At 38.0% G+C, this 72,089-nt stretch overlaps 4 protein-coding genes and 4 pseudogenes across 4 annotated transcripts; 4 read left to right on the forward strand and 4 right to left on the reverse strand.

The window, feature by feature from the left end:
• Nucleotides 1–169: 169 nt before the first annotated feature.
• On the forward strand, nt 170–4,401 carry LOC149405401 (cation/H(+) antiporter 18-like). Its single transcript, XM_089607142.1, has 5 exons — nt 170–313; nt 801–1,019; nt 1,195–2,208; nt 2,276–2,580; nt 3,396–4,401. The coding sequence occupies exons 2-5, from the start codon at nt 813–815 to the stop codon at nt 4,177–4,179; spliced, it is 2,310 nt and encodes a 769-aa protein (XP_089463268.1). The 5' UTR covers nt 170–313; nt 801–812; the 3' UTR covers nt 4,180–4,401.
• Nucleotides 4,402–11,699: 7,298 nt separating this feature from the next.
• Nucleotides 11,700–12,320, forward strand: LOC149405402 (dirigent protein 5 pseudogene; annotated as a pseudogene).
• Nucleotides 12,321–20,668: 8,348 nt separating this feature from the next.
• Nucleotides 20,669–21,746, reverse strand: LOC149405403 (uncharacterized). The gene is made up of 2 exons (XM_089606926.1): nt 21,054–21,746; nt 20,669–20,946 (listed from the first exon to the last, which is right to left on the reverse strand). Exons 1-2 carry the CDS (start codon nt 21,577–21,579, stop codon nt 20,918–20,920), a joined length of 555 nt encoding a protein of 184 aa, XP_089463052.1. The 5' UTR covers nt 21,580–21,746; the 3' UTR covers nt 20,669–20,917.
• Nucleotides 21,747–26,390: 4,644 nt separating this feature from the next.
• LOC149405404 (dirigent protein 5 pseudogene) lies at nt 26,391–27,227 on the forward strand (annotated as a pseudogene).
• Nucleotides 27,228–32,865: 5,638 nt separating this feature from the next.
• On the reverse strand, nt 32,866–32,976 carry LOC149405405 (small nucleolar RNA R71; annotated as a pseudogene).
• A 10,564-nt stretch (nt 32,977–43,540) lies between these two features.
• Nucleotides 43,541–43,651, reverse strand: LOC149405406 (small nucleolar RNA R71; annotated as a pseudogene).
• Nucleotides 43,652–45,619: 1,968 nt separating this feature from the next.
• LOC149405407 (aldehyde oxidase GLOX1-like) lies at nt 45,620–48,771 on the forward strand. Its single transcript, XM_089607148.1, has 3 exons — nt 45,620–46,426; nt 47,029–47,432; nt 47,821–48,771. Exons 1-3 carry the CDS (start codon nt 45,673–45,675, stop codon nt 48,346–48,348), a joined length of 1,686 nt encoding a protein of 561 aa, XP_089463274.1. The 5' UTR covers nt 45,620–45,672; the 3' UTR covers nt 48,349–48,771.
• A 2,657-nt stretch (nt 48,772–51,428) lies between these two features.
• On the reverse strand, nt 51,429–54,210 carry LOC149405408 (transcription factor MYC2-like). Its single transcript, XM_089630524.1, has 2 exons — nt 53,408–54,210; nt 51,429–52,188 (listed from the first exon to the last, which is right to left on the reverse strand). The coding sequence occupies exons 1-2, from the start codon at nt 54,135–54,137 to the stop codon at nt 51,554–51,556; spliced, it is 1,365 nt and encodes a 454-aa protein (XP_089486650.1). The 5' UTR covers nt 54,138–54,210; the 3' UTR covers nt 51,429–51,553.
• Nucleotides 54,211–72,089: the final 17,879 nt, after the last annotated feature.

The raw sequence follows: 72,089 nt of genomic DNA on the forward strand, positions 1-72,089 counted from the left end.
TTATCGTCGCAAAATTCTCAAATGGGTTTTAAAAAAATCCAAATGAGTGAGAGAGAGAGAGAGAGAGAGAGAGAGGTTACTAGGTAGGTGGTGTGGTTTGACTTTAACTTATTTAATGGGACCTACATTGTCGTTTAATATGGCTACATTTACATCGTCTAGGAAAGTCAACACAAACCTTGCGTCGGTGAAAAATGGCTGCCGACTGAAGTGAAAGCCAAACAGCTTTCTTTACCCACACTTCTGTAGAGACACATTCTTGAATTTACCTCCCTCCTTTTCGTCACCGCAGGTCTCAGACCGACCACAACAGGTTTCGATTTTTTCTTTCTTGAATTTTTCATTTCTTTGATTCTCATATGATCTTGTACGTGCTAGAAGTAATTCGTTCTCGAAACCGTTGCGATTTCAACACTCTATGTGAAATGAATGAATGGATTAGGTATTGATTTGGAAAAAGGTTAAGCCATTGATTCAGTTTGTTGCAAATATTTTGGGTATGTATCTTTTTTTTCTTCTTCTTGTAAGTAATCCCTGAACTGACCTTTTTTTTCCCTCTCTCTGGGTAGAAGAAGTTTTACTGTGGAATTCATTTATACTGTGTATTGGACTGGAAAGTATTTGGGAATTGAGACTTTAAAGACAACCTTTATATCAAATTGTTTAAATCATTTGGTAAAAAATCTTGGCTGTCTAGTACTGGATAGGATTAGGAATTGAGAAAAATTGAGTGTTTAACAATCCTCAAGACAAAAAAACCCTTATGCTTCGTCAATTGATAAACATTGTTGCTAAAATAGGGTGAGTAAGGAATGGCCTCAAACACCACCGCCGGAGCAGCGATGGTTTGTCCTCATCCGATGAAAGCAACATCAAACGGGGCATTTCAGGGCGACAATCCTCTCGATTTCGCTCTCCCTCTCGCCATTTTGCAGATATGTCTGGTTCTCGTGGTGACTCGAGTCCTTGCCTTCCTCATGAGGCCGCTTAGGCAGCCCCGAGTCATCGCCGAGATCATTGTGAGTCTTCATTTTTTTTGTACTACAAGCTTTTATCACCTTATAGTCGTCGAGTCTCGTAACGACCCGAGGACTGACAAGGTCCTAAGAATCGCCCTTAGACTCACGTTAAACATGATATCAGAGCAATTTAAAAAAGAAAATGTTTTCTTTTGTTTTTCTTTCTTTCTTTCAGGGAGGAATAATCCTCGGGCCGTCGGTTCTGGGGCGGAACCGGAGCTATCTCGAAGCGGTGTTTCCGGCGAGGAGTCTGACGGTGCTCGAGACGCTGGCGAACCTCGGCCTCCTGTTCTTCCTCTTCCTCACGGGGCTCGAGCTGGACCCGAAATCGATCCGGCGGACCGGGAAACAAGCCCTGGGGATAGCCATCGCCGGGATAAGCCTCCCGTTCGCCCTCGGGATCGGCTCGTCTCTCGTCCTCAGACAGACGATCTCGAAGAACGTGGACGGCCCGGCATTCTTGGTCTTCATGGGCGTTGCGCTCTCGATCACGGCCTTTCCCGTCCTCGCCCGAATCCTGGCCGAGCTCAAGCTCTTGACGACTGAGCTCGGTCGGATCGCGATGTCGGCCGCGGCGGTCAACGACGTGGCCGCCTGGGTCCTCCTCGCTCTCGCCGTAGCCATGTCCGGGACCGGAGGAAGAGAAGACCGGTCAACGCTAGTCCCGTTGTGGGTCTTCCTCTCCGGCGCAACTTTCGTTGCGATTCTCGCTCTATTGGCACCGCCGGCGCTCGGATTCGTGGCCCGGCGGTGCCGCGAGGGCGAGCCCGTGGACGAGGTCTACGTCTGCGCGGTTCTCGCCGCGGTTCTCGCGGCCGCTTTCGCGACCGATGCCATTGGAATCCACGCGATGTTCGGGGCTTTCGTTGTGGGAGTCCTCGTCCCGAAAGAAGGCCCGCTCGCGGGGGCGCTCGTCGAGAAGCTCGAAGATCTCGTCTCGGGGCTCTTTTTGCCGCTCTACTTCGTGTCGAGCGGGCTCAAGACCAACGTGGCCACGATCTCGGGGATCCAGTCTTGGGGCCTCTTGGGACTCGTCATCTTCACGGCTTGCCTCGGGAAGATCCTCGGGACGTTCTTGGTGTCGGTTTTCTGCAGAGTGCCGGTTCGTGAGGCCTTGGCTCTCGGGTTCCTCATGAATACCAAAGGACTTGTCGAGCTCATTGTCCTCAACATCGGCAAAGACAGAAAGGTAATTGGTGTTATTTAACTCAAATACGAAAGGTATTAGTGTTATTTAACTCGGCCAATATACGCAGGTGTTGAACGACCAGACGTTTGCGATAATGGTCCTGATGGCGATCTTCACGACGTTCATCACGACCCCGCTGGTGGTGGCGGTGTACAAGCCGGCGAGGAAGGGAATGAGCGAGGACTACAAGAACCGAAAAATCGAGCGGAACAAGTCGCAGCTGAGGATACTGGCGTGCTTCAACAGCGCGGGAAACATTCCGTCGCTGCTGAACCTGCTCGAGTGCTCTCGCGGCGCCGACGAGCTCTGTGTCTACGCTCTCCACCTCAAGGAGTTCTCCGAGCGCTCCTCCTCCATCCTCATGGTTCACAGGTATCAAAATCATCATTTAAACTACAGATGGTCATGGAGTTATGTCATATCAAATTACTTTGCATACAAACTTTCCAAACTTACTACTGGTTTTATAAGGCTTGTTTTCTTTGATGTTTATATTTTGATGTTTTTTTTTACTGTTTAGACTTGACGTCCGTGCATTGCATCTACTATGGCCATTTCGTATGATTTTGCTTACTGTATAAATATTATTGTTACTCTTGCTTCCATCAGGATATATCCAGAGCCGGCTCAACAATTTAAGGCCTAGGGCAAAAATTCATTTAAGGGCTCTCAATTTTTTTTAAATAGCTTTATTAATTATCATATAAATTATTAAAAAAATACAAAATGTTTAATTTATTTAATTGTACTTGTAATTATAACTGTAAATTAATACTACAGATTATAACAATTTAATAATATTGTAACTACAAATTAACTATGAGTGAAGTTATATAATAATTTTATATGTATAAATATATTTATTAAAAAAAATGGGCCTTCTTGGGGGAGGGGCATTAGGCAATATCTGACCCCTACCCCTCTTTCTACCTACGTATATGGGATATTTTTAAGGATCCATAACGAAAGTAAAGTTAAATGTTTGACATTGCTAAATAGTTAACGTTTGGTAAATCTTAGATAAATAGTCACTTCCATATATTTACAAACCTAAATCTTAGGTAAATAGTCACGTCATCTATTATGGTTATATACCTAAGATTTATTAAGCGTTGGCTATTTAGCAATGTCAAACGTTTAAGTTGGTTATTTTTCATAATTTTATATATTTGTAATTGTATCCGCAGGGCCCGGCGAAACGGCCTCCCGTTCTGGAACCGCACGGATAACAATGTGGTGGTGGCGTTCGAGGCGTACAGGCAACTGGGCCGCGTCCAAGTCCGGCCAATGACGGCCATCTCGTCGTTCGCGAGGATGCACGAAGACATCTGCGCCACCGCCGAGGCCAAGCGCGCCGCTCTCGTCATCCTCCCTTCCGGCGGGCCCGAGTTCCGCGGAGTCAACCGGCGGGTGCTCGACCACGCCCCTTGCTCCGTCGCCGTGCTCGTGGACCGCGGCCTCGGCGGGCCCGCCCACGTGGCGGCCCGCCACGTCTCGTCCCGCGTGGCGGCGCTCTTCTTCGGCGGGCCCGACGACCGCGAGGCGCTCGCGTGCGGGGCCCGCATGGCCGAGCACCCCGGGGTCCGCCTCGCCGTCCTCCGCTTCTCGTCGCTGTCTTCGCCGGAGGAGGACGAGGAGTTCGTGGCGGAGTTCAGGCGGAGGACCGGCGGGGACAAGTCCGTGAGCTACGTCGAGAGCGGGGCCCGCGGGCCCGAGGAGGTTGCGGCGGCTCTCCGTGAGGTTGCATTGGAGTGTAATTTGTTTTTGGTGGGTCGGACGCCACGTGGCGACGCGGGATTGGGGTCGGGGAGGAGCGATTGCTCGTCGGAGCTGGGGCCCGTGGGGACGATGTTGACGTCGACGGAGTTTCCGACGAGAGCTTCCGTTCTGGTGGTGCAACAGTACAGTGGTGGTGGAGGCCGAGTTCCGGCGAGCTTGGACTCCGAAATCACCGGAGGAGAGTCTGCGTAGCAAGATTGAAAGCCAATACATTTATTTTATTTTATTTTTTATTTTTTTTATAATAATAATACGCTTGGGGAATAATCACTTGGCCATATACTTACTTCTAAAGAGCAGACTAATCACTTGTGGCCATTCGCACTCGAGAAAAACGACAATGTCGATTCAAATGACGTGTCGCTCACCTTGGCAACAATTTTTATAGTAAAAATGTTATTACTTTGATGATAATAATAGCTTTCTATATTCTTTTTTTAGAATGTCCATGTTTACATAAAATTTCATACTAAAAAAGAGATCGATTTTTAAATAAATTTGAAATAGGGTATAAATACCTAACGCTAGAAAAAAAAAGAAAAAAAGAAAAAGGACAACATCATATGTTTCTCAACATTAAATAAATTGCAAATCTTTGAGAATTGACAAAACTCTCATGCGGTCTTTATTTAACCCTATGGATGATTTTGTTTTTGGCTCATCGCAACTTATTCAATATAACTTTTGCCCATGCAATTTTTTAATTTGAAAGTGGACAGTTGTGGCGTGTCCAAGTTTCATCAATATTTTAGACAAAATCTCAAGTGTGCGACTCACATAACTTTAATTTTTAGGTGAAATCACGTAACTCCCATGGCGTCATAACGTTCTTGCTTCTATGAAAGGCTTCAAACTGCAATTTTTTCTCTATGATTTTAGGTTTCATAATATCTCATGAATACCTTGGATCCAAAATAAATGAGCAAATAAAGAACATTTTACTTTAGATATAGAAAGTTGAGAAATCACAAATTGAAGTTCTTCATGTACTCGATTGTTAGATTTTTCGAAGTTTTCGATCCCGCTCAGTGTCGTTTTCCGGTCTTAATTTTATTATGTTCTAATCATGGTTTGAAATTCCGGGGAAACCGGACGGAAACCAGTCCGAAAACTGTTTTGTTCAAAGTCCCGGTACCGGTGTGTACAAAACCGTTCACTTTCCGTTTTTTTTCTTGGATTCCGAGGAAACCGTTCCGGTTCCGGGGAAACTGTTCACTTTTCGGTTGTTTTTAGACAATTTTTACGCATTCCAACTGAAACTTACCGGTAAGTGGTCAAATACCGACAATTCTTAAAATCTGATGATATTTAGTATTCTTCACGAAATTTATCGTTAGTTTTTGATGATTTAGTTCAAATTTTTAATTTCTAACTTCATTATTGTGTTTAATTGGAGTTTTTATCCAAAAAATTTTTTTCAATTTTTTTGTTACATTAGAAAATATGATTTAGATTTGAATGTGTCTTCCGGTTACAATCAGGACTACTATCTATCAACAACTGTAGCTCCCGACACGGTGCGACCATTTTCAGGTTATCCCCTCCACTCCATGTCTGTTGCTGCAACTCAATATGAGTACGACTATCACTTGGACAAGTACTTTCGTGCACATTCTCATTACATGAGTTGGTATGATTACTGTATGACCGCTGCATATGGTCGCTATCCAGAGTAGTCTTTTTTTGTGTTTAATTTGAATTATGGTATTTGATGGATTGTGTTGAACTTTATCATTTTGGTTTGTACTATTGAACTTAGTTTTTGTTGTGTTTGTAATTTGGTAATGTATTGAAACATTGTACACTATTTTTAATTTTATAAATTTTATCATGCGTACTTTGTATGTTTTTTTGTATATTTCTTTTCTGGATTTCTCTCGGTAAATACGGTATTTGACAGTATTTCTCAACGGTAACGGTAAGTTCAACGGTACCGATTTCTTTTTTTTTCCTACTTTCTCCGGTATTTTTTTACGATAGCAGCGATGTAAATTATGAACTTCGGAACGGTAACGGTATTAAATCCTTGGTTCTAATCGTTTCTCAAATCATTTGGCTCGGACATTTATTTTGAGAAATTTCATTTTGTAGACTCAAAAGTTATGAAAATATCTCAATTAGACTGACTAGTTCAGAAATATCTAAAATTAGACTTTTGTACCAATTTCGGACAAAAATACTCTTTCAAGGTATTTTTCACCATTTTTCAAATTCACTTCATTCCCTACTTCTTTTCATCTCTCATTCTCTCTCATTTCCTCTCATTTTCGAGTATCCAATTCGTTCAATGATATCGAAATGGGTTAATATGCTCATTCATTCATCTTTTATAGTTATGTTGATATAGTTTGTGTAGAAAAAAAAAGTTGGTAGATTTAGGTCAAAGAACCCGGAATTTAACGTTATTTTCGATGAAATCCGATACTTTAGGATGAAATTTAAGTACTATTTCCGATGAAATTCAAGCTGAAATTCCGACAGGATCCGACCGGATCTGGCAAGATCAAGAATCCGACCAGATCTGGCGGGATCTAGCAGGATACGACCGGATGCCAGAAATCCGACCAGATCTGGCGGGATCCGACAGACTGCCAGAAAAATGAAAAAAATCCGATATTTTTTTATTTAATGTATTTATGTGATATTTCTTGCAGTTTTATTGATGGTTAACGGCACATGGGAGAGAAATGGACACTTATACGTGTTCAAAAATACAAGAACATTTCCGCTTGAAGTTTTGAAAGAGACGACGTACACGGGGTTAGTCGACAAAGTGTACAATAGAGTCGATATAGACAGATCAAAGTATGACTTAAAGTTAGAAGTTCCATATGAAGCGGGTAATATGCCGACTTTGTTGAAGGACGATATTGATGTTAAGTATTATACGAAGTGCAAAAGTCGTAGAAAATATGCACTTTGTGTAACTTTGATATCGAAAGAAATCATAGCGTTAAGTGCAAACAAAGTAGATAAAGAAAAAAATGTTATCAATGAAGAGTTGCCTCGTGTTGAACTCAACAAGAGACGAAAGAATTTGATAATCACCGATCGAGATGATGAAGTATACGTGCATGACAGAGATGATTATCACAACAACGAGGAAGATAATGAAGAACAAAATAACAAAGTTGACGAAGATAAAAGTGACGGGGGAGAAGATGGACATAACGGTGACAAAGAAACAGAATTCGAAGAGTTTGCGAATCATGAAGTATTGGCTCCTTCAACGGTTTGAACGGCAACACCCTAAACAGGAGCGTGTTATCTGATATATCGTCCCGTCGGGGACGTTTTGTCCTAGGTGAAGCCGGCTTCCTCATCGCACACGAGGGCTACGAAGACGACGGCTGCGACGCCGCATGTGAAGGAGGAGGGGCGGGAGGACTAGGAGGAGACGGGGATCGTCGTGGACTAGGATGAGGCGGGGATCGACGTGGACGAGGTTTACCAGCTTGTGTAGTTGGTAACGGCCCGGGACATAAACCCGTCACGTCCGAGAACATCATATTTATCTTCGCGAACATGTCAAGCTGTAAGTTGATGACACAAAATATTGAATAAGAAACTACATTTTTTTTTATAGAAATGACTACTTTATATCTTTATTTATTAAAACTAACCTGATCTCGCCTCATTCTCTCTAGCCTCCGACCGTTTGTACTTAGAGCTCTCAAGACGGTCGCCTGAGATTGTACCAACTGACTCTGAGATTGTCGAAGTTCATTATGAGATTTTTGAAGTTGATTCTGAGTCTCGATCATATTATTCCACATTTCCTCCGTCAAAGACCACATAGGGAGATGATCGGGACGAGCAGGATGATCGGTACGAGCGAGAGGTGCGCGAAGTGCGGGCTGAAATGATTGAAACTAATAATTACTTCACATAAAACTAGTAACTAAAACTCATATTTTTAATTAATAAATAAAATTTAGAATAAATTTCATTTTTTCCCCCTGAACTATGACCTCGGTAACAATTTGCCCCTGCTATTCTGATTTGTTTCAACTGTTTACCTTGAACTTATGTTTTGTACCAGAAATAATCCTTCCGTTAATTTTTGCACTGGCCTGTTAGTTTTTTTGATGACGTGGATAGTATATTGGCAATGTATTTCAATTGTTTGGTTTGGTATTTTAAATAAATAAAACGTGGAAAAAAATCAAAGTGGATTTGTCGAAAAGACCCTTGTTATGTTTTCAAATTTTCAAAATATTGCCACTCTCTTCTTCTTCGTTTATAACAGACCAAAACACCTTTGAATAAAAAAACACAGACCAATACACCTCCACCATATCAGGAAAAAAAAAAAAAAAAAAAAAACACTTCCAACATGGGCCCTCTCTGCCGGTGCGCCCGATCATTCCTCACTGCCGCCGAGGCGACGGAGAGTTCTGTTTGACATCGCGACGGAGGGTTATTTTTGAATTTTGATTGTTCCAGAGTTTAGTTTGAGTAAATAATTTTTTATTTTATTTTATTAATATAATTCTTAAGGATAAACTTGGAAAAATGGATGATTATTTTATGGAATGGTCATTGTATCCATAGTGTGGTGGAATGAAATTGAAGTAATGAGCATTCTCTAGAATGCACGTAGAATGAGCATTCTTTACAGCCTGCTCAGTTTGCAAAAAAAAAAAAAAAAAACCCATCATTACATGCGCAGATCAAACACGACGCTGTGATAATGCACTTACATCGCCGACAGTAGCTCCTTTGGCGTTGTTGAGGAAGGACACACACGAGATTATCGGCGGGATGAGAGACAGTGGCACACAACACGCCCGCAATGACGTGGACAGTAATCCTTTCAGTTGTTTTTATTTATTAATTTTTTATAATGGAAGTATACTGTCCACGTCATAAAAAAACTAACAGACCAGTGCAAAAATTAACGGAAGGATTACTTCTGATAAAAAAAACATAAGTTCAAGGTAAACAGTTGACACAAATCAGAATAGCAGGGGCAAATTGTTACCGAGGTCATAGTTCAGGGGGAAAAAGTGAAATTTATTCTAAAATTTACCTGACGAGGTTCTCGCGGTGTATCTGAAACATGATCATCATCATCGTCTTCATCACTACACAAGTTCTCGTCTTCGTCCTTTTCGGCTTGTTTGAGTACGTCGGCTTCTTTCGTGATTGACTGAGTTGCGTTTCTAGTTACTCGAAGAACTCGCGCTCTCCGGTCCTTGGTCTCAACATCTGAAGAACACCGAGCTATAAGAGAAAAAAATTATAAATATTTAAAATTTAGATAAGTGTATAAATTATTTATAAAACATATAAATTATAAATTACCGTTTTTTTAAGAAAAACCTTCTCGACGTCCTTGCGTGTCACCACTCGAACGCTTGACCACGAAAGCATCCTCGGTACTCGGATACCAACATTATTCCCGAACTGCTGACCAATCTCCGGAATAGCCTCGAACGCCCAATATTGCACGGCGTGCAAATTCCCCGGTAAAGAATGCTTCGCCTCCTTTTGAAGAACGTTCTCGTTGGCGGATTTGTCCTTTTGTTTTACACAGTAGCGGTTCATGTCCACAGAGAGGGCGGAGAAAGTCTCTGCCCACGTGATGTTCCCCCATGGCAGAGAATAGAAGAACGGCAAGTCCTCAACCATGTAGAGATACTTGTCGTTGATGACTCTGTTGTGTTCTACTCCGAGGAGATACCCAATGACAAACACACACAATCCGAGCTTGTACGCGTCCTCCGGATCTTGACATGTCTTGAACGCGTTCGTCAAGACTTCGAACTTGGCGTTTCGCACGCCGTTCAAGTGATCGGTCACGAGCCTATCACTCATTCGCTCGTTCTGCTCCTCCGCCGTTGGACCGTCTTCCATACTAAATCCGGTGATCAACGCGGATTCGATTCTTCTGAATCTCACGCGTTTATTTCCGATTGCGAAGTGAATCTCACCCCTTTTCGTTGACTCCATCTTTCGAAGAAGAAGAGAGTGTAAGAGTACTGAAAAGAAATTTAGCGTCGTCTCCTCGAAGAATTGAGCGAACGAAGTCTCTGCAATCCTTTGACGTAGATCAAGATCGGTGAATTTTTCTTTCACAATCTTCAAGATTCTCGAACCACTATATGTGATTCGACCCGGAAAATTACTCCCATATAGCAACTTCAATTTGTCCTAAAACACAAATTATAACAACATTAATCACGTAATATATAACAAATAATTTAAAAAAATCTAGTAATAAATTATAAAAAAAAAATATCATTCATTCATTCTTTATAACGTAATTCGACCCGAAAAATTACTCTCACATAAAAACGTCAATCTGTCCTAAAACACGAATTATAACAACATTAATCACGTAATATATAACAAATAATTTAAAAAAAAATCAACTAATAAATCAAAAAAAATATCAACTAATTTTAAGTAATTAATTTTCTTTACTTAAAAACACAACTAAAATCTGAAAAAAAAAATTAAAAAACAGCTTCGGGAGGTCGGATCTCGTCGGAGACGGTCGGATCGTCGGATCTCGTCGGATCCCGTCCTTTGAAGACCGTCGGATTCGGTCGGATCTCGTCGGATTCCATCGGATTCGGTCGGATCTCGTCGGATTCCATCGGATTCGGTCGGATCCCGACCGAATCCGATGGGATCCGTCCTAAATTCCCAGATTTTTTTTAAAAAAAAATCACTTACAAATCTCATTCAAACCAATCTTAAATAACTAATAACCACTCAAATCTTCTATCCTATCAATCCTACACTAATCAAACCATGAAAAAACCATTATAAAACTAACATTTTTTTGTCATTTTGAGGTATGGAAGGCTATGGAAGTTTGAGAGCTTGATGGAGGTCGGATTTATGGTGGTGGGCGTCGGATTTTGTGTGGTGGGCGTCGGAACTCGTCGGATTTGGTGTGGTTGGGCGTCGGAATGGGCTCACGTCGGATTTGTTGTGGTTGGGTGTGGAGAGCAAATGATAGAAAGTGAGAGCGTGAGGATGAAAGAGATGGAAAGAGATGGAGATGGGACTTATTTTGAATTGAGGGTATTTTCGTCCAAAATTGATACAAAAGTTTAATTTTGGATATTTTTTAAGTAACGGGTCTAATTGAGATATTTTCATAACTTTTAGGTCTAGAAAATGAAATTTCTCCGTTGCAGTTCAGTACCGATTAGATCATGTCAGGTCTTATTCGGTTTTGAATTTGCTTTTATATATAAATATAAAAAATAACATGATATCTGTTATTTTTGTTATGTGTGTTTTGTTTTTTTACCACTCCTGCTACTAACCATCATAAAGAGTTTTAAAAAAAGAGGTACTTTATTTTAAATTATTAAGTTGGATAATATAATAAAACTAAATGTTCGGTAAGCTTTGTAATTGCATAAGTAACTATGGAATAATATTACTTCAACCGATAAAGCTTTTATCAAGTCCATGCTGCACCCGATTATGGGCTTACATAACTCGCCTTCTGAACATTTTGGAATTTTACCCTCTCTCTCTCTCTCTCTCTCTCTCTCTCTCTCTCTCTCTCTCTCTCTCACACACACACACACACACACACACAAACACACACACAAGGCTTACCGACTTTACTCTCTCTCTCTCTCTCACACACACACACACAAACACACACACAAGGCTTACCAACTTTAGGCCTATAAATTTTGGAGAAAAAAAAGGAATTGTACGTCAAAACTAAAACGCAACAATCAAACCCAAAAAAAAAAAAAAAATGTTCAACATGAGGGCATCAAAACCCACGTCAAACAAAACTTCCCACCATTTCCTCATTTTCCTTGCGATCATCCTAGCGACAATTACATCTCAATCTTGCTCCGCAAGAAACAAACCCTACCTCAAACCGTGCAAGCGATTCGCCCTCCACTTCCACAACATCCTCTACGACGGCGCCAACTCAGCGAACGCGACCGCGGCCACGGTGGCAAACAAGACCGGCCTCGGTCCCTACAACTTTGGTATGCTCGTCGTTTTCGACGACAAGACCACGCGCGACCCTAGAATCCGGTCCCCAGAGCTCGCCAGAGCTCAGGGCTTTTACTTCTACGACATGAAGACCGACTACAACGCGTGGTTTGCGTACACCTTGATCTTCAATTCGAGCGATTACAAGGGGACTTTGAACATCATGGGCGCCGATATGATGATGGACGAGACCAGGGATCTTTCGGTGGTCGGAGGCACGGGAGATTTCTTCATGGCTCGAGGTATCGCCACGTTTCGTACTGAAACCTACGGAGGCGATTATTTTAGGCTCAATATGGATATCAAGCTATATGATTGCAACTTTAGTTTTTAATCTAGTATTATTTTTTTTTTTTGGGGTCTAAATATGTGTAATTTCCTTTGTGTTTGCAAACGGCTACTACTACTACTAGCCTTATAGTGCTGTGATTGTTTGTTTCAAATAAGGATCGATGTTTTCGTTTCATTCTGTATGGTGACTTTTAAACATCAATAACGAACTTCTTGGAGTGATTTTAACTATTTTGTATGACATATATATAATATATTCATGAAGTAATGATCCAATTTTTTTTCATTTTTGGCCAAGGACCCTGGTAATCTCTTAATGCGTCGTTACCGATGGTGTCAACCGCGAGGTATTTTATAAACAAATAAATTTTAACAAAGAAAATTAGACGTTTCACACATATAATATAGTTATTGAAATCACCGCCGACAGATCAATCCTCCAAAATAAACCATATATCAACAAAATACTCAATAAAAATTAATAAATCAACTAAATATAAACCACAATCAACTCAAAATTAACCAAATCAACCAAAATAAATCGAATCAACAAAATAATCAAGAATTTGATTGAATTCAAAATCAACTCAAAACGAACCAAAATCAATTAAATCAACTTACGAATCAAACATAATAAAGTTTTTGCGAACACAGATAATTGCAAAATCGTGGACGAAAAACTCTTGATGGTGAGTAAAAGTTTGCAGTTATAACCTGGGATAAGTCGCATCAGATCACGTTTTTTTGTGAAACCTTACCTGACACGTGCGCTTTGCATAGAATTCTCCAGGATCTATGTGGTGAGGGGAATTCTAAATATCGATTAGGAGACGAGAATGAGAAATTGTGTAATTAACTCAAAATGGACACATAATTCCCTAAATATCTCAGGCTAGAAATTATTTCTAGAATTCTAAAATGCGCTTGATATTATACGTAGTACCTAATATCTAAACATAAACATTCCTTTGTTTTTGCGATTATTAGCTTTCGTCTATCGTCGCCGAAGATTATTTGGAAAAGAAATTGATGTGTAGACGAAGACCAGGGTTAATAAGAAATGCACACGTAGAATAAAATATTCGTAGAAAGCATGAAAAATGAGGTATAATAGGAAAACGCTTTGTAAATAAGGTATCCCAGGTAATATGTACAACGAGGAGTGACTTAACCCTACTTTGGATAAGGGCTCAAGAGGTGGTTCATGGCAATGGGCTTAAGGAAGTGAGTGCAGAAAAGAAGTGGAAATTGCCTCTAGTAGTGCTTTTTCTTTTTAGCCAATCGCACGCTGAATAAAAATTCTATTGTGAAAATACGTTTTCGAGTTATAAACAATCATTTTTATTTTTATTTTATTTTTTTTATTTTTTATGTTTACATATATTTAAAAAGCAAATTACTTACCGACTTGGGTTTCATTTAACTTTATAAACTATTTACGGCTTCATTTATAAGAAAAATATATGTTTACAATTTGAAAAAGCACTATTTTTAAAAGAATTTTAAAAGAGACTATTTTATGAATATTGTACTTTTAAAATACTATATTCTTGTTCATTATGCAAAAAAAGAAAGATGGAAGGCAATCAATGGAATGAGAGAGGTGTCAATATTGTTGACTAAGGGGAAGGGATATATCCCTCCGTTTTTGGAATTAATTTTTAAAAATGCCGATGCATTTTTTGAGGCCTAAACGATAGAATTTGGTTAAAATCATTGTTAGTTTTGGATCAGATTACAATTCCTCGTGCGAGCCTGATGCAGGATTTAAAACGCAAGGCAAAAGCCACTCATGTCAATAATGTAAAAAAAAAAAAAAAAATTAAAAAAACGGTGGAAATTTCTAAAAGGGAAGGAAAATGTAGCTAGATGAGTGGTAAAGAAGCGTCTGAATTCAAACATGCTAGTAAAATTCTCAAGATTACACAATGGTTACTTAAGTGTTGTAAAAACTTTCTAGAACACTAAAGTACACAACGATACAGAAGTATTGTAGAATCATTTTACAACAGTTTTTAAGTGTCGTAAAATTCACAATTTGTAGTAGTGTTGCTTTCTTTTATCCTTCAATGTTTGTTTCAATGCCCATTATTTTGATTTTCTTGATTTTAGTTGGATTAAGACGAACACTAATCGAACATCCCACGAGATTTGTCAGGGATGCCTCAGACCTTCCAAGTTGTTTAGGTAAATTTAGCTCCTTATTTTTTTTTTTTTTTTTTTTTTTTTTTTATAATAATCCCACGACTATATACATAGGTTCTTTAACATGTTTCTTGTTTCGTTGTGCGGCAATTTTTCTGCTTGCGGACAATAAATATTTTGTCGTGCAAAGTTTAAATTGTTGCAGTCTCTAGTCATGAAAATATTCCCAACGTAGTATTCAAAACAATTTTTAATCTAGTCATTTTTTTTTGTCTAAATATGTGTAATTTCCTTTGTGTTTGCAAACTACTACTACTACTACTAGCTTATAGTGATGTGCTTGTTTGTTTCAAATAAGGATGTTTAGTGTGTTACCATATAACTAGTTTAGTTTAATCTTATGGTGACTTTTAAAAATCAATAACGAACTTCTTGGAGTGATTTTAACTATTTTGTATGACATATATAATATATTCATCATGAAGTAATGATCCAAACTTTTTCATTTTTGGCCAAGGACCTGGGTATCTCTGAACGCGTCGTTACCGATGGTGTAAACCGCGAGCTATTTTATAAACAAATAGAATTTAAGAAAGAAAATTAGACGTTTCACACATATAGTCACTGAAATCACCGCTGGCAGATCAATCCACCAAAATCAACCATATCAACAAAATAATCAATAAAAATTAAATTGAAAATCAACTAAATATAAACCACAATCAACTCAAAATTAACCAAATCAACCAAAATATATCGAATCAACAAAATAATCAATAATTTGATTGAATTCAAAATCAACTCAAAACAAACCAAAATCAACATAAATCAACCAAATCAACTTACGAATCAAACATAATAAAGTTTTTGCGAACACATGGAAAATTGCAAAATCGTGGACGAAAAACTCTCGACGGTGAGTAAAAGTTTGCATTTATAACCTGGGATAAGCCACGTCAAACGCAAAAGATCACGGTTTTCTGCGAAATCTTACCAGACTCGTGGGCTTTGCATAGAATTAGCTCAAAATGGACACATAATACCCTAAATACCTCAGGCTATAAATTATTCTAGAATTCTAAAATGCGCTTGATATTATACTTAGTACCTAACATATAAACATAAGCATTGATTCGTTTTCGCGATTATTAGCTTCGTCTATCGTCGCCGAAGATTATGGAAAAGAGCTCGGTTGGTTTAGACGAAGACCAGGGCTAATAAGAAATGCACACGTAGAATAAAATATTCTTAGAAAGCATGAGAAGTGAGGTATTATTATATAAAAAAAAAGTTTTGTAAATAAGTATCACATCGGATAAGCGCTCAAGAAGTGGTTCATGGCAATGGGCTTAAGGAAGTGAGTGCGGAAAAGAAATGGAAATTTCCTCTAGTAGTGCTTTTTTTTTTTTTTTTTTCTAAAAACCAATCGCTAGGATACGGTAAATAAAAATTCTATCATGAAAATAGTGTTTTCAAGTTATAAACAATTTTTTTGATGTTTACATATATTAAAAAAAAGGGTTATTAAGTTATATAGCCACACGGTTATAGTGAATTGAGATATAACCCACATTTCGTTAATTTCTTGTAAATAACCAAATTAACTTATTAACAGATTAATAAAATACTTATTTAATCCAGCCAAACATGTAAAAAATGTAGTTAATAGGCTGCCACGTATGCAAGTTGGCTATTTACAAATTATTTACCAAATGTTGGTTAATTTACAATTCTTATAGTTTAGGTGGCTTACGTAGCCAATTTTTTGTAAAAAAAATTACTTACGTTATTGAGTTTCATTTAACTTTGTTAACTATTTACGGCTTCATTTATAAGAAAAAAGATATATGTTTACAATTTAACAAAAAAATACTATTCTTAAAAGGATTTTAAAGGACACACTGCTTACTTTGTGAATATTATACTTTTAAAATACTATTCTTGTACATTTTTTGAAAAAAGAAAGATGGAAGGCAATCAATGGAATGAGAATGTATCCTTCCGTTTTTCGAATTATTTTTTAAAATGTCGATGCATTTTTTGAGGCCTAAACGATAGAATTTGGCTAAAATCGTTGTTAGTTTTGGATCAGATTACAATTCCTCGTGCGAGCCTGATGCAGGATTTCAAACGCAAGGCAAAAGCCACTCATGTCGATAATGTAAAAAAAAAAATTAAAAAAACGGTAAATGTCTAAAAAAGATGGAAAATGTAGCGAGATGAGTGGTAAAGAAGCGTCTGAATTCAACTTGTTAGTAAAATTTTCAAGATTACACAACGGTTACTTAAGTATTGTAAAAACTTTCTATAACACTGAATTACACAACGATACAAAATGTTGTAAAATCATTTCACAACAGTTTTTAAATGTCGTAAAATTCACAATTTGTAGTATTGCTGATTCTTTTATCCTTCCATGTTTGTTTCAATGCCCATTATTTTGATTTTGTTAATTTTAGTTGGATTAGTACGAAATCTAATTGAACATCCCACGAGATTTGTCAGGGATGCCTCAGGCCTTCGAGCTGTTTAGGTAAATTTTGTTAGGGTTTTAAATCCCTAAAAATTAATCCTAATTCAATTCAAGAGAAACCAAACCATAGATCTTAATAGCGGAAGCGTACCTGAATCCATGGATTGCAAACACCAAAAGTTGGATGGTCTTCTGATTGCAGTTTGCCTGAGTCTGGAGAATTCTTGTTGATGGGGATACAAGAAAATAATCGTACGTTCTGCAATCAGGGACCTACCCTGTTATTAATAACTGCCAGGCAGTTACTAATAACTATTTCTTATTTCTAATTTGGCCCCTCATCAAATTAGATTAGCACTTATGGTAGCCACATAATAACTTCATGACAAATATGTCCTTAAGTCACAAACTTTATTCTAAATTAGACCACATCAATTTTGACTTAATTAATAATGACCCAACACATTTATTTAATGACATTAGCAGTCCCAAAATTATTCTAACAATCTCCCACTGGACTACGCATGTATAAAATAAATGTGTCAACCTTAGCGCGCATAAAATTGTCATTATTATGATGTGACATATTACAATCTCGTCCATCAATTACATCAATATAGGATCAAAGTTGTTTTCGTTGTATCATCACAACTAAACACGTCAATGGTCACATACATCAATATAATCAAATGACATAGATCAATCATGAATATGTGGTAGATAAAATTATATGCAAGGTGATCTATTCATATCAATTTTATCCGATCCTACTTTAAAGAGATCAAACTTTATCCTGAATATGCAAAATGTAATAAACTAATACCATAAATCTGATCAGAAACAATAAATATGTGTGTTTACAAACAACACAAGCAAACATAAAGCACACAACATAAATAAAACAAATAAACAAACTCCCACCGAATCTAGATATCCTGAAGCTCTACAACACCCATATGAGAAGTGTGTTCGTGAAAGACCTTCGGTGGTAGACCCTTTGTAAGAGGGTCCGCTATCATGGAGTTTGTTCCTAAATGCTCTATGTAAATCTGTCCACTTTGCACTCTTTCCTTAACAACTAAGAACTTGATGTCGATATGTTTCGACTTCGTCGAGCTCCTGTTGTTGTTGGAATACATTACGGCTTATTTATTGTCACAATATAACTTAAGCGGCCTTTCAATTCCTTCCACAATACGCAGCCCCGTGACAAAATTCCTCAGCCATATACCATGGTTGGATGCCTCATAACATGCTACGAATTCTGCTGCCATGGTGGATGAAGTTATAAGAGTCTGCTTTGCACTCTTCCATGATATAGCTCCACCACCCAACAAATAGACATAGCCTGATGTGGATCTCCTACTATCTTGGCATCCCGCAAAATCGGAGTCAGAATAACCAATGATCTCCAAATGGTCTGACCTCCTATATGTGAGCATGTGATCTTTTGTTCTTTTCAAGTACCTCATGACTCGTTTGGCTGCTTTCCAATGATCCATACCTGGATTGCTTAAGTATCTGCCTAAAACTCCAACAATATACGCAATATCAGGACGCGTACAAACCTGAGCATACATAAGACTTCCAATTGCCGAAGCATAGGGAACCTTATCCATTTCTTGAATCTCAAGATTTCCTTTTGGGCATTGATCGAGACTGAATTTGTCTCCTTTAGCGACAGGGGTGTCTCCTGGTTTACAATCATACATGCCAAATCTTTTGAGCACTTTATCGATGTAGCTCTTTTGTGATAATCCAAGTAAACCTCGAGAACGGTCTCGGTAAATCTGGATTCCTAATACAAAAGAGGCATCACCAAGATCTTTCATCTCAAAATGGGTCGATAGAAATTTCTTGGTTTCATGCAACATGCATTTATCGTTAGTGGCAAGTAGTATGTCATCAACATATAAAACCAGGAACATATGTTTAGTTCCATTGAACTTGTGATACACACAATCATCAACAACATTGCTCTCAAAACCATACGAGAGAATCACTTGATGAAATTTGTGGTACCATTGACGGGAAGCTTGCTTTAGTCCATAAATGGATTTTGTCAATTTGCAAACCATCTTCTTTGGGTCTCCCAACACAAAGTTTTCAGGTTGCACCATATAGATTGTTTCTTCAATGTCTCCATTGAGAAACGCCGTCTTGACATCCATTTGATGGAGTTCCATATTAAAATGTGCAACAAGTGCCATGATTGTCCGAAAAGAGTCCTTTGATGAAACCGGAGAAAAGGTCTCTTTAAAGTCAATCCCTTCCTTTTGAGTATAACCTTTTGCTACAAGACGAGCCTTATACCTCTCCACATTACCCATCGAATCCCTTTTGGTTTTAAAAATCCATTTGCAACCAATAGGTTTCTTTCCTTCAGGCAATGGGACAAGTTCCCAAACTTTATTGTCTTGCATAGACTTATACTCTTCATTCATCGCTTCAATCCACTTTACAGAGTTTGTATCATTCATGGCATTTTGGAAGTTGACAGGGTCATCTTCCATCACACCACAACCATCCTCATTTTCGAGAAGAAAAACTATGTAATCATCTGGTATAGCATTTCTCCTTTCTCTAGTGGATCGCCGCAAAGGCACTTGATCTTGAGGTTGTTGAGTTTGAACCTCAGGTGGTTGAATGACAATGTCTTGTTGCTCTTGATTGATGACAGGAACATAATCCTGAACATTATCAAAAGTAACTGGAATAGGAATCAAACTTTCCTCAATATGAATTGTTGAGTCCGAATCCTCCTGAAAGACAAAGTCTTTTTCTTTATTTCTCCCACCAAACTCAATATCCTCAAAGAACGTTGCAGTTCCCGTCTCAAAGATTGTCTTAACTTTAGGATCATAAAACTTATACCCCCTTGATCGCTCAGGGTACCCAATAAAGTAGCTGCTTACTGTTTTGGTATCCAATTTCTTTTCACTCGGCCTATAAGGCCTTGCTTCAGCAGGACAACCCCAAATATGAAAATGCTTTAAACTAGGCTTTCGCCCGGTCCAAAGCTCATAAGGTGTTTTGACAGCGGCTTTAGTTGGTACCCTATTTAAAATGTAGGCTGCGGTCTTGAGTGCCTCTCCCCAGAGTGATTCTGGTAAGATTGAATGACTAATCATACTCCTTACCATATCCATAAGAGTCCGGTTTCGTCTTTCAGCAACACCATTCATTCTGGGCGACCCAGGCATAGTGTACTGTGGGACGATACCACACTCATCTAGGTATCTGGCAAAGGGTCCCGGACGTTGTTCACCTGAGCCGTCATATCTACCATAGTACTCACCACCACGGTCAGATTTGACTTTCTTTATCCTTTTGTTGAGTTGGTTTTCAACTTCGGCTTTAAATGATTTGAACACGTCCAATACTTGGGACTTTTCATGAATAAGAAAAATGTATGCATATCTTGAATAGTCGTCTATGAATGATACAAAATATTGTTGACCATTCCAAGAAGGAGTAGGAAACGGTCCACAAATGTCTGTATGTATCAACTCTAAGACGTCTGTTTCCCTTAATGCACCTATTTTCTTCTTTATAGTCTGTTTTCCTTTGATACATGCAACACATACATCAAAGTCCGAAAAATCAATTTGATCCAAAATTCCTTCGGAAACAAGCCTTTCAATTCTATTTCTAGAAATGTGACCTAATCGCTTGTGCCATAAAGAACTTGAATTCTCATTGCTTAATTTGCGCTTAGTACCACGTGATTCCACATTCAAGGTTTCATTATAAGAAGCAACAGTTTCAAGCATATAAAGATTGTCATAAATAAGAAGTGAACCGGTCCCAACAACTTTAGAATTAATAGATAAACTGAACACACTGTCTTGAAATGAACAACAATATCCTAATTTGTCCAAATAAGAAACAGAAACCAAATTCCGTCTAAACGACGGTACAACAAAAGTATCTATTAAATCCAAATAATAACCAGTACTTAATAACAATCTAAAATGCCCAATTGCTTCCACATCTACCGACTTGCCATCACCAACATAGATGCGTCTTTCGGCATCACTTGGCCTTCGGTAGCTCAGGCAACCCTGCATCGAAACACTTATGTTAGAAGTAGCACCAGAATCTAACCACCAAGTGTTTCTAGGTACTGAAGCCAAATTAACCTCAGAACAGACTAAAGCAAGGAATGTACCTTTCTTCTTACGCCATATGCGATACTTAGGACATTCCTTCTTCTCGTGTCCATGCTTCTTGCAAAAGAAACAACCCTCTGGAAGCTCCTGTTGGGCTTGTTTCTTTAGTGCCGGACCTTTATCTTTAGCAGCCTCATTTTTCCTCTTGAGATTCTGACTTTTAGAGGTACTTGCGAAATGAGCACTTTCAGTCTTATCTTGCTTCAATCTTTCCTCCTCTTGAACACAAAATGAAATGAGCTCGTTAAGAGACCATTTCTCTTTCTGGCAGTTATAACTGACCTGAAATTGACTGAATTTAGGAGGGAGAGATATGAGGACCAAATGGACAAGCAAGTCATCTGATAACTCAAGTTTGAGTCCTTTCAACTTTGAAGCAATATGAGACATTTCCATAATGTACTCCCTTATGTTTTCATTGCCCTTGAACTTCATTGAAATAAGCTTCTTTAAAAGAGTGCTCGTTTTCAGCCTTATCGCTCTTTTCAAAGCGCTTTTCGATTTCGGCAAGAAAATCTTTGGCATTGGTGATCTGTTCAGACACCGCACCCCTAAAAGCTTCAGGTATGCCGCGCTTGATGATCATAAGACTCATTCGGTTAGAACGGTCCCACTTCTCATAGATCCGCCTATCATCGGCGGAACTAGCATCCGTAAGAGAAGCCGGCTTATCCATTCTAAGCGATAAGTCAAGATCCATGCAGCCAAGAACAATCATCATGTTCTCCTTCCAATCCTTAAAGTTGTTACCATTAAGGACCGGAACCGAATTGAGATTAGCAGATACAGTAGCAACAGCTGAAATAGAACAATACAATCACATAAACATATATACACAAAAATTTAACCTTAATAAGCAATAAAATTCAAATAATGGTAAATCCCATCTCAAGATACCTAAATGCAACATCAATACCAAGTCTTTGGACAATAATATTAACTGCTAATGGTAATCTTGTTGTAATGATCAAACATTAACAATAAGGCTTGTCAAATAATGAATCTATCTTTGGATCGATCAATTATTCACAAGTAAAACTTTACAATTGTTACATGTTTATCATCACAAATATGTATATGTAATTTGGCCAGTCACTAATCTTCATTTGGGCCGACTAGTATCCGCATAAATTAACATACACATAACATCCAAAATTCTTCATAAATAATCTACACAAGAGAGGTCACTTTGACGACATTTTGTTTTAATTATTTATTAAGAATAATGGACAAATATTTATATATAATATACCATTAATTTGAATAACTTAAGGTTAATATGCTTAATGTCATATATGCATTAATATATATAAAAAAAAAGGGTAATTAAGCTAAGTAGCCTCCTGAAAAAAGCCAATTTATTTTTAGCCAACGTTCTGTAAATAAGTGGTAAATAGCCCGGACGATTTATTAACAGCCAAAATTTGACTAGACTACCCTTTTTCATTTTCCCGCCCAGTTTCATTTTTAATCAGCACAAAAATTTCGTAATTAATGCTGGCGAAAATCTAGGAAAGTAATTAAAACCGTGTATATGCGTTCACACACAACCGCCCACATTAATTTCCATAAAAAAAGAAGAAGAACCGCTGCAACGATAATATCCTCTCCAAATCTGTTGCAGCGATTTCTGCAGGCTGGTGCTCGAGCCGTGCCTGAGAAGGAGATCCTCAACCGGGTCAAGCTGCAGTGGCTGGCGACGCACGCGAGGGAAGCCGCGAGCGACGATGGCGGAGATCGAGTCGCGTCGGACCGTCGGAGAGCGCGCGCGAAGAAGATCCAACCGGCGATGGCTGGGAAAAGCGCGCGCGAAGAAGATCCAACCGGCGATGGCTGGGAAAAGCGACCACGAGCCGATCCAAGAACCAAGCCGCGAACGAGTCACCATCGCCGGTCCATTTTGATGGTGGTCACGTCACCATCGCCGCCGGTGACCTCCGAGGTCCGCGTAGGAAGAGACAGACATGATTAAATAAGAACAGTTTTTTTTTTTTTTTTTTTTGTTGCTGTTCATAGAAAACATATTTACAGCTGCCTCGTGTAAATAAGAATCATATTTACAGTATATTCAGTGTAAATAAGAAGCTTATTTACAGTATATTTACAGTATATTTGAACTGAAATAAAAATTCTGGAAATATTTTGAGCACGAAAATTCTGGAAAATATGAATATTGAACTGCATCCACTTCTTCAATAATTTCGCCATTTTTGAATATTGAATAATTAAAACTTGCTGTAATTTTTTTCAAAATTCAAACAAAAAAACTTCCTAAAAACTTGACGAAATTTTGAATAATTAAATCTTGCTGAAATTAAAACTTGCCATTTTGAATAACTGCTTCCACGTTTTAAGTAACTGCATCCAAATCATAATAACTGCAGCCACGTTTTCCATAAATTCGGGATTTTGATTATTGAATAATTAAAAGTTGCCGAATTTTTTTTCAAAATTCAAACTAAAAAACTGCCTAAAAAAGAATTACATATTCGGTCAATCAAGGGCAAATGAGTAAAAAAATCTTCTTAAATGAGCTGCCACGTAATCATCTAGGCTATTTACGGATTATTAACAAAACGTTGGCTAATTTTAAATTGGCCGAGTTTCAGTGGCTTATACAGCCAATTTTTTGAAAAAAAAATGCACTGACAACTAAAACCCCAAAACCATGCAGACTTAATCCAAAACTCTTGACTTATATGTATTTTATGCACTGGTTTTAGGCTGAACAAAAGCCATAGGCTGACATGCGTATTTGTCAGTCAATAAAGCAAAAGTAGGCTGAATCCTAATTACGCAAAAGCAGGGTCAAAGGAAAACCAAAGTTAAGCACAATATTCCATAAATATGCTATATATATATATATATATATATATATATATATATATATCAATTGCTACGTATGACCACATATGCCAAGAGTTTTCCATATTAAACCGCAATTCAGATGCGACTAACAACAACAGAAGAAATAACACAAACCAAAACAACAGAATCGCATAACAACAGAATCGCATAACCGACATTGATTAACAAAATAAAAAAAAAAAAAAAAATCTAGCCGATAACCAGAGGAGATTAAAACGAACGATAATCTATATGGTGCAAGTAATCAAAATCTGGACTAAAGACCATAATCAATATCGGCAATATCTCATGAATTAAATTAAGGAATGCTCTGATACCAATTGTTAGGGTTTTAAATCCCTAAAAATTAATCCTAATTCAATTCAAGAGAAACCAAACCATAGATCTTAATAGCGGAAGCGTACCTGAATCTATGGATTGCAAACACCAAAAATTGGATGGTCTTCTGATTGCAGTTTGCCTGAGTCTGGAGAATTCTTGTTGATGGGGATACAAGAAAATAATCGTACGTTCTGCAATCAGGGACCTACCCTGTTATTAATAACTGCCAGGCAGTTACTAATAACTATTTCTTATTTCTAATTTGGCCCCTCATCAAATTAGATTAGCACTTATGGTAGCCACATAATAACTTCATGACAAATATGTCCTTAAGTCACAAACTTTATTCTAAATTAGACCACATCAATTTTGATTTAATTAATAATGACCCAACACATTTATTTAATGACATTAGCAGTCCCAAAATTATTCTAACAAATTTAGCTCTTTTTTTATAATCCCACGAATATAAATATAGGTTATTTAACATGCTTCTTGTTTCGTTGTACATGTGCGGCAATTTTTCTGTTTGCGGACAATAAATATTCTGTCGTGCAAAGTTTAAATTGCTGCAGTCTCTAGTCATGAAAATATTCCCAACGTAGTATTCAAAACAATGTGTCCGATAGATCACCTTCAGTTATAATTCGAGAACACTATTTGATTCCAAATCAATAAGAACAACATGGAAATATATAAAGTAATAACTATAAATAATTGTCACATACAATTTCTTTATAGTATTTAATTCGTACACTTTAAGGTATTGAAATTCAAGTTGAAATATACAAATGACAACCTCGGCAACTTGAACATATATACTTTGACTAATTATATTGACCAAAAGAAAAATCATGTGCAAGTCAATAGCTCTAGCTTTATACATGTTGCAAGCCTGCATGTATAGAGATGTGTGTCAGGAAAACAAAACAACTAACAGAAATAAACTCCAAATAACATGGTTTTGCTATGAATAGTCAGAGAAAAAAAATATACAAATTAACCTTAGCTAATTGATCAGTAAAATAGAGAAATTACATTTTAATATTTTAGAAAATAGTCAAAATTATATTATTCAAATGTTATAACATTATCAATAAAAAAAATGAATCATTATATATACTACTTTAAAAAATTTATAAGTTATTAACACTTAGTATATTTTTTTTGTAGGAATAAGAGGTATCGAGACATCTTAATATCATTGAATGATATCTAGGATTTGTGGGAAAACAAAACCTATTGCATGGAAAGTTTGATTCCAAGTTAATAATAACAAACAAGGAAATATAATATTAACGATGAATAATTGTCACATACGATGTATAATATTTAATTCATACGCTTAAAGGTATTGAAAGTCAAGTTGAAATATACAAATGACAACCTCGGCAACTTGGACGAATACTTGACTATTTATCTTGACAAAAAAAAAACAAATCATGTGCAAGTCACGGCTCTTTCATTTAACAATAGCTCTAGCTACATATCGTCAGAAAAAAAAAATATTAAAAAATAACCAAACAGGGTTTTACTATTACTATGAATATTTAGAGAAAAATTATACAAATTAGCAATTCAAAATTAACTTAGTAGCAAATTATCGAAGATTTTAACTTTTAACCAAACATTTAAATTTACATTATTCAAATTTTTTTACTATGTCAATAAAAATATTGACCATCATATATAAACAATTTGCTATTGTAAAAAAAAAGATGTATATATATATATATATATATATATATATATATATATATATATATATATATATATAGACACTTGGTATTAACATTTTTTTTGTAAATTTTATATATTATATTAATTTTAGAGAAAATGTTACTATTTTACAAATATATTAGTTTTAATTGGATATTACCCATAATTATAACTTTCTTACCAATAATAAAGGTTTTGTCAAATTATAGATTTATTATTTTTTACACTGCCCGAGTCACGAGGAAACTTTGACTATATTACTAATAAATAAGTTTCAAATTGTTATTTTGTACCCATTTTCCATATATATTTGGAATTATCTCATCAACTCTTAACGCAAGTATAGATTCCCTATTTCTCTTTACGTACCCAACTTGTGACTTTTTTTCCTATATATATTTTGTGTGGCAAAACAACACAACATCACAGCCTAAACATGAGAACATCAAAACCCTCATCAAGTTTTTTCTTTCCCATCGTTCTAATCTTCGTGATCCTCCTAATAACATCCGAATCTTGTTTCGCAAAAGAGAAACCCTACATCAAAGAGAGCTCTCCGTGCAAGCGATTCGTGCTCTATTACCACGACATCCACTTCAACGGCACTAACGCGGCCAACGCAACCTCAGTCACGGCGTCGAAAGACAACCCTTTCGGCGGGCCCTACTTTTTTGGGAGACTTGTCGTTTTCGATGACAAGATGACGCGTGACAACAAGCCCGATTCTCCGAGCGTGGCTAGGGCTCAGGGATTTTACTTCTACGACATGAAGACCAAGTACAACGCGTGGTTCGCGTACACTCTCGTCTTCAATTCGAGCGAGCACAAGGGCTCTTTGAACATCATGGGCGCTAATACGATTTCGGAGAAGACTAGGGATCTTTCGGTGGTCGGAGGCACGGGAGATTTCTTCATGGCTCGAGGGATTGCCACGCTTCAGACCGATGATTACGGAGACTTTGTTTATTTCAGGCTCAAGATGGATATCAAGCTCTATGAGTGCTACTAGTTAATTTGCTAGCTAGGTCAGCGTAATTTAGTACTTATGTTTTGGTCTTCTACTTTTATGTTTTGTTTCTCCATATATTTAGTTGTTGTGTTTCATGTTTGCTTTGTTTATTCGTGATATTTATTGTTATTTGTCTTACCGTGTTATTATCTTGTACGCAGAGACATATCAAGCTATTATAGGACCTTAGGTGGATTTCTATCGTATAAATATTATTAAAAAAAAAATTATAATGACTCATGTGACACTCGTGTAATTTTTGAAAAATTATACGGTGCTGCTTAGTAAGTAAGAACGCTTCAGTCTTTGGTACTAAAATATCATTATTTCAAATTATTGCAGAAGTAAGAGAAATTTAATAATATATTTTTTTTGACACCCACATGTACATACATATATATATATACATACATATATATATATATATATATATATATATATATATATATATATATTAGGGGATTTTTTTTTTTGAAGGGGCATATATATATTAGGGGATACTGATATTATTGGAGTACCAATAGTTCGATATTCTTGCGAGAAAGAACATCGGATTTCTCACGTGACAACTGACAAAGGTGCCCGATCAAAAAATAGATAAAAAGTTAATCTAAATTTCTTAAAAAATGACAAAAAAAACTAAGAAAGATCGCATATCGGTGACCTATCAAGGCATTGAAGCACTAAATTATTAAGTTTCCCATATTTTCTTACAAATGCTAATTAAAATAATAATGATAACTAATAAATAGGTGATGTAGCTAAATAGTCAATTTAAAGTTATGAATTTGTAAAATAGTTAAAGTTTATCTTAATATAGTGAAATAGCCAAAATGTACAGTTGGTTTCAAAAACAATTTTGAACCAAAGACTAATTTTTTTTAAAGTGATAAATTATTTATAGTAATCGTCAAAAAAAATTTGAAAATGTAAATTTAACTATTTTGCTGAAAAGTTGAAACTTTGACTATTTTGTTAATCAAGAAGTTTCAAATAGCTATTTTGTACAATTTTTCCTTAATAAATTGAGTAATATTCAACGCAACATACCTCTCGCAAAAATGTCCGTGGAAAAAGCTCGAGAACTAACGGAAAAAGAAACGCTCTAATTCCATGAGGTAAGGACCGAGAACCAGCGATCAACATTATGAAGAATGAAATTGACTGTAAGACTAGTCAAATGATGAATATATTCAAACGGTCTTAAGAAACAACTGTCTCGACCATGACGCTTGAGCACAGAAGATGTAAGTGTTGGTTAATTATCAGCATATAATCGTAAAGATTGTGGACAATCTGCCATGAAGTGTTTTTCTCAAGACAATCAGTTTTAACCAAGATAATAATTATAACGAATTTTGTTATCAATGGATTTTAAACATTTTGCAATTAGTGCATATGACTTAACCCTAATGCTAATAATGTTAACAATATGTAACTTCTTCATGTAAAGATCAGCGTATGAGTGTATGACTATAACTCTGCTGGTAAATAAACCACGTGAAAAGCTCTCTCTCTCTCTTTCTCTCTCTCTCTCTCAACAATGTTCTCCACCGACACATTTTGCAATGGGAAGACAAAATGCCACTACTGCAGTAAATATATGTCACACACAGGATGGAGAATTTTAATTCATAATTCAGCATATCGATGAACACCAAGAAGGACAACACAACAATGTGATAGGAAACGCATATCAGTGTATAGTTTGTGGGGGCTTTGTCCATTACACCAGCTTTCTTTCAAGACCATTTAGTGCACATATCTACTTATAATTGCCAACGCATTTACAGCTATTAATTAATATTATTCAGCATGAGAAAAATAATTCAGGTTATTTAGTATATATATATATATATATATATTAAGCTACATAGAGAAATTAAACTTTGCTGAAATAAAATTGAAAATTTACAAACAATAAATTAAGAATATGAAATAAAATATATTTCCAGAAACTAATAATATGGAAATTACTTTTCTATTACAAAATTTGTGTTTTTTTTTACTATTTTTAAGCACCATTTTTTTCCATCTTATTTTCTATTTTGACGAATTAACCTCTTTATAACTCTCACAAAACAAGGGTTAAGAATCTGGTTCAACCCGTCACTTTTGGCGTTGGGTCACACTCAAACTATTTCAACATCATAAACTATCGAATTGGTGATAAAATTGTGAAACCCCGGAATTTTTTTAAATATTGTTGAAATCTTCTTTTTAGTATTTTAGTATATTTAATATATATGTCTTTTATTTATATATATAAGGATAGTGTGCTTGTGATAACTATATATACATATATATATATATAGTATGTGTTTGTGATATATATATATATATATATATATATATGATATATTGTGTAATCATATGTATATATAATTCTTACATAGTTACATATGAATATATAATTAGTGAAGAGTTGGTATATTGAGAATATGTATATAATATAGGTTATTTATGTATAAATTATATAAAGAGATTTGTAACTAACTATGCCACTTTAAACATGTGATTTTGGATTTAGCTTATGTTTGACAATTTTTAGAAATATAGCCAAATGGTTTAGGTGACAATAATTAAGGTCTGATTTGCCCTTATTTATTAACAAATTCGTCACTTTATCTCTCTTATTTTTTTTTAATAATTTTTTTTTTTGCATCAAAACTTCACAAATTCGTATCTTTCTCATACGAACTCGAAATTGAGTGATTTCAGATCCTACAAATTTGTGGCGTCGAGATCTTCAAAAATAGACCCATTGTGTTTGATGAAAAATAGACCCATTGTGTTTGATGAAAAATTTGTGGCTATTTCACTAAAAGTTGTGAAACATAGGTTAAAAACAAATTTTATAGTTTCATTTGCCCTTCTAATATATATATAGAAAAAATTATCATTTCAAAGTTTAATAATACAAAATTTAAGAAACATGTAACAAATTCTTTGGACAAAATAGCTCAAACTTTTTTTGCCAACTTTAAATATTTTTACATTTTTTTTTTGTTTATATGTGAACGGTACTAAGAAAAATTTATTAATAGCCCTCATTCATTTATGACGGTGGAAAAAATATTTGTCATTCACTTGCCCCTTTTATTAATACAGTTGTATGCTTATAATATTCGCATATCATTTTACTTCATGTTCCAAAGTAATGAAAGAATTAGATATAATTGTGACTCAATTTTAAATAAACTACCAAATGTGGCGTAACCTCAACCCACAATATCAAGCCTTTTAACAAGACTAGTTTAAAAAACGTGCTACGCGCGAGTCAGCAATATTTTTTTTTAAAAAAAGTGAAAAAGAAAAATAAGTACAATAAAGTAAGTTTAGACTTTTAATTGTATTAAATATAATATACATTAAAAAACTATACAAAATATATTGATGAGAGAGAGGGGAAAAAATTAATATACATAAAAAAATTATACAAAATATATTTATGAAAGAAGGAAAAAAAAATCAAAATCGGAAGTAAAAAAAAAAATCAAAACTGGAAGGGAAAAAAAATGGCTCCACGTGTCGCTGCCTGGCGGCACCAGAATTCAAGTTGAAATAAAAATATATACAAAATATATTGATGAGAGAGGGGAAAAAAAATTAAAGGTCGGAAAAAAAATTAATGATAATATATGTTATTGATATAGTATATATAATATAGTATTAGTAATTATGATTATAATATACATAAAAAAAAAATATACAAAATATATTGATGTTTGGAAGGGAAAAAAAATCAAAATTGGAAAGAAAAAAAAATCAAAATCGGAAGTAAAAAAAAAAATCAAAATCGGAAGGAAAAAAAATGGCTTCCACGTGTCACTGCCTGGCGGCACTGATAGGTGCGTTAATCACGCGTAAACTCCTATCTCCCGAGCTTAAATCCAACGAGTTCTCAAGGATTTTGATTATCTCTAGAGTGTTTTTGATGGATTTTCAGGTCTATATGGGTTTTACTAGTGTTTGGGGTCTCAACATGGAAAAATATGCTAATCGGAGTCAAAACGGAGCAAAAACGAAGAAAAGAAGCGTCAAAAACATTTTTGACAACTCCGCGCGCCGCGAGGTCCATTTCGCGCGCCGCGCGGAGTGGGAATTTTGCAGCAGAAAGCCACAGAGTCCTACGCGCGAACCGCGCGGAAACAAAATGAGGGACCGCGCGGCGCGCAGGAACAGGCGCGCGGCGCGCGGTCATTCTGGCAGGCTTCGTTTGCTTCGATTTTTGTAGCGAATCTCAGCCATTGGATGAGATTGGAAGGCTTAGATTGCTCCGAAAACAAGACCACTAAACCCTAAAAAAGACCAATACTTTAAGAAGGGAGAGGGCAAGGGTTTTAGGGGGTGCTATCAAGAACAACTTTTCATTTTCTCTTAGTTTTTCATTAGTTTTTCCAAAATTTCCAGACTTGTTCATATTTTTGTGGCTCCAATTTGAAGAGAAGGAGAGAGCTGCAGAATTCTACCATTGCTACATTCCTACTCAAAGTGTTCTATTCTCTAAACTCTTATATTTCTAATTCAAGTTCTACATATGCTTATGATGTTTCATGGTGTGTTGTTCTTGTGTTCATATTTAAGCATTTTCATTGTTATGGTTATTAATATGAACTAGTCTCATGTAGGGCTATGGTGTAGCGGGTTCATTACGATGTAGGATTCAAGATATTAGATTTGTTAGGTTGTTGTTTTTCTCATCACTTTTTACTTAATCCACAACTATGCTTAATGCTTGTATGAACTCATGCTTATTTTATATTCAACTCTAATGCTTGAGAAAGATTTGGTTGTTGTGTTTTTGTGTGGGTTACTAGAATTCATTCCTAGGCTAGATATAGCTAGGTTGTTCTAGACTCGTGATAATACTCTTGTTCTTTAATGCTAGCCGTGCTTGTTAGGAGTTGAGATCGAGAGATGATATTCCGGTATCGGTTTAGGTTGTTAGATGCTTGAGAGAGATCTATCAATTCGATTAAAGTGAGTATGAGTAGTGAAAAGTGTGAATTCCAATAGCTTATTTCTTTTCTTAGTTCAGCGAATCCAAGTTATTTTATGAACCCGTGAACCATAGCCCTTCCCTTTGTCCAATAGAAATTTTGTGCATCGAGTTATTTAATTTTGTGACGTGTTAGTTAAATTTTGTGACAACAATCTTATCAAATATATTTAGTTCTATATTAGCTTGTGAATCTTGAATCTTCAATTTAGCTAGTCCCCGTGGGATCGACTCGTTCTTACGATTTATTACTATTGCGACCACGTGCACTTGCGTGTGCGAGAAAATTCGCAACAAGTTTTTGGCGCCGTTGCCGGGGAACTAGTTCTAAATTGCAATTCAACTCATAAGCTTTTATTTGAACTTTCTTTTATTTTTGTTTTCTCATCTATTTTCGTATTTCCTTGTGAAGGTGTATGCGAAAAGACGGTGAATCCAGCCTCCTACCGATCGATCCCGAAATCGAAAAGACGTGCAAACGAAACCGGAAGGCAAAACAACAAAGGATCGAGGGAGCCACAATGGCCGAGGAGCGACCTCTTCTCGACTACGTCCTACCTACCACAAATGGGTATCGTCCGGCCATTGTTAGTCCAGCCATAGAGAACCGGGGCTTCGAAATCAAAACCGGGATGATCAACATGATTCAACAAAACCAATTCGCTGGAGGCCCTACCGAAGACCCGAACGAGCATCTCGCCAACTTCAACGAGCTATGCGGCACATTCCACATCCAGAACATAAGCGTTGATGCAATCCGACTCCGCTTGTTCTCATTCTCCCTTCGCGACCGAGCGAAGATTTGGCTGCAATCCTTGCCCGCCGGCTCCATCACCACTTGGGAAGAACTTTGTGCCAAATTCCTTGCAAAGTTCTTCCCGTTCGAGAAGACAGCCCGGTTGAAGAATGCGATCCATAGTTTCGGGCAATGGGATGGGGAGTCTTTGCATGAGGCATGGGCGCGCTTTAAAGAAATGTTGAGGAAATGCCCTCACCATGGGATAGCCTTGCCGGACCTACTACAAACATTCTACTATGGTCTCCTCACCTCGACAAAGACCTTAGTTAACACCGCCGCGGGAGGCACGGTGCTAACTAAGACGCCTTCAGAATTCCATGACTTGCTTGAAGAATTGGCTCGTTCCAACGAGCAATGCCCGGTAGAAAGAAGACTCATGAAGCCCGGTCCCGCGACCGCACACGCCACCACATCCGGAGACAAATCGGAAGAGTTGAAAGAAGTGCTAGCACAAATGGCGGAGCTTAACAAACAGCTCAAAGAGATGAAAGTGGCAGCCAAGGTCACACAAGCCGCACCGGAGCCATGTTTTTGGTGTAATGGGGCTCATTTCACCGACGATTGCCCTCAAGCCAATGACGTACATGCCGAGCAAGCCAACTACGTCAACAACTACAATAACCGGGGCCAATATCACAACGCCAACAACAACTACAACAATGGAGGTCGAAACAACAATTACAACAATCAAGGATGGAGAGGACCTCAACAACAACAACAAGGGTTCGGGGACAATCAACCTTCACCGGCGTACCACAACCAAAATCAAGGGCAGCCACAACAACAACGGGGGTTCCAACCTCAACAACAACCAATTCAGCCCACGCCCAAGATCGAGCCAAATGACATGTTCCTAGCATTCATGAATAGGACAACGGCAATCATGCAAAATCAAGAAACCGCGCTCCAAAATCAAATGGCGTTGATCCGGAACATCGAAACACAAGTGGGTCAAATTGCTCAAGCTCAAAGCAATAGACCACAAGGGAACCTTCCAAGCAACACCAACGTCAACCCGAAGGACCAATGCAACGCAATCACTCTTCGCAGTGGGTTAGTGGTTGAGAGTTCAAACAAGGGGAAAGAAAAAGAAGGAGACGGCGCATCATCATCAACGCCACCACCGCCCATGCCTACCTCATCGACTCCTTTGCACGCCCCCGTGCCATTTCCTCAACGACTCAAGAACAACAAGCTCGACGAGCAATTCGGGCGGTTTGTTGAGATGCTCAAACAACTCCGAGTCAACATTCCGTTCGCCGACGCCATTGTACAAATGCCGAGCTATGCGAAGTTCATGAAAGACATCCTCTCCAATCGGCGCCGGATCGACGATTGTAGCACGATCACACTTTCCGAGGAGTGCAGTGCTATAATCCAAAGGAAGCTTCCACCAAAGATGAAAGATCCGGGAAGTTTCACCGTACCATGCGCCATAGGGGACCTCTACTTCGAGAAGGCGTTGTGTGACTTGGGAGCTAGCATCAACCTCATGCCATTCTCCATCTTTCAAAAGCTTGGCATCGGAGAAGTGAAATCCACGCGAGTGACGCTCCAAATGGCGGACCGATCTATCAAATACCCAAGAGGCATCATCGAAGACATCCTTGTCAAGGTGGATAAGTTCATCTTCCCCGCCGATTTCGTGGTGCTAGACATGGAGGAAGACACAAATATCCCTATCATATTGGGAAGGCCATTCCTAGCTACCGGAGGAGCCTTGATCGATGTCCAAAAAGGCGAACTCAAGTTAAGGGTGCAAGATGAGGAAGTCGTCTTCAACGTCTTCAAAACCATGAAATACCCGAAAGAAAGCGACGATATATTCCGGGTCGATTTTTGTGAGGCGGTCATTGACGACTATTCTTGCCGCTCGGATGAGCCCCTTGAGGTATGTCTTCTTAACTCGTGTGATTCCGCTAACGAAATTGTTACTTGTGCAGCCTTAGAATACGCGAATTACATGGATGGGTTCGAGCCCAATAGAAGGAAGTATTTCGAGGAGCTAGGAGAAAGCCCGAAGCCACGCAAACCATCCATCGAGGAGCCTCCGGAGATCGAGCTCAAGGAGCTGCCTTCTCACCTCCGCTACGCATTCCTTGGAGCTGAGAAGACTCTCCCGGTCATCATATCCGACCACCTCACCGGTGAGCAAGAAGACAAGTTGTTGCGAGTGTTGCGATCCCATGTGCCGGCAATTGGATGGACTCTTTCCGACATCAAAGGAATTAGTCCATCTTTTTGCACGCATCGCATCCTCATGGAAGACAACGCCCGTCCCTCCATTGAACATCAACGAAGGCTCAATCCGGCAATGAAGGAGGTGGTGCGCAAAGAGATATTGAAGTGGCTCGACGCCGGAGTAATCTACCCAATCTCCGACAGCTCGTGGGTTAGCCCGGTCCAATGCGTCCCAAAGAAAGGAGGAATGACGGTGATTCGAAACGACAACAACGAACTTATCCCGACTCGCACCGTCACCGGCTTCCGAATTTGCATGGACTACCGAAAGCTCAACACCGCCACCCGAAAAGATCACTTTCCGTTGCCCTTCATCGACCAAATGCTTGACCGCCTTGCCGGCCACGAATATTATTGCTTCCTCGACGGCTACTCCGGATACAACCAAATCGCCATCGCTCCCGAAGATCACGAGAAGACAACATTCACGTGTCCGTATGGCACATTTGCCTTCCGGCGAATGCCCTTCGGCCTATGCAACGCACCGGCTACATTCCAAAGATGCATGATGGCCATCTTCTCCGACATGGTCGAGCGCACTATAGAGGTATTCATGGACGACTTCTCTGTTTTCGGTGCTACTTACGACGTTTGCCTCGAGAATTTGTCCAAGGTGTTAGATCGATGCGTGGAAGCCAACCTCGTGCTCAATTGGGAGAAATGCCATTTCATGGTGAGAGAAGGGATTGTTCTAGGCCATCGGGTCTCCGCACAAGGGCTGGAAGTAGACCGAGCAAAGATTGCCACGATCGAGAAACTACCTCCACCAATCTCGGTCAAAGGTGTGCGGAGCTTCTTGGGGCATGCGGGTTTCTACCGGAGGTTCATCAAAGACTTCTCAAAAATCACAAAACCTCTTTGTGGTCTCCTCGAGAAGGATGCAAAGTTCATATTCACCAACGAGTGCATGGAGGCATTCATCACACTCAAGAACAAGTTGAGCACCGCCCCGGTGATAGTGGCACCCGATTGGAACGAGCCGTTCGAGATGATGACCGATGCGAGCGATTTTGCCGTAGGAGCGGTTCTTGGGCAGCGAAGAGGAAGAGCATTCCACACAATCTACTACGCAAGCCGAACCCTCAACGATGCCCAAATCAACTACACCACAACCGAGAAGGAGCTCCTTGCGGTGGTCTTTGCCTTTGACAAATTCCGACCTTATGTCATTGGCAACAAGACCATCGTCTACACCGATCATGCAGCAATCCGACACTTGATGGGGAAGAAAGATGCAAAGCCGCGGCTCATTCGATGGATCCTCCTCCTCCAAGAATTCGACGTGGAGATCAAAGACAAGAAAGGGACGGAGAATCTCGTAGCCGATCACCTCTCACGCCTAGAAGACCTCACCCACATCCACGACCAAAAGGTGCCTATCGACGACAATTTCCGAGACGAAAAATTGCTAGCCGTGGAGAAGGTGGCAACGCCATGGTACGCCGACATCATCAACTTCTTGGTGAGCAACAAGATGCCTCCGGACTACAACCACCACCAGAAGAAGAAATTCCTCTCCGACGTTCGACGATACTATTGGGAAGAGCCAATCCTTTACCGGCAGTGCGCGGATTCAATAGTCCGCCGATGCGTGCCCGACGACGAGATGCTCTCCATACTCAAACATTGTCATTCTTTAGAGTGTGGAGGACATTTCGGGCACAATCGCACAGCGGCTAAGGTGCTTCAAAGCGGCTTCTTTTGGCCGAACCTCTTCCGAGATTGCCGTAACTTCGTCATGTCGTGCGACCGATGCCAACGGACGGGGAACATCTCGAACCGGAACGAGATGCCATTGAAGAATATAATGGAGATAGAGCCGTTCGATGTTTGGGGGATAGACTTCATGGGACCGTTCCCACCCTCCTATGGAAACAAGTACATCCTACTCGCGGTCGATTACGTGTCCAAATGGGTGGAAGCAAAGGCTACTCCAACGAGCGACGGGAAAGAAGTGCTCCGCTTCCTCAAGCACAACATATTCACACGCCATGGCACACCGCGAGCAATCATAAGCGACGGAGGCTCCCACTTTTGCAATCGTCAATTCGCTGCGCTCCTTGCAAAATATAGTGTCACTCACCGAAAGGCATTGGCGTATCACCCTCAATCCAACGGTCAAGCCGAAGTCTCTAACCGCGAGATAAAGAAGATCTTAGAGAAGACGGTGGGAAGCTCGCGCAAGGACTGGGCTCACAAGCTCGACGATGCTCTATGGGCGTACCGAACATCCTTCAAAACTCCAATCGGTATGTCTCCTTACAAACTAGTCTATGGCAAGGCGTGCCATCTTCCGGTAGAGCTCGAGCATAGAGCGTTGTGGGCGATGAAGATTCTCAACTTTGACCACGAGGCAGCCGGGAAACAAAGACTCCTTGAACTCAACGAACTCGACGAGTTCCGACACGAAGCATTCGAGAACGCGAGAATCTACAAGGAGAAGACGAAGGCATGGCACGACAAACATATCGTGTCAAAAGAGATCAACCCGGGACAACAAGTCCTCCTATACAACTCCCGGTTGAGACTCTTTCCCGGAAAGCTCAAGTCAAGGTGGTCCGGGCCGTTCACTATCACGAAAACATTCACATCCGGCATGTACGAGCTCGAGAGTGCGAGTGGCGAGAAATTCATGGTAAATGGGCAGAGAGTGAAGCCGTACTATGGCGGCGTATTGGACAACGAGAGAACAGTGGCGTACCTCGACTTCATCGCATGATAAATTGGTACCCCGTCAAGCTATTGACGTTAACTAAAGCGCTTCGCGGGAGGCAACCCGTGTTTTCTTTCATTGCATTAATTTGAAGTCATTTTGTTAAGAGTTTTTTTTTTTTATTTCTTTGTTTGTTCATAAAAATAAATAAATAAAAAAAAAAAAAAAAAAAAGGGATGAAACGAATTTTTCAGAATCTTACGCGCGGTCCGCGCGCTCAAAATTTTTTGGACCGCGCGGCGCGAGGCCCATTTCGCGCGCCGCGAGGTCCAAAAAAAAAATTTTGAAGCGTCAAATTCCCGAGTCTAACGCGCGGACCGCGCGATATCAATTTTTTGGACCGCGCGGCGCGCAGAACCGAGCGCGCGGCGCGCGGACCCGATAAAAACTGTTTTCTAACGTGAAAAATTTCATTCCTCTCATTTCCTCTCCGAAAATTTTCTCAACCCTAACCAATTTTCTCTCCAAATCTCATTTCTTTTTCGAAATCAAACACATTTTTAGAGTTCTAATCACGTGTGCATCACATTATAATCATCATTTTCGTGATTGACTCCTTGATTTCACCCTCATTCTTCCATTCGTCTCCAAGAATTTCAAGGTAACATTTCTAACTTCGAATTTTTTTTGGATAATTCTTGATATATGGACGTTCTAGGGTGTTGTTGATGCTTGCTTGATTGTGGGAATTTAATTTGGGTGTTCAAAATTTCAAGCATTTTGTGGGAATTGGCTTGCATACTAAGTGTTCGATGAAATACCCGAGTGAAAATACTTGCACGAAACGAGACTTTTGAGCTGTGAATTTTGAAATTTGTGTTTGAGGGGAGTAGCCAAGTTCTTGATATAAGCATTAGCTCCGGCAACGTTCACTTATTACGTGCTCATTTGTGTAGATGCACCGAGCGTCATCGTCACATACCCAACCCAAGAGAGCCCGTCGAACGGGAGTCGCATTGCCTCGACCATCGACATTGCTCGAGGGTGCGGGAGACGTGTGGGACGTCATCTCCAAGAAGGGGTTAATTCCCGAGCGCACCCTAGAGCCCACCCGACAATGCGGAGACATGGTGGCTCAAATCGAGGCTCTTGGGTGGGGAAAATTGTGCAACATCACCACCCCGGCATCACCGAAACTTGTACGGGAATTCTACTCCAATCTCTCGGTGACGGAAGGCAATGTAGTTCGGGTCCGGAACGTAAGCGTCAACATCTCGCCGGCCGCTCTCAACGCATATCTCGGCATCCCGGAACCCGAGAATGACGACTACTTCAACCTCACGATCCAACCGCAATGGGATGAGTGGATTCGTTTGCTTGCCTACCCCGGTGCCACGTACAAGACGAAGACCGTGCACGGCCAACTAGTCCCAAGCTTCCTCCCGATCTCGAGTGTCAACCGCTTTGCCAAGGCGTGGCAATACTTCATTTGTGCCTCAATTCTCCCAAACTTGCGGCCACACCAACTCGATCATCAACGACTAGCTCTATTGGCGTGCATCGTTACGGGAAAAGGGATCAACATCGGGAGGCTCCTACGAGAAAGGTTCTTGTTCTGCGCGAGACGTGACACCGATGTCACGCTTGGCCATGGCGGGCTAATCACGAAACTCTTCCTCGACGCCAAGCTCAGAATTCCAAATTCCGAGCAACGTGCACAGCTTGGAGCCCCGATCAATGAAGAGAAGATTATGAAGCTTCCGCAATGGAAGCATGGGCAAGCGCACCCACGCGGCTGGGGATTCATCGACGTCCCGGAACGCTATCAAGTGGGCCCCAACGCCTCCATCTTTGACGAGCCCGACGTTGAACAGCCACCGCCGCCAAGCCGAGCCGAAGGACCACCGGAGGGGAACCAAGATCTAATGGCCATGATGAACAACTTTGCGCAACAATTGGGCCGCATCGACGACAATGTCCTCACCCTCGGTAACCGGACCAACGTGCTTGGGAGCTTCCTCAACGATTTCGGGGAGCGCGCACGGGAGCGGGACGAATTTCATCGGAGTGTCTACAACCAATGGACGTCTCACCAACACCAATATTACGCCCCCCCTCCCGATGCTAGTGCCGGTGTCTATCCCGACGTCCCCGTCTACCCGGCGTACCCACAACGCCTCATGGAGCCATATCCCCTCTATTTTCCATGGGTGCCAAGCCAAGACGTTCCTCACGATGACAACGATGACGAGGACGAGGACGACGAGGAGTATGACGGGAACGAGTAGGGGAGTTCGACCACCCCCGCGAGGTATGTACTTTTCTCCCATTCTATCTACATTGAGGGCAATGTGTGTTCTAAGTTTGGGGGGGAAAGTTTTTCTTGTCTTGCGGGATGTGTTTGTACATAGATCGGATGGTTAATTTCATTTTCTTGTGTAGTTTCTAGTAGAATGTATGTTCATTTGCCAATGATCCACTTGTGATAGCCAATGATATTAAAATCTTCAATCATAGATAGTGAAAATAGACCCATGTGCTACCTTGTGTGAAAGAAGTTTAGTGAGGTAGGTTGTTGCCGACACTAGACCTAGAATTTTGTATGTCTCGAAGCTTAGGAAACCTTGAGGAGTAGTCTAGCCGAATGTTTGAAAGAGAACACCGAACACACTAGAACCTTCTCCGATCTCTAATCGAAGCGAAATTAGGTGCACATCGATCTAGCGAGGATGATTTAGGCATTAGGTATAGCCCGTCAAGCCAAAAAGCCAACCCATGTTTGTTTATCCTTTAGAACCCACTCACAAAAGGCCAAACACTATCCATTCTCGATACTTAGTTAGAAAAAGCCGAGCCGATGATTCGAAAATCCCACAAAGAACCCCATTGACTTTAGCGACTTTTGAGTGACATGAGTGAATTTTTTTCTATTTTATGATTTGCTCTCCGACTAGTCTCTATGTGTTTTATAGTCCGCTAGACACCACGCCGGTCATTAGTATTTTTAATTCTATTGTTATATACCGTTTCAAAAAAAAAAAAAAAAAAAAAAAAAAAAAAAACAATAAACAAAAAGGAAAAGGAAAAAGAAAAATATATCTAAAAAAAAAAAAAAAAAAAAAAAAAAAAAAAGAGAGAAAAATGTGTTATGTTGGCGTGGTGTTCTATGTCTTAGAGACTTGTCGTGTGTTTTTGTTGAGTCGAAGTTTGGGGGGGGAAAACAAGGGAAATAAAAACACTAAATGTGGGGATGGGTGAGTGAGTGAACTTCATGAGAGGGTTGTATGTTTGGGTGAGATTTGAGTCGCTAAAGTTGATGTTCAAGCCACTAAAATTTCCTTTCCGTACCTTTGACCTTACCTTGAACGTTACAAGCCTTTAAGACCTAATTGACGAGCTAGAAACGAGGTGTGCACATTAGTAGAGAGAAGAGAGAAGAGGGGGCATATGGTTGTGTCAAATTGAAACTAATTCTTATTCATTTTCAATTTTGTGTTCTCTTGATGACGGTTGGAAAGACTACGAGGCTAGGATTCCGAAAGTTCACGAGATGGTAAGCATTGTAAAAATAGGTCTAAGGTGACATGAGCTTACAAGATTGCTTTCACATTTGGTAGTCGGTTTAAAAACTTGAAAAGGTGGGTCCTCATGTCTATTGCAATTTGAGCTGAGGCATTGACAAGTGTTTGAGGCAATTTTTGAGCATTAGAATTCTATCCACATAGTTTATCTGTCTTTCTTCTTTCTCTTGGTTCGTGAGTGTTTCATTTTCTTTTGTTACTTGGGGACAAGTCACGGTTTAAGTTTGGGGGGATTTGATAGGTGCGTTAATCACGCGTAAACTCCTATCTCCCGAGCTTAAATCCAACGAGTTCTCAAGGATTTTGATTATCTCTAGAGTGTTTTTGATGGATTTTCAGGTCTATATGGGTTTTACTAGTGTTTGGGGTCTCAACATGGAAAAATATGCTAATCGGAGTCAAAACGGAGCAAAAACGAAGAAAAGAAGCGTCAAAAACATTTTTGACAACTCCGCGCGCCGCGAGGTCCATTTCGCGCGCCGCGCGGAGTGGGAATTTTGCAGCAGAAAGCCACAGAGTCCTACGCGCGAACCGCGCGGAAACAAAATGAGGGACCGCGCGGCGCGCAGGAACAGGCGCGCGGCGCGCGGTCATTCTGGCAGGCTTCGTTTGCTTCGATTTTTGTAGCGAATCTCAGCCATTGGATGAGATTGGAAGGCTTAGATTGCTCCGAAAACAAGACCACTAAACCCTAAAAAAGACCAATACTTTAAGAAGGGAGAGGGCAAGGGTTTTAGGGGGTGCTATCAAGAACAACTTTTCATTTTCTCTTAGTTTTTCATTAGTTTTTCCAAAATTTCCAGACTTGTTCATATTTTTGTGGCTCCAATTTGAAGAGAAGGAGAGAGCTGCAGAATTCTACCATTGCTACATTCCTACTCAAAGTGTTCTATTCTCTAAACTCTTATATTTCTAATTCAAGTTCTACATATGCTTATGATGTTTCATGGTGTGTTGTTCTTGTGTTCATATTTAAGCATTTTCATTGTTATGGTTATTAATATGAACTAGTCTCATGTAGGGCTATGGTGTAGCGGGTTCATTACGATGTAGGATTCAAGATATTAGATTTGTTAGGTTGTTGTTTTTCTCATCACTTTTTACTTAATCCACAACTATGCTTAATGCTTGTATGAATGTCATGAACTCATGCTTATTTTATATTCAACTCTAATGCTTGAGAAAGATTTGGTTGTTGTGTTTTTGTGTGGGTTACTAGAATTCATTCCTAGGCTAGATATAGCTAGGTTGTTCTAGACTCGTGATAATACTCTTGTTCTTTAATGCTAGCCGTGCTTGTTAGGAGTTGAGATCGAGAGATGATATTCCGGTATCGGTTTAGGTTGTTAGATGCTTGAGAGAGATCTATCAATTCGATTAAAGTGAGTATGAGTAGTGAAAAGTGTGAATTCCAATAGCTTATTTCTTTTCTTAGTTCAGCGAATCCAAGTTATTTTATGAACCCGTGAACCATAGCCCTTCCCTTTGTCCAATAGAAATTTTGTGCATCGAGTTATTTAATTTTGTGACGGGTTAGTTAAATTTTGTGACAACAATCTTATCAAATATATTTAGTTCTATATTAGCTTGTGAATCTTGAATCTTCAATTTAGCTAGTCCCCGTGGGATCGACTCGTTCTTACGATTTATTACTATTGCGACCACGTGCACTTGCGTGTGCGAGAAAATTCGCAACAAGTTTTTGGCGCCGTTGCCGGGGAACTAGTTCTAAATTGCAATTCAACTCATAAGCTTTTATTTGAACTTTCTTTTATTTTTGTTTTCTCATCTATTTTCGTATTTCCTTGTGAAGGTGTATGCGAAAAGACGGTGAATCCAGCCTCCTACCGATCGATCCCGAAATCGAAAAGACGTGCAAACGAAACCGGAAGGCAAAACAACAAAGGATCGAGGGAGCCACAATGGCCGAGGAGCGACCTCTTCTCGACTACGTCCTACCTACCACAAATGGGTATCGTCCGGCCATTGTTAGTCCAGCCATAGAGAACCGGGGCTTCGAAATCAAAACCGGGATGATCAACATGATTCAACAAAACCAATTCGCTGGAGGCCCTACCGAAGACCCGAACGAGCATCTCGCCAACTTCAACGAGCTATGCGGCACATTCCACATCCAGAACATAAGCGTTGATGCAATCCGACTCCGCTTGTTCTCATTCTCCCTTCGCGACCGAGCGAAGATTTGGCTGCAATCCTTGCCCGCCGGCTCCATCACCACTTGGGAAGAACTTTGTGCCAAATTCCTTGCAAAGTTCTTCCCGTTCGAGAAGACAGCCCGGTTGAAGAATGCGATCCATAGTTTCGGGCAATGGGATGGGGAGTCTTTGCATGAGGCATGGGCGCGCTTTAAAGAAATGTTGAGGAAATGCCCTCACCATGGGATAGCCTTGCCGGACCTACTACAAACATTCTACTATGGTCTCCTCACCTCGACAAAGACCTTAGTTAACACCGCCGCGGGAGGCACGGTGCTAACTAAGACGCCTTCAGAATTCCATGACTTGCTTGAAGAATTGGCGGCACCAAGATTCAAGTTGAAATAAAAATATATACAAAATATATTGATGAGAGAGAGAAAAAAAATTAAAGATCGGGAAAAAAATAAATGATAATATATGTTATTGATATAGTATTAGTAATTATGATTATAATATACATAAAAAAAATTATACAAAATATATTGATATTTGGAAGGGGAAAAAAAAAAAAAAACTGCCACTTGTCGCCATATGGAGACATCACGTGTCGCCATATGGAGACATCACGTGTCGCCATATGGCGACGGCACATGGTAGAAGCTGGTTAAAAGTTGAAGAGGCCATGCCTCTTATTATCTATGTTATGGACACAACAGAAAAAACAAAAAGCTAAAACAGTGGTTACTAGAGATCTATAAGTTTATTCCTAATACAGTATTACATGAATCCGAATTCTATATGACATCTAAAAATTAGACTCAAAGTGCATGTATTCGGAAAAAAATATCTAGCTTTAATACACATAGTAATAAATATTGTAACGCTTAGGGCAACTCCAACCCAATTCTTATATTTGGTGTTAATTCAACACAACTTTTGTGTTGATTTAGCACCAAATTTTTTTTCAACTCCAATCACAACACCAAATTTCACACTAAAAATAATATTCACCATTATTTTATTATTAAAATAAAACAATCTCTTTATTAATAAATATTTCAATAAATAATTATAATGGTGATATTTTTTAATTAAGTGATTAAAATAATTTAATACTTACCAATATTTAACAAAAATTAAGATAAATAAAAAAAGATAAATAAAAATAACATTACTAAAAATATTACATTTAATTTAAACTTTGTAACATATATTTAAAATTTTATGTTTTAATTGAACTTTGTTTTGATATTTTTGTAGTCAATTTATGATTTTTTGTGTTTTATAAACATTTATAAGGTTAATATATGTATATATGAAAGAAAAAAAAAACCTTTGAATTTAATATGTTAATTTAAAAAAAAAAAAAAAAAACAATGGCGTGTTGTACAGTAGCACGGCATATATGCCGTGCCACTGTTTAAATCACCAAATTTGGTGTTGACTATCACGTGTGATTGGAGCTGTTTTTACACTATATTTGGCGTTATGCCGTTGGGTTGGAGAAGCCCTTAGAACTGTCTCTAAGTATGCGAGCTACCACATTTTGTAGGATTCAAAAGATTAAGAAAAAAAAAATGACAGAATTAGACGACATATTATAGGGGTTATTTTGATTTTTTTTTTATAAGCACAAAAAAAAAAAAAAAAAAGTGGTTATATGCTATTTTTTTTTTCTCTTTTTCTTATATACATAGAGATATATATATATATATATATATATATATATATATATATATATATATATTCCAAAAGTATGATTATATAGTAGTGTTTTTACCATTATTCAATGTAAGCTATCTGTTCTACAAGTTTGATAATTAAATGTCAATAAAAACAGTTTTCATGATATTTTGTCATTAAATGTAATTTTTCATGGTATTTCTCGTCATATATTTTTTAAATTTTAATAAATGTCTCTTTGAAGATAATGTACCAAATCTACGAAATGGTCTTACTTTTTAAATAATCCCTAAATATGTAATTTTTTTCCTGAAATATGTCATTTTTCTCACAAACATATAGATTGTGGCATTGACATATGAAATACAAAGTAGATTTCCGGATATGAATGTATAAGCGGTAGCACAATATGGTCTTTTATTTTGCGTCACAATGGTTATTCATTTATTACTGCCTCCTACTCCCACGTACTATCAATCAATGCCTGGACCAATTTTTTTTTCTTTCTTTTGTTTACTTATTACATATCTCCCTCCAAAACTCGACAATAGCTTAATAAAATAAAATTAAAAAAAAAAAAAAAATGGGTTCAACTCTGTTACTACTGTTGCTGGCAATAACCACAGTCTCCGCCGCCGCCGCCGCCGGCGGAGGAAGATGGAGGGTTCTCAAAAAGAGCATCGGAGTGTCGGCGATGCACATGGCACTCCTCCCAAACGACAGGATCGTCGTCTTCGACCGCACAAACTCCGGCCCCTCCAACCTCTCTCTCCCGAACTCAAAATGCTCCGCCGCCGCCACGTCATCATCGCCGCCCGAGCCCTGCACCGCTCACTCGGTGGAGTTCGACTCCTCGGACCGCGCCGTCCGGCCCCTCACCATCCTGACCGACACGTGGTGCTCCTCCGGCGCGCTCTCCGGCGACGGCGTCCTGGTCCAGACCGGCGGGTTTCAGGCCGGCGAGAGGGTGGTTCGGTTCCTCGGCTCCTGTCCCGGCTGCGACTGGGCCGAGGTCTCCGGCGGGTTGGCCTCGCCGCGGTGGTACGCCTCCAACCAGGCACTCCCCGACGGGAGGATCGTCGTCGTCGGAGGAAAGTCAGCGTTCTCTTACGAGTTCGTCCCCAAGACCTCCGCCGGCGGAGGCGGAGGTGGGCCCTACGCGCTGCCGTTCTTGGAGGAGACTCGGTTCTCGTCGAAAGTGCCCAACAATCTGTACCCGTTTTTGCACCTCTCGCCCGACGGAAACCTTTTCGTCTTCGCCAACGACCGGGCCGTCCTTCTCGACTACGTCAACAATAGAATCGTCCGGCGGTTTCCGGCCATGCCCACAGCCCAAGGTACGTATCTATATAATATATATATAGCCCTTTTGCTAAAATTATTATTGAAGCAGCCTTTCTTATTTTTATACATCGTGTTTTCTAGCTAATAAATAACTAATTTGAACAAATGAATTTATAAAATAATTAAGTTTATCTAAAGTTAGTGACGCACTCAAGATTTTATAAAATGTGCAAAGTATCTGGTATGATTAATTTACTAAACGTTGGTGGTAAATTGATAAAAAAAAAAAAAAAATAAATAAAACTTACTGATTATATAAAGAATCAATATAAATCGTTATGATTATTTTGTTAAAAATTTAAATTTTTTTTACTATTTTACTAAGTTGCTAGTTATTTGTGTGTGTGTGTGTGTGTATAGTTTATTTTAGTTATTTATCTGATCAAATTTAAAATTAATGCCTCTAATTACCTCTATATTACAGAGATATACTAAAATTGTATACAATGATATATTTTAAACTAATTTTAATTGCAATATTTTGTCTGTCCAGGATTAAATAATTGATTCTTGACTAAAAGCTTATTACAAAAAAAAAAAAAAAAAAAAAAAAAAAAAAAGAAGTAATTAATGTACCCATATTTTTCCCTCCTAGACGGAGGCATCGCCGTCTCGAGAAACTATCCGAGCACGGGGTCGTCGGCCCTTCTCCCGATTTTTCTGTCGCGAAACGGGACAAGGGGTTTCAGCGGCGGCATCGTCGTCCTGATCTGCGGCGGGACTCCCTCGGACTCTAACATAAAGGCCGGCTCGGGGAAGTTCGTCCCGGCCGTCAAGAGCTGCGGGAGGATCGACATCGCGGATCAGAAAGATGCCACGTGGCAGATGGAGTCGATGCCGTTGGAGAGGACGATGGGAGACATGATCATGCTCCCCACCGGAGACATATTGATAGTCAACGGCGCCAGAAGCGGCACCGCCGGCTGGAACTCGGCCCGGGACCCGGTTTTAACCCCGCTCCTCTACCGGACCCGGGCCGAGGGTAAAGCCCGGTTCGAGGTTAGTGAAAATGCCTCACGGTAGATTTTTTTTTTTTGTAATTTATTGTGAAAATAATATACTTAAAAATAGTTTTTTTTTTTTTTTTAATTTATAAAAAGTCGCTATTTTTTAAATCCAGATCTTCGGTTCTTTTTTTGTGTCTCTATTATTTATGTCTTTCTAATTAAAATAAGATCATTTTATTTATTTTTAAATAAATATAAATTAATAATTAAATAAAATGATAACACGATTTATTTTGATCAGAAAGACACGAAAGAAGACACCGAAATAGGGAATAGAGGATCCGAGTTCCTACTTTCTTTGTTGATTGTTGATGTTTCTAAAAATAGCTATTTTTGTGACACAACACTTAAAAATATTATTTTTATAATTTTTCATCGAGATTATGAGCCCGAGCCTGATCCCGAGGCTGTACCACTCGACGGCCCACTTGCTCTCCGACGGACGGGTCTTGGTCGGAGGAAGCAACCCTAACCGGAACTACAATTTCTCGACACTCTTTCCGACGGAGCTGAGTCTTGAAGCGTTTTATCCGCCGTACTTGACCGGTGGCGGAGCCGGGGAGGAGGAGAATAATATCCGGCCGGAGATAACGAGCGTCCGGCCGGGGGTTGACTTGGGATACAAGCAAAGGATCTCGGTGCAGTTTCGGTCGAAGCGCGGGTGGAAGAATAAGGACGAGGTGTACGTCACGGTGGTGGCTCCGTCGTTCACGACGCACTCTCTGGCGATGAATCAGCGGCTTCTGGTTTTGGACGCCGGAGATGTGAGGAGAGGAAAATCGGAGTGTGACTACGCGGTGGAGACTGAGGCACCGGGGACGCCGGAGCTAGCTCCGCCGGGATATTACTTGCTGTTTGTGGTGGTCGATGGTGTCCCCACCAGAGGGCTCTGGGTCCGCATCCATTGACTCTCTTTTGACTTTCCATTCTCTTGCCTCTTCTAATTTAGTGCTGATCAGGAAATTATTTGGTCTGTACCTACGCTACTCTGTCAATTTTTTGTCTTTTATCATTATTATTAGTCTTACTAGTGGTTGTTGTGCTTACTCTCACGTACACAAAGCGAGAGACTAGCTGATTCTCACTGAATAGATTCCCTTAGCCGTTTTCAAAAACTAATAATAATAATAATAATAATGATAATAGTAGACTCCCTTAGCCTTGGTTGCAAGATTTGTATCTAAAAAGTCACCTAGTAGTGCGACAAGGGTTCAAATTTCACTAAATGTACAAGAGTCATCCATATCGTACGTCAATGCTGTTCATCGTCGTTTATTGGTTAATTCCGTAATTGACCATATGTGTATTATCATGTGTAAGATTGAAAATATTAGAATATTTGTAAAAAATTCAAATCTATATCCTCTCGACCTCGCCTTATTATCACTACTCGTCTTTGTTGCTTCCCTTCAAATTTAGATTCAAATTTGATATCTTACTCCACATATAAAACGTTGCATTATTCACAAAACTATAATGGAGTTAATATTTTATAATATAATATTCGTTTCATTCGTGTCAAAATAACCCCAATAATATTTGATTTACACATTTTTTTTTATCTATAATTAAAATGTTTTATAACAATTAAAATAATTTTCATACTCTTAAAAAGTATTTATCTCATTAGGACGTGGTATCAAAATTATCTTTTATATGTTATAATTAGTGTGTAATATGTTTGTTTTTATTGGGATGTGAAATTTGTTAATACAACACTAAATATAAAACAGAAAATTAGGAAAATAGTCAGCTTAAACGTTTGACATTGCTAAATAATCAACGTTTAATAAATCTTAAGTAAATAGTCATAAATAATGACGTGACCTAATATATAGAAGTTACTATTTATCTAAGATTTACGTATATAAATACATGAAAATGACCATTTACCTAAGATTTACCAAACGTTTGCTATTTAGCAATATCAAACGTTTAAATTGGTTATTTTCCTAATGGACCCAATATAAAATGTATAATAAAGTTTGAAAAAGTGTATGAAATAGTCAACTGACTATCTCATAAGTGCGATTCATTTACACTCAAGATGCTTGCATATTGATCGTCTTGGGCATGCTCGGCGAGATTTGCTTGATCCTTTAATCGTGGAGTGTATCCTGACAGATAGTCATAGATTTTGAAGCATTTGTCCAATGTGTGGACAAGAATCTTGCAATGAGTGCAATAAGGCCTATCTTTCTTGTTGACTTTCTTATGTGCTTGTCCCTTCATCTTTTGTTGTCATAGCCATGGCATTTGAAGTTTCTTGAGTTCTGATCTTTGGACCAACGGATCTTTGTTTTTCTTCTTGAGATACAAGAACGTAACCTTGTTCATTGGCGGCAACGGATCCATAAGAATGACTTTTCCTCTCATTGTGGTGAAAGACTCGTTCAGTTCCATCAGGAATGCCATTACGTACACTGATTGCAAGAAAGCCATTATCGCCTTTGTTGCTCCACAGGGACAGCCTTCGCAGGTGCAATTAGGTCGAAAATTGCACAGTTCTTCCTAGACCGCCTTGAGTTTGGTGTAGTATGCCGTGACCGATTTCTGATCTTGAGCCAAATTCGAAAATTCATGACAGAGCTGGAAGATTCTTTCCATAGATGATGCTTGAAGAAATTTATTTCATGACGAAATTGAGAATCTACGAAATAACGATATTGTTATTTCGGTTCCAAGAATTTAGAAAAAAGACATTTGATCCATCAGGTTTCTTTATCGATCCATTGATAAAACCTAATTTGCTCTTCACGGAGATTGCGATGAACATGGATATGCTCAAGGAAATGTAGTTGTCGCCATTAAGGAGTTGAGACATCAACACTGCTCCAGGATTATCTTAATGATGCAGGGAATATGGACTGACTGGATTGTCGATTGGAGATTTCGCCGATCCAATCTGAGAAACAGTTTCGAGCGCTTTTTCTTGCATCGCCATGACCAGGGTCGGACTAAACTCACCGAGGGCTCTAGGCAATTCAATATTTTGGGGCCCTATAATACTAATAAAAATTTAAATTTCCAGGGTAAAAAATGTAAATTTTTTGGAAAATAAGTCAAAAGTGTAAATTTTTAGGATAAAAAATATAAATTTTCTTAAAAATAACCAAAAAATGTAAATTTTTGGGGACCCATCCACATATGGGGCTCTAGGCCTAGCCCGCCTTAGCCCAAGGCCGACATGGAAATCACGAAAAAGAGGAAGAGAATTGTGAACTACTGGAACTCGAAATTGATGAGATGAATTGGGGAAGAATTCGGCTTAGATATCATGTTACATTGGAGATTCAGAGTCGAAAAAGAAGATGAAACTTGGAGAAGAGAAAAGAAACTCTCATGTCTGATTGACTGAGATACTGAATTCACTTAATTAATGATAAAAGAATACAGAAGAGTATATAAGCAAATACAAAGCTCAACCAGTCACAAAAACACACGTGAGCGATTAAGAGCAAAAGAATAAAACAAACTTGCTGAGTCAGCTAAATAAAAAACGACCGACTAAAATAAACGACATATCAGCTAAGCGTAATTCCTAACACCAAACGACAGATAGCGAAGTGCTGTTATCGGGACTGCGGCGATCTGCGACCGAATGCGGTGTTAGAGACCGTATGTAAGCTCACCGGCGCGCTGCGGTTCGGCAAGCTCTGTGGTGTTACTGTTGCGACGCCGCACACGGTGTTTGTGTTTGTACGTGTCGTATATCTCTCCGAGAGAGAGATTATTGATTTTTGAAAAATATGTATTGGAGGGCATTCTTGACAAATTCCACATAGAAATCATATTTGTGGGTAATACACCTTAGACACTGAATTGGGTACACTTTTACGCATACTTGATAAAATTACCCTATCTTTTATCATTTGATTTCCTTTTTCTTTTCCATATGTGTTGAAACACAGTGTAATCATTAGGCCATTATCAGGCACTACGAACAAGTTTATTTAGGCATTATATATATGACATGCTTTATCAAATACAGAAAAGTGAAAAGAAGTACAAGTTCTAAGCGATAGGTACTACATCAAAATAATAACAGCCACATATTAATAATAACAAGGGACAATAATAATAATAAAGACTTGCGCAGAAAATAAAATTAAATCAGGTTTGCATAATGATAGCGCGAAGAATAGCTGTCCTCATGGAATCTTCGGTGGAAAAGCGACGAGAGAGCCGAACGACGACGTCTTGAAGCACGAGCTCCTTCACGGTCGAGACGCTGACGTGGAGGACCTGAAGCTCCAGATCTCTCAGCGCGCTCAGAAGCCTCGCCGCCGGATAATTCACGTCCGGGCTCTGAGCCCTAACCACCGCCTCGTTCCCGACCATCTTCACTTCCACTTCCATCAACTCATCCATATTATCTATCCCCTTCTGTTCCCGGGCAATTCGGTGATTATTAGCAACCGCACTAGGATAGGGACGATGGTGATCTAGGGTTTTGACTTTGCTCTCGAGCTGTTTGACTTTCCCTTTGAGCTCGTTGATGTAGACCACGGCGTCGGCGAGGAGCGAGGCTTTGTCCATCTTCGACACGTTTGGGACGACCGAGCGGAGAGCGTAGAATCGGTGGTTCAGCTTCTCTCTCCTCTGCCTCTCGGCTGCCACGTGGTTCACCGTCGGAATGTTGTTATTAGGGTTTTCAAGCGCCGGCTTTCGCCCTCGCTTTTTGTTCCCCCGCCCGGTCTCAGCCGTCGGAAAGAATTTTCCGTCGGAGTCAGATGAAGATCCACTTCCTGCCATAGATGAGAGCTGTTAATTATGGGTTTGTAAGGGTAATAATGAGTTTAAGTTACTCCTCTAATTGCTAAAATTAGTTTTGAGATCAATATAGAAAATTTATACAAAATAATCATTTGTAACTAATAAATTAGCGATATAGTTACAGTGTTAACAAAAATACAAAATAGCTGTCGTTACATTTTAAGAAATATGGATACTATTATTAAAAAAAAAATACGCTTTATATAAAAAAAAACTTATTACTTTCACAGATTTAATTATTAAGAATTTGTTACGACTAACAAATTTTTTTTATCTTTTTTTACGATTTTATCATTTTATTAATAAAATAGCCCCATCAAATCTACAGGAAATTAAATAACTACTAAAAATTAAATTAAATTTGCATTTTCAGTTAATTTAATTTATTTTTTAGTCAATTAATTTATTGCGAGTTTTGTGAACTATTTTCTTAATAAAATGAAATTTAACTATTAAGAAGAGAGTGAACTTCTAACATAATTACCTTTTTAATTATAGGGTCATAAAATCATGAAAACATGATACGTATTGGCTATTTCAATAACTTTAGACAAATTTTAGCTATTTTTCAAATGTAATCATTTTAATTAGTTGACTATTATAACACCTTAATAATATAACATATATACTTTAAATAATTTTCATTTATGAAAAAGAGAATGGAATTATTGTATTATTAATCATCACAAAAATCACATCACGGACAATGATATTGATAAAGAGGGGACCACGTTGTACGAAATGGTCATCTAGTGTGATTATTATCACACGATTTTATTGTACTACATATGTTTTGGTAGTCTAGAACCAATTGTTTTGTAATAAGACCATATTTTACACATTTTACACTGTCTAAATGAAAACGAACTTGAACCATACTTTTTTTTATTTATTTATAATTCTTTTTAAAATAATTATTAAATTATTCATTTTGCGACATGTCTTTCTATGCAAGTTATACATAAACTTAACGCACAAACAGAAGAAGAAATTTTTTTTTAACAAAAAGAGCCACTCGGTTGGATTAATTTGCTTTAATGTATATCTTTTTTTTTTTTTTTTTTCCTAATATGATGACCAACAACAAAGTACGTACTTTTTTATATGAAATACGTTCATACAACGTAAATTTGACTAGACAAATATAGTATTATACTTTAATTTCCGAAATAAATAAAATAAATAATTTACCTATGACAACTTCTTTCTTGAAACTATTCTCTGCTCTTGCCTCCTCAATATTGGAGTGACCACTCCTCCCGGATAATCCAGAAGACATGACTCCGACGTCAAGAAACGGAAAACCCACCGGATCTTGCTCACTGATCTCCTCCTGAATTTTATTACTATTATTATTATTAAGCTGAACATTATGGACAGTGTTGCAGAGCAGCGATTGGACGAGATTGATCAAAGTCCAATCCTCCTTTATGAGCTCGGCCGAGCCCAGCTCGAGAACCCCGTTTGGAGTGGGAACGCAGACCAGGGTCTGGATCCCATGCAGACGCGCCTCCTTCACGCGCTCACACTCGCCGTGGAACTCCAGCTGGTGGGCCCCACCGGAAAGCCAAAAGAAGCCCCCGGAGCCGAAAGCCCGGCCCACGACCCCCGCCCCGGGGCCCGCCGAGAAGGACCGCGTCACCGACAGCGTGTAGAACCAGTCCACGTCGCTGCCGCCGAGGCCGAGCTGGCCGGCTTTGCTTCTGGGGCCGCGGAAGTGCCCGGCGTGCCACGTCAGCGACGCCGTGCTTGGCTGGGCTTGCCAGAAGATCGAATAGGCCCACCATTCGGGTCGGGTTTGGACGATCAGCTCGAGCTTTTGTTGGATCGTTGTTGTATTTGTCGTTGTTGTGAATGGTAATTGGTGATTTTTTAGTGAGACCATTGATGAAGAGGAACAGGAAGACATTATCTCTTCCATTTTTTTTTTCACTTTACCACTTTTAGTAGCTCAATTAGAAAGTGGTGTTATTGTTGTCATTATTATCATTATAAAAGGGTTGGAAAATTGTCTTGCAAGTGTTTCTCGCCATGGGCAAAGACTTTCAAGATCCCACGTAAGAGTATTGAAAACTTGGCGTTGTCCGCAGGTATATTTTACGTGGAATTTAGTGGGACCTGAATAATAAATAACGCCTCACAACTAAGGTTTGTCCTATCCTTATCGGAACTCCAATTTTTGGGAGTAAACGCGAGAGGTACTCAGACAAAAAAAAAATTGATACCGACAGAAAACCGTTTATTATAGAGAAAACCGACAAAAATATAAGAAACCGAGATATATTCAGACAAATATTTTGCAAAAATAAACATATTTTTATAGTTCAGACTTCAAAGTTCATACAACGAATACATGATATCAATTCATCATCACACATCATCATATTCATAATCAAATCATCATATTCAACTCAAGAACATCATTCGTCATCATCAAACATCATAAGCATCATATTCATCTCAATAACATCATTCGTCATCATCAAACATCATAAGCATCATATTCATCTCAATAACATCCACTCAAGAACATCATAATCATCATATTCATCATCAAATCATCATCTACAACATAAAAAAAACTCAGATTCGGATTAAATCAACATTTTAATTCGGATTAAACCTAAAAATACATAATTAGATTGCTTTCGATATTATTTGATTTAACTCTAAATATAAAATTATAATATTAACAAAAACTCTATTAATAGAGTTCATCTTTTTTTAACATTCACTACTACAAAATGGACTATTTGCGTTGCTAAAAAAACGCAATACAATTATTGCGTTGTTTGTTTAGCAACACAATATGCGGTGATGCTATAGATCTGGGGCATTGCTTATTAAAAAGTGACATTCCACATGGCGCTAGTTAGGATTTGTTGGCCCCAATTAAAGTTGGGCGTCGCTTGCAATAAAACAACGCAATTGGCCTAGCGTTACTCAGTTATAAAGCGATGCTCTAGTTTAAAAGCGACGCAATAGGCCGGGTGTCACCCATTTATCAAGCGACATAATACATATTTTTTTTAATACTTTGAGCGCGGGGATTCATTTTATGAGCCCAAAACTACGAACCGAAATTACATCTCAAGCCCTTAAAAAGTAAAAGCCGGAATCCCTAAAACTACAAACCAAAATTTAAAGGGTCCATTAGGAAAATAGCCAAATTAAATGTTTGACATTGCTAAATAGCCAACGTTTAATAAATTTTATGTAAATAGCCAATTTCATACGTAAATTTTAGGTAAATAGCCACTTTTATATACCAAACATTGACTATTTACCTAAGATTTGCGTTTGAAAGTGGCTATTTACCTAAGATTTATCAAAAGTTAGCTACTTATTAATGTCAAACGTTTAAGTTTGCTATTTTCCGAATTTTTTGAAATTTAAATTTCAAATTTCAAATTCCACACCCTTAAAAAGTAAAAGTCGGAACCCCTAAAACTACAAAGCAAAATTTTAAATCTGAAAAAAAACCCCTAAAACATTAAAAAAAAATGTACAGTTTTAAATATACCATAAAATCAAGATGTTAGCCAGAAGAATGATGCACTATAACAATTACTGGAAACAGCCGCGACAATTACCTAAAAGTCATTGTTGTTTCCCCTTTAACCGCGACAATAGCCACGACATTTGTCGTGGCTGTTGCCCTGTTGCTGTTTAGAAACAGTCACGACATGTTGTGGCTAAACAATAACCACAAAAAAATATCCGCGAATAGCCACGACTTGTCACGATTATTGTTCGCCAAATATTTTCATGCGAAGCCTGCCCGCCTTCCTTCCCGCCATTGTTGGCATATCTTCATAGATGATGTGAAGCTCTTCTGCTTCTACAAAAAAAAAAAAAAAAAAAAAAAAAAACATGTATTTATATAATGTCATCAAAAAAATAATGTCAACCTAGAAAGATATCCAAATTCTCACATCATGTAAGAACTTTTGGTACTGACATTTCAATGATTGTGTTTACAACATCTTCATTGGTTTCATTCAGAGTGTTTGCATCTTCAACTAAAAAAGTTTCCAAGTAGTTGGTCTGGAATTTGAAAGACTCTTTTGCTGCATTGAAACCGCAAAACACAAGACGCATTAGTTATAACATAGATACTTTTTATTTTCCTTCAAAACATTGGACTTTCAGAATTCATAACAACATTGATGATGACAATGAAGATGCACTCAGAATCATAAGCAAAGACATTTCAAACAAACAACAAGAAAAAATCAATGCATATGCATATAAATCAATACAAACAACTCTCATGACCAATTCAAATGATGAAAAAATAATATATACTATACCTTTCTCGAAGACTTTGAAAATACAACGTCCGCATAGGTGAGCATCAAATAGACTAAATCCAACCACAACGCATTCTTGGGCTTCAACGCTGAGTCTCGCAACTTGTGGTTCGGCGACATGAATACAAAGCCATCACCACACACACACACACACACACACACAACACATACATAGACACACACACTCAACACATACATACACACACTCACTCACTCGCAGACTCACACATTCATACACAGACTGACATAGCACACATATAAAAACATAACACACATACACATACAGACACATACTTAACACATACATAGACACACACGCATCCAAAACAAAGCACACACAGAACATACACACACACAAACTTAATACATACACAGACACACACATTCATACATACACATACACACACGCTCACTCGTAGACTCTCACACATTCATACACATACTGACAGACACACACGCATCTAAAAACAGAACACGTATACACTCAACACATACACATACATACACAGACACATACTCAACATATACATAGAAACACAAGCATCCAAAACAAAAAACACACACACACACACACACACACACACACACACACACACACACACACACACACACACATACACACACACATACACACACTAAACACATACACAGACACACAAATACACACACAGAGATTAAAAAAAACACACACACAAAATTCAAACACACATATACACACACACACAACATATTCAAACACACAAAGACATTCAACACACATAAACACTCACACACTCACACACTCACTAACTCACTCGTGGGCTCACACATCAATACACATATACATACACAAATACACACGGACACTCATGGAGAAGACATTAACATGAGTTCCGTGAAGATTGGACTCGTCGATGTGGCTCGCCAAGAGAACGTCAGAGAGATACACAAATCTCCAAACACAAACAAATATTCACCACTTAAGAGATAACTATTGAGAGATAGAGTGATATGGAAACAAATATTCACCGATTAAAGGACAGCGGGATACTTGAGCGGTGGTCGAAGTGCTTCGAGGGATTTGGGAGCGGTAACAAATCTAGGGATTTGGGGATGGCGAGAAATCTAGGGATTTGAGATAGATATAGTCGATGGTAGTGACTATGGTGGTTGTTAGAAAAACAGGTTGGTGTCATACATGAACAATTGCTCTGATACCACTTGTTGGTGATTATTACACCTTGATTACCATATTAAGTGCGGAAATAATTAATTACACTAACAAGAGCTAATTAATATTATGGTTATCTAACAAGATCTAGATTTACTTATTAATTATTCATGAAAGCAATGTCAAGCAACCAATAAGAGCTAGGTTTAGAGATTCAGTAATACTTACATGTTTCGGATTAGCTACTAAATCTTCAAGCGTTGACTCCTCCGTCTTCAGTCTTAAAAGACTATCTTCAAACTTTAGCTCCTCGACGCTCTGAACTCGTCAGTGATGACACCGTAATCTTCCGAGACGAATAAGAAAGATGAGTGGGCAGAATCTTTATCTCACTACGATCTACAACGAAGTGTTTAGATTGCACTGCGTTTATGGGATCGGAATCACAGAGTTCCACGAGGGGGAGATGGACGTCGGCCAAGAGAGAGAAGGAGAGCTCTTGGTCGAAAATTCTGAAGCACAAAAGTGTGTATGTTGCCTTCTCATGAACCTCTATTTATAGTAGTGGAAATGGTATATTCTTAGTAGTTTCCAAAATATATTATTTCCTTTTATTGTGTTCACACTAGTGAATCAAAGTTTCAACATTGGATCTCATCTCATGAATCCTACTTTCTCTCTTAGACATCTTATCAATATCTATGAGATTTTATTTTCTATTTAAATAGATAATATTTATTAATGAGAGAATAAATGAAATATCTTATTTTCTTTTAAATATTATTCTCTCATAATATTCGTGAGAGAGAATAAAGGACAATATCTTATTACCTTTTAAATATTTTTTTCTCTCCTTTATTTAAACAACTAAAGAGAAAATATTGGTAAATACCAATTATGGGATGAACGAATTTTGGCACACAGCCAAGGGGGGATTGGCGCAAATCTTGTGCTCGAATCCTTAAAAATCCGTCCACCTCACTATGTGCAAGGTCCAATTTCTTAAAACCCAATTAATTATTTATTTACTTGGTCCAATAATAAACAAATAAGTAATTGATTAATTATTTACTTGATAAAACAATAAATAATTTATACTACAATAAATAATTATTTAATTATGCAAATGCCCGTATTTCAGAAATTGATGCTGTCAATCACAATTACAGGTAGTGAGATTATGATAACGAAAACATTATTATTCGAAAGTTCTTATCCGGCTTTATCAGAGCCGAATCGGGGACTATGGACCTAGTATTAGAAGCTTAACAAATATGATGAAAAGATGAAAAAGTCACTTCTCTAATCTACATCGATTTGTCTAATCTTGGTCAGACTCCACCTTGCAAGCCAAGACTGAATCCTCCTTAGTACTAGAATTATATTTACTCATCGTGACGAGTGTCCACTGATATAGTCAGTTCGTGATCAAGATCTTCCAGGTTCATCTCGTGTAGAGAAAAGTCATTTATTCTGTTATACTTTTCTTGACACATAGGTCCTAAGCATTGTTGTTTCCCCCAACGAAAGATTCTTTCGAACGTGCAAACTTCGGAAGTGCGTGTAATCTATCGATTGTGGAATCAACCCTTAGGTGAGAGAACATTTACCTTCTTTCAGGGAGGCTGGATTACATATCTGTAAATCACTTCTCACTCGAACCATGTTCCACAACTCTCAAGACATAAGCTGTGATTAGCATGATAGTGACCTTTTAGTGAATAAGTAAAAGAGTGCGATAACATGATCCAGTGTCCATGATCACTTCAGGATTTAGATCAAGTCTCACTGTTACCATCATTTGTGACCTCGGTTAGTTTTTCGTAACGGTCCTTAAACGACACATCTACAAGCAAGACTTGTACGGGCCGTACACTTACTACAAGTGTAGAATGCTCTCACTGAGTGATCAACCTTCACTCGTGTTCCACATATATGATTTCAGATTCAGCTACCCAGCCATCAACCAATCATCGACCAGTTTTAGTTCACCGCACAAGCTCAGATGTTGTGCATGTGACTCAGTTCAATACGGAGACTATGTGTTGATGAATGTTTGATAAATCTTAATATATAAGAAATAACGCTTTCGATTCGAATAACTTATAAATGTCAAAACTTTATTTTATTAATAATTCACCGAGAATTTACATAAGCATCTTCTTATGGGCAAGAATTCCTAACAATCTCCCATTTTGACCTAGAGAAGATGTGGCATATATCTAAGACCCATCCATTCTATGTGTTTCAACAACACACGTTCATGCAGCTACTTAGTCATCGGATCCACGATTTTATCCAGCGTCGAGATCTTCATGACAGCCACGCATCCTCTATCACAGTGGAGTTGCACAGGCTCATTCATATCAGGAACTACCTCCAGTTCAACTAAGAAGTTCTTAAGCCAAACAACCTCTTTGGCTACCTCGGATGCTGCAACATATTCAGCTTCCATCGTAGAGTTCGCGATACTAGATTGCTTAACGCTTCTCCAGACAATTGCCCCACCATTAAGAGTGAACACTAACCCAGACGTTGACTTCATCATGTCACGGTCTACTTGAAAATCAGAGTCAGTGTATCCTTGTACCACCAAGTCATTACTTGTGTACACAAGCATCATGTCCCTAGTTCTCTTAAGATATTTGAGGATATGCTTAACAGTTATCCAATGATCAAGACCAAGATTTGATTGGTTTCTACTAGCAACTCCCACTGCATAGCATGTGTCGGGTCTAGTAAACAACATGGCATACATTAGACTCCCAACCGCTGAGGCATATGGAACTCGACTTATATCTTCCACTTCTTAAGGTGTCTTAGGACACTGCTCTTTAGACAGGGCTAACCCTGAGCGCATCGGTAACAATGCGCCATGAGCATTTTTCATCAAGAAATGGACAAGTAGCTTATCAATATAAGTACCTTGAGACAGAGCTAGTAGTTTGTTCTTCCTATCACGAATGATTTGGATTCCAAGAACAAAAGCCGTATTTCCCAGATCTTTCATTCGAAATTGCTTTGCCAGCCATGCTTTTATGTCAGACATGATCTCAATATCACTTCCTATAAGGAGGATATCGTCTACATAAAGCACTCAGGAAACCACTTCATTTCCCTTTGAGTACTTGTAAACATAAGGCTCATAAAGGTTTTGTTCCAGGATCTAGATGTTTGCTTGAGTCCATAAATGAACTTCAATAATTTGCAAACCTTGTGCTCTTGACCATTTTGTATAAATCCGTCTGGTTGACCCATATAGATTTCTTCTTCCAAATAGCCATTCAAGAATGCTTTCTTTACGCCCATTTGCCAGATCTCATAATCATAATGAGCGGGAATGACCATAAGAACTCTGATGGATTTAAACATGACCACATGAGAGAAGGTTTCGTCGTAGTCGATTCCTTCTCTTTGGGTGAAATCCTTAGCCACAAGTCTAGCCTTATAGGTTTCGACTTATCCATCAACTCATTTCTTTCTCTTATAGATCCACTTGCACTCAATCGGTCTAATTAGTTCGGGTGCTTCTACAAGAGTCCCGACTGAGTTTGAGTGCATAGACTCTATCTCTTGATTCATGGCTTCTAGCCATTTATCTTTGTCCAAGTCGACCATTGCATCATTAAATGATGTGGGTGTTGGGAATATTGCCCACTTGAAGATAATGATTACTAAATTCGATAATAAGATTACTTTATTAGCATTATATGATTAGTGGGTTGAGTTCTAAACAATTAGAATCAATAACAACTATCTTCCATAGCCTCCGTATCTAACTGAGTCACGTGCTGGGCACCTGAGTTCGGGCGGTGTGCTAAAACATGGTCGATGACTGATATACGCCTGGAAAGCTATATCTAAAGTCATATATGTGGAACACATAGGTAAAGGATGATCACTATGTGGGAGCATTTTGCACTTGTGGTAAGTGTACGACCCGGATAGATCTTGGTGTAGATGTGTCGTTTAAGGACCGTTACGACACACTAACCGAGGCCACTATGATGGTCACAGTGAGACTTGATCTAAATCCTGAATTGATCATGGACACTGGGTTATGTTACTGAGCTCTTTGACTCATTCGCTAAAAGGCTATTCATGCTAATCACAGCTTATGTCTTGGGAGTTTTCTCAGAGCATGATTCGAGTGGGAAGTGATTTACAGATACGGAATCCAGCCTTCCTGAAAGAAGGTTAATGTTCACTCACCTAAGGGTTGATTCCAGAACCGATAGATTGCTAGCACTTTCGAAGTAAGTAACGTTCGAAAGAATCTTTCGCTGGGGAAGCAACAATGCTTAGGGCTGATATGTATCAAGAGAAGTATAACGGATAAATTGACTTCTCTTGACACGGGTTGAACCTGGAGGATCTTGATCACGAACTGACTATATCAGTGGACACTCGTCACGATGAGTAAATATAATTCTAGTATAAAGGAGAGTTCAGTCTTGGCTTACAAGGTGGAGTATTTGACCAAGATTAGACGAATCGATGGACAAAAGAGAAAGGACTATTTCGTCTTTTTCATCGGATTTGTTAAGCTCATATTACTAGGTCCATAGTCCCCGATTCGGCTCTGATAAAGGCGGATAATAACTTTCGTATAATAATGTTTATCATTATTAATATCACTTGCTGTAATTGTGATTGACAGCATTAATTCTGGAAAACGGGTATTCGCAGAATTAAATAAATATTTATGGTAGAATTGTTTATTTATTGTTTGATCAAGTAAATAAACAATTATTAATTATTTGTTTATTGTTGGACCAAGTAAATAAATGATTAATTGGGTTTTAAGCAATTGAGCCTTGCTCACATGGAAAATTCGAATTTGGCTATTTGGCACTAGGGTTTGCGCAAATCTCCTTGGCCGTGTGACATCAAGTTCGAAAATACATAATTGGTATTTACCAATTTTTTCTCTTTAGTTGTTTAAATAAAGGAGAGAGAAAAATATAAGATATTGTCCTATATTTTCTCCTTATTTAAAGGAAAGTATTTAGGAGAATATTTAGGAGAATAATATATTCTCCTTTATTATCTCAATAAATAAATTATTCTCTATTTAAATAAAAGAATAATATCCCATAGATATTGATCTGATGGATGAGAGAAAAAGTAGGATTCACTTGTTGAGATCCAATGGCCTAGATTTAATCCACTAGTGTGAACACAATAAAAGGAAATAAAATATTCTGGAAGATTCCATGAATATCTCATTTTTACTACTATAAATAGGAGTTCATGAGAATGCAAAAATAAGCAATTAATTTGTGGAAAATTTCGTGGCTCTCCCTCTTGGGTGTGCGAAATTTTGTGCCTCTCCCCCTCGGACATTCGTTTCCATTCTTAGTAAAATAAGAGAGAGATCTCGAAACACCTAGTTTCGTGATCTAGTGAGATAAAGACTGTGCCCACTCATCTTTCTTATTCGTCTCGGAGATTACGTTTCAGAAGACTAAGGTGTCATCCTCGAGTCCTTCATCAAGACGACGCAAGGAGTACGCGATTGGATTGGAGCGTTCTGTAGCTGAACCGAAAATCAATGTAAGTACTCGTTTACTCTTATATCGGTTGCTTGACTTATATGCTCTCGTGAATTAAATTAATTAAACATAACTAGATCTTGTTAATTATAACCATAATTTAATTAGCTTATGATTAGCGTAATTAATTATTTTTCCGCATTAATATGGTTATATGGTGGAATCATCTCAGACGAGTCGCATCGGAGCGATCGTTCGTGTCCGATCCGAGCTCGATCCACCGACAAGTGGTATCAGAGCGATTGTTCGTGTCTGATACCCACTTGATTCCCCAACAGTGGGGTCGTTGTCGCTCGCATCCAATGCAACGACGTTTCCTTCAAAGCCAATATATCGGTCAGGCTCTCTAGAGACCCTCCCACTTCGACGAGGCAATGTAACACTTGGACCAACATTTGTGTTTTCTTCTTCATCTCTCACTCTCACATTAGTTGTAGGTGGAGATGGTTCCCTTTGGACATTAGTCTTTAGGGTTAGTCTAATCATTTCCTCGAGTACTATTGTACTACGAGGTTTATGTGATTTAACATAATAATCTTTAAGAAAGTAGCATGAGTAGAAACAAAGGTTTTCTTATCCATAGGATCATAGAATATACGTCCTCTAGTCCATTCTGGATATCCAACAAGGAAACATAAGTTTGTTTTTGGTTCTAGTTTACTCCCCTTCTTTTTCAAGACGTGAGCGGGACAACCCCATATACAGAAGTGACGCAAGCTAAGATTAGCTCTGTTCCATAATTCCAATGGGATTTTGGATATCGATTTAGATGGAACATGGTTCAAGGCGAATACAACAGTTTGCAAAGCATAACCCCAGAAATATGTTAAGAGTGAAGAATATCTAATAATGGATCTTATCTTGTCTAATAGAGTTCGGTTTCTCCTTTCAGAAACTCCATTTTGTTATGGGTTACCAGAAGCCGATAATTACGACACAATCCCATGTTCAAGCAAATAATCGATGAACTCAGTATCCAAGAACTCGCCTCCCCGATCTTATCAAAAGGTCTTAATAGTTTTACCTAATTGGTTTTCAACACAAGCACAAAATTCTTCGAACTTGCCAAAAGTTTCAGATTTTCGGTGCATTATGTAAATGAAACCATACCTAGAATAATCGTCAGTGAAAGTGACGAAGTATATCTAACCGCCTCTCGTAGCTTCACTCATTGGTCCACAGACGTCAGAGTGAACTAGTTGCAGAGGTTCGGTGGCCCTTAGTCCTTTGCCAGAGAAAGATCTCTTGGTCATCTTTCCTTCAATGCAAAATTCACAAACAGGTAGAGTTCCCACTTTAAGGTGTTTCAACGGCTCAAGCCTTGAAAGCCTCTCCAGCATGTTTATATTAATATGATCAAGTCTTAAGTGCCATAAATATGTTTATGTTGGGGAATCAAGTGGGTATCAGACACGAACAATCGCTCTGATACCACTTGTCGGTGGATCGAGCTCGCATCGGACACGAACGATCGCTCTAATGCGACTCGTCTTTTGAGATGATTCCACCATATAACCATATTAATGCGGAAAAATAATTAATTACGCTAATCATAAGCTAATTAAATTATGGTTATAATTAACAAGATCTAGTTATGTTTAATTAATTTAATTCACGAGAGCATATAAGTCAAGCAACCGATATAAGAGTAAACGAGTACTTACATTGATTTTCGGTTCAGCTACAGAACGCTCCAATCCAATCGCGTACTCCTTGCGTCGTCTTGATGAAGGACTCGAGGATGACACCTTAGTCTTCCGAAACGTAATCTCCGAGACGAATAAGAAAGATGAGTGGGCACAGTCTTTATCTCACTAGATCAAGAAACTAGGTGTTTCGAGATCTCTCTCTTATTTTACTAAGAATGGAAACGAATTTCCGAGGGGGAGAGGCATAAAATTTTGCACACCCAAGAGGGAGAGCCACGAAATTTTCCACAAATTAATTGCTCATTTTTGCCTTCTCATGAACCCCTATTTATAGTAGTAAAAATGAGATATTCATGGAATCTTCCAGAATATTTTATTTCATTTTATTGTGTTCACACCACTGGATTAAATCTGGGTCATTGGATCTCAACAAGTGAATCCTACTTTTTCTCTCATCCATATGATCAATATCTATGGGATATTATTCTTTTATTTAAATAGAGAATAATTTATTTAGTGAGATAATAAAGGAGAATATATTATTCTCCTAAATATTCTCATAAATATTCTCCTAAATACTTTCCTTTAAATAAGGAGAATATAGGACAATATCTTATATTTTTCTCTCTCCTTTATTTAAACAACTAAAGAGAAAATATTGGTAAATACCAATATTGAAATTTCGAACTTGATGGCACACGGCCAAGGAGATTTGCGCAAACCCTAGTGCCAAATAACCAAATTCGAATTTTCCATGTGTGCAAGGCTCAATTGCTTAAAACCCATTTAATCATTTATTTACTTGGTCCAACAATAAACAAATAATTAATAATTGTTTATTTACTTGATCAAACAATAAATAAACAATCCTACCATAAATATTTATTTAATTATGCGAATACCCGTTTTCCAGAATTAATGTTGTCAATCACAATTACAGCAAGTGAGATTAATAATGATAAACATTATTATACGAAAGTTCTTATCCGCCTTTATCAGAGCCGAATCGGGGACTATGGACCTAGTAATAGAAGCTTAACAAATCCGATGAAAAAGACGAAATAGTCCTTTCTCTTTTTCCATCGATTCGTTTAATCTTGGTCAAATACTCCACCTTGTAAGCCAAGACTGAACTCTCCTTTATACTAGAATTATATTTACTCATCGTGACGAGTGTCCACTGATATAGTCAGTTCGTGATCAAGATCCTCCAGGCTCAACCCGTGTCAAGAGAAGTCAATTTATCCGTTATACTTCTCTTGATACATATCAGCCCTAAGCATTGTTGCTTCCCCAGCGAAAGATTCTTTCGAACGTTACTTACTTCGAAAGTGCTAGCAATCTATCGGTTCTGGAATCAACCCTTAGGTGAGTGAACATTAACCTTCTTTCAGGAAGGCTGGATTCCGTATCTGTAAATCACTTCCCACTCGAATCATGCTCTGAGAAAACTCCCAAGACATAAGCTGTGATTAGCATGAATAGCCTTTTAGCGAATGAGTCAAAGAGCTCAGTAACATAACCCAGTGTCCATGATCAATTCAGGATTTAGATCAAGTCTCACTGTGACCATCATAGTGGCCTCGGTTAGTGTGTCGTAACGGTCCTTAAACGACACATCTACACCAAGATCTATCCGGGTCGTACACTTACCACAAGTGCAGAATGCTCCCACATAGTGATCATCCTTTACCTATGTGTTCCACATATATGACTTTAGATATAGCTTTCCAGGCGTATATCAGTCATCGACCATGTTTTAGCACACCGCCCGAACTCAGGTGCCCAGCACGTGACTCAGTTAGATACGGAGGCTATGGAAGATAGTTGTTATTGATTCTAATTGTTTAGAACTCAACCCACTAATCATATAATGCTAATAAAGTAATCTTATTATCGAATTTAGTAATCATTATCTTCAAGTGGGCAATATTCCCAACAGTTTCATCATCATTGGATACCTTTATTCTTTTATTAGATGTGGGTTTAGCTACCTTAAACATCTCAACATTAAAAGCAAATTTATTTTCAGGGGATATCACATATAAACCATTGTATAAATGAGCATCACATATAATTCTTCCATCATAAGAAATACTAATAGCATTTTCATTCATTGACAAAAATATTTATGTTTTAGTAAATCAGAAACTGAAATAAGGTTTCTACAAAAACCAGGAATAAAATAAAATGAATCAAGTATCAAATATTTATTTCCAAATTGGTGAAAAAATTTGGGCGAGAGATAGAGACAATGGTGAGAGTGAAGGAGAAGATAAAGTGAAAGAGACTGAAAAGACGAAGTGAGGCAATAGTATTTTTTTCTCGTAAATTCAGGGTTTATATACCGAACGGGGCGTCACTCATTGCACGAGTGACACCAAAAAATTATGTGGTCGAATGACACATTGCCGTGCGGCAGTGTGTTCGGAGGGCGTCACTCGTTTAATGAGCGACACAATAGGTTGGGGTCGTCACTTGTTTATTGAGCGACGTAATAAGTAAATAAGTGACGCCTGTCACATGCCACCACATATATAACTGGACCCACATATATAATTGGATTGTGAATTTTTGTCAGGGGACGTCACTCGTTTATTGAGCGACGTAATAGGTAAATAAGTGATGCCCGCCACATGTCCCAATATAAATGTATGAATTTTTTAGCATCACTTATTTAGTAACCGACGCTGAATCAACTCCCTGTCAATAGGGCACGTGGCACATTGTTATAATGCCACATCATATTTTGACACCAAAAAAACTTTGGGCGTTGCTCTATTACCCAAGCAATGGTTTTTGGGGCGACGTGGATAACCCGTAGTAGTGATTATATTAGTTTTATTGCTTTCAAACTAACCACAGAATTATTAACTATATTATTTTATAACAGAAAAAAAATTGTGTACTCTTAATATTATTTAAAATTAATTAGAATTTGTAGTGTAAAAATGAATTTTGTATATTCGTTTGCTAGTTTATGACTTTATGTCATGTGTTCTTTCTTCGTTGGGATACGTAATGTGTTTTATTCATTTTATAATTTGTATACCTAATATATGTTATATATAATGTGTGTATATCTAAAACAATACTTTATATGAGTTGATATTAATTTGAGAGTTTACAAATTGTTTTAAATTAATGTAAAAAAGAATAGGAAATACAATAATGGATTGGATATAAAAGACATATGTTAAAGAGATGTGGGCTAAAATAAGATAAACAGAATGTTGATAAAATTATTTAAACAATTGATAGATAAAGAATATGTACTTTTGCTACTAAAAATAGAGTTTTCAATTGGAGATAGATAGTTTGATTTAACAGAAATTGAAATTGTACAAGGTAGAATTTTGAGTTAGAGATGGTTAAAAGGAAGGCGGGGACAATAGTGCTGCCTGAAAGACTTGTGAGCGACGTTGGCAATAAAAAGCTCGATCCAATGAGAATTGCGTAGGTTGCCAGTTTCTAAAATTTACCGTCGCGCTTAGATTTAAAATTGAGGTGAAAAACTTATTCAATTTGGTACATGCTGTTGAAATATGCAATAAAATTTACTGAAACATCTTTTATGATAAGGTTTAGCCCTTATCAGCTTTTCAATTAGCTGTTACCTAACAAAATAATTTGGAACCGGATTATTTTGCATTTTAGAAGTGTAAGAGAGACAACTTGAGAGAGGTGGAAGAATTTGAGAGGAAAAATAGAAGTGAGATTGAAAATATATAAAGTATTAAAGATTAAAAAAGTTTTTGTCCGAAATAAAATATATATGTGTATAAATTTTGTGGTTGAGATTAGTGTAAATATATTTTATTAATTCAATTCGATTCTCAATTAAATCTTAGAAATATAGAGATGGTCTGTTTCCGTCCTCGGACTTTAAAGTCGGTACGTCGCATAAATTTAATCGACAACAATCTCTGCAAAAACGCTGCTCTTGTACTACTGCCACTAACAATAAATTATATAATTGATGTGATGAATACCTCTGTCTACGATTATATAATTAATCACCAACAGTAAAGTAGTTGTATTGAAGCAAAAAAAAAAAAAAAAAAAAAAAAAAAAAAAAAAAAAAAAAAAACAGTAAAGTAGTTGTAACAAGGAAAAACAGCAGGGAAATATTTATAATGTTAATAGTATGTCTAATTTGCCTAAAGACAACCGGAAAGTGAACGGTTTCCTCGGAATCCAAGAAAAGACGGAAAGTGAACGGTTTTGTACATTCCGGTACCGAGACTTTGAAAAAAACGGTTTTCGGATTGGTTTCTTTCCGATTTCCCCGAAATTTCAAACCTTGATTTAAATGCAAATTATAATATCACAAATCTTTAATATCTATATGCAAATTAACTTAATCTAAGTGCAAATTAACTTAAATGGATTTGACACATTTTTCAAATTTAAAACAATTCTCTCTCTCTCTCTCTCTCTCTCTCTCTCTCTCTCTCTCTAAAACCCAACCCCACCGCACCTCTCCACGTCGCACGCCATCATCGCCACATCCTCTCCACGTCGCACGCCGTCATCTGACTACTTCCTCATATTTGTTGATCTTCTAAAAGGTTACTCTTAGTTTTTGATAGTTTGAACATTAGGTTATTAATTTTTTTTTACAGTTTGAATGTTAGGTTATTTGTTAGTAGAATATTGTTTTTATTAATTTTAGCACCAATTAGTCAACTTCAAATGTGGGATTTTCAATCTAACCAAAGTTTAGATCAAACATTAAACAAATAATCATCATAGTGACATGACATGTGGATCATTTATTTTTATGCCTAATATACCCTTATTAATTAGTTAATTATATTTATTTTTTGAAAAAAAAAACATAATTTAGTTTAAAAAATCTGTAATTTTAAGATCTCTCTCTCAAAATACATGAACACGACGTTGGAATATCGCAAATCCTTAGTGATTTTTTAGTGGAAACAGGCCAACAATTTTAAAAAAAAATTGTCAGCATTTATTTTTTGCTTTTTATTTCCATTTTTTAGTTAAACACTTTAGAGAATCGTTTTCTCTTGTGGTTAAACACTTCAGATCATGACAATCACGGAGCGACGCCTCGTCGGTATCAGAAATAACGAGAAGATTTGGTCGTTGTGGATCGGAGGCTTGCATCCGCGGATGAACGAGGAACACCTCATGAATTCCAGATTCGTTAGTTAATGTAATTAATGTCAATAGACACTAGTTTTGTATGGTTTTCAGATTTTATACCTCTAAGTCGTTAGTAAATTTTCCTTAATTAATTATCATGAATAAGCAATGATTTTGCATGGTTTCATATTTTTTTTTTACTTTCAAGTCTCAAGTAAATTCGCTGGTTTTGTAATTGAACTGGATTACGAATTATGTATATCCTTTATTATTTTTTTACGTGTTTGATTACTTACTTTATTGTTCTAGTATAAATAGTTAGTTGTTCAACTAGTTACTCCACCCACTAGTTCAATAATCATCTCATTACGCAATAAATAATGTCGCTACGTATAAAACTATAATGCAGTTGTTAGTGCAAACCACACCATAATAGCGACGATATCATTTGTTAGAGCTAGACCCATCTCTGTTCAAACCATACCATTGCAATGAAATCACACTTAAAAAATGAATGTGTACCGTTTCCTCCTTGAAGCCGCCAATCTAACAATTTAATTCGATTTTCCGATTAACACTTCTCACGAGAACACTAACAATCTAGTAAGTTGAAACTTGAGAGTTTTACAATATAGTCAAAAGTTTTGATATTATAAGTGAGCTGGTCAAACTAGCGGAGACAAAATTAAAACTTACCATAAAAACTAGTAGAATTTAATTCACCATGTTTCTTTCTATTCATCAATAATTATATATGATGAGATAGGATTAGAATTTTACATTCCTAAGCCCACTGGCACATATAGGATTTTGTACGTGCAATTAAGGGCCATACGTGCATCTATACATAGTAATGAGTGATTTAATAATATATAAATAAATTCTATTGGCTCATTACCAAAAGTGAACTTCCTATCATTTTATGGTGAATTTTATGAATTCATTCTCTCTAAACTCATTACATAAGTTTTATTAACTGTCAATCTTAAATTAGTTAACAGGAAGAAACACAAGTCTGCCGCTTTCGTCATGGATCAAAATAAAATTTTCTTGATTATTAGTTATTCTATGATAATCATCTTGTTTGCAAGATTATAACTATTATATTCTATGCAATGTTTATCGATTTTAATTTGAATAATTAGGGTTGATTAAATTAAAATCGATAACATTGCATAAGATATAATAGTTAGAATCAGAACTTGCGAGACTAAAGTGTCGTGTAAGATGAGTTTTTATACGTAACTATCTATCTCGCAAAATATATGTTCAATCAATACCTAAACCAGAGCTTAATACATCTTTGTGGTCAAGTAATTTCTCTTCGACCTACATCATTTTATGTGTTCGAAAACGAGCCTCTTATGTATATCTGCTTGTATCTCCTCGGTCTTGATTGTTGACCAGCCTCCTCTTCAATGCGCTGACCTCTACTCTCCTGATTTCCTTTTCATCCATTGTTACTCTACGTTAATTATCGCCCAACCACCTAGACTACCCCGTCCCGATCATCAATTACGATATAGGAATTTACTATTCTACCCTAAATTGTATTAACTTTAAGAATCTAAATTCAACAACTATACACCTTACGGTGGAAATTACTAAGTGATAATGAGTTGTGTGGCTCACAAATCTATCAATCACTTGCTTTAAACAGAAACCAAATCCTTTCTTAATGGCTGAGGGTCTAGCCAGCTCTTTGATAAAGAATTTAGATAGGGATGTTTGTCTGTTACTAACCTTTCAATTATCAGAACTGATGTGTTTTAGTCTCTAATCTATTTTATTTTATAAATCAAAATATATCTTCATATTTATAAATAAAGTATATACATATACATACTCTTATAATATTTGTTCATTACAAACGTTGAATTAAAGTGAGATGAATTGACAACGACTCGAAGTTTTCGAGTAAAATCAAATTAATTTTTAAGGCCCATTTGATACGACTTATGAAGCAGCTGTATATATGTCTCTGAACCTTATCATCTATTTTTTCGTAGGGCTAAGAATTGGTTTATATATACGCCAAAGCACGTTCCATCAACGTCACCCAAAAGCAAGAACTAAGTTCAAAGTAATCTTTGA

This window comes from Urtica dioica, chromosome 2 (genome assembly GCF_054948205.1).
Source record: "Urtica dioica subsp. dioica isolate 48M chromosome 2, U.dioica_male_clone48M_v1_H2, whole genome shotgun sequence".
Classification (NCBI taxonomy): Eukaryota; Viridiplantae; Streptophyta; class Magnoliopsida; order Rosales; family Urticaceae; genus Urtica; species Urtica dioica.

Coding starts and splice junctions, on each gene's coding strand:
- LOC149405401 (XM_089607142.1), top strand. CDS start 813: ATGGCCTCAAACACCACCGCCGGAGCAGCGATGGTTTGTCCTCATCCG. Junction 2,209..2,275: donor ACATCGGCAAAGACAGAAAG/GTAATTGGTGTT, acceptor CAATATACGCAG/GTGTTGAACGACCAGACGTT. Junction 2,581..3,395: donor TCCATCCTCATGGTTCACAG/GTATCAAAATCA, acceptor TTGTATCCGCAG/GGCCCGGCGAAACGGCCTCC.
- LOC149405403 (XM_089606926.1), bottom strand. CDS start 21,579: ATGCCAAAGATTTTCTTGCCGAAATCGAAAAGCGCTTTGAAAAGAGCG. Junction 20,947..21,053: donor CATATGGCGTAAGAAGAAAG/GTACATTCCTTG, acceptor GTTTCGATGCAG/GGTTGCCTGAGCTACCGAAG.
- LOC149405407 (XM_089607148.1), top strand. CDS start 45,673: ATGGGTTCAACTCTGTTACTACTGTTGCTGGCAATAACCACAGTCTCC. Junction 46,427..47,028: donor GGCCATGCCCACAGCCCAAG/GTACGTATCTAT, acceptor TTTCCCTCCTAG/ACGGAGGCATCGCCGTCTCG. Junction 47,433..47,820: donor AGGGTAAAGCCCGGTTCGAG/GTTAGTGAAAAT, acceptor TTTTTCATCGAG/ATTATGAGCCCGAGCCTGAT.
- LOC149405408 (XM_089630524.1), bottom strand. CDS start 54,137: ATGGAAGAGATAATGTCTTCCTGTTCCTCTTCATCAATGGTCTCACTA. Junction 52,189..53,407: donor CAAGAAAGAAGTTGTCATAG/GTAAATTATTTA, acceptor CATCTATGGCAG/GAAGTGGATCTTCATCTGAC.